This window comes from Tenrec ecaudatus, chromosome X (assembly GCF_050624435.1).
Source record: "Tenrec ecaudatus isolate mTenEca1 chromosome X, mTenEca1.hap1, whole genome shotgun sequence".
In the NCBI taxonomy this organism is placed as follows: Eukaryota; Metazoa; Chordata; class Mammalia; order Afrosoricida; family Tenrecidae; genus Tenrec; species Tenrec ecaudatus.
The window spans coordinates 94,983,832-95,055,920 of record NC_134548.1 but is presented as its reverse complement, the minus strand read 5'-3'; the positions used below and the strand labels follow the sequence as shown (position 1 = coordinate 95,055,920).

General features: G+C 38.6%; 1 protein-coding gene and 4 pseudogenes across 1 annotated transcript; 2 read left to right on the top strand and 3 right to left on the bottom strand.

Annotated features, from left to right (window-relative positions):
* The first annotated feature begins 16,890 nt into the window (after positions 1–16,890).
* Positions 16,891–17,500, top strand: LOC142433539 (prostaglandin E synthase 3-like; annotated as a pseudogene).
* A 16,991-nt stretch (positions 17,501–34,491) lies between these two features.
* Positions 34,492–35,025, top strand: LOC142433874 (translationally-controlled tumor protein-like). The gene has a single exon (XM_075538515.1). It carries the CDS (start codon positions 34,492–34,494, stop codon positions 35,008–35,010), a length of 519 nt encoding a protein of 172 aa, XP_075394630.1. The 3' UTR covers positions 35,011–35,025.
* Positions 35,026–35,943: 918 nt separating this feature from the next.
* LOC142434606 (GTPase NRas pseudogene) lies at positions 35,944–36,505 on the bottom strand (annotated as a pseudogene).
* Positions 36,506–38,887: 2,382 nt separating this feature from the next.
* On the bottom strand, positions 38,888–46,447 carry LOC142433538 (ubiquitin-conjugating enzyme E2 E3 pseudogene; annotated as a pseudogene).
* Positions 46,448–67,616: 21,169 nt separating this feature from the next.
* LOC142433537 (importin subunit alpha-3 pseudogene) lies at positions 67,617–69,035 on the bottom strand (annotated as a pseudogene).
* Between the last annotated feature and the right edge of the window lie 3,054 nt (positions 69,036–72,089).

Genomic DNA, 72,089 nt, shown 5'->3' with positions numbered 1-72,089 from the left:
TCCCCTCTTTCATCCCTCGTTCTAGCTATTGAAATTTGTTCCCTCCTTTCTTTTGTTATGTTTGCCAGTGGTCTGTTGATCCTGTTTATCCTTTCAAAGAACCAACTTTTAACAGCATTCATTTATTCCATAGTTTTGTTATATTCCTGCTACTGAATCTCAGACCTAATTTTTATTATTTATTTTCTTTTACTATTAGTAGGATTGTTCTGCTGACTCTGCTCTAGTTGTAAATTTTGTGCCAGGATATCAATCATGAGTCTCCCTTCCTTTTATCAGGTGTGCATGTATTACTCTGATTACTGCCTTTGTTTTGTCCCATTAGTTTTGTACATGTGTTGTCATTCTCATTGGTTTCTAGAAATTTTCTAATTTCACTTCTGATCGGTACCAGTACACACTCATTTTGCAATAGAGAGTTATTCATCCTCCAATTGTTTGCTCTTGTTTTCTTTGTCTTCCTTTTGTTGATTTCCAGCCTTAAGGCACAATAGTTAGCGAGAGAGATCTATATGATATCAATGTGCTTAAATTTATGTAGATTTGCCTTATGCTCCAGCATGTGGTCTATCTTCGAATATGTGTCATGTGGGCTTGAAAAGAATGTGAATTGTTTTCTAGTTAGATGAAAAGTTCTGTAAATATCTATCAGGTCAAATTGTCTAATCATAGTGTTTAGATCTCTAGGCTCCTTGTTGAGTTTCTTTCCCTGTGATCTATATTTCTCAGAGAGCGGTGTATTGAAGTCACCCACTACAATTGTTGAGGTTGTGATTTCTCTTATCATCTTTTGGAGTGCTTAGTTGATGTATTCAGTGGGTTTCTCATTCAGGGAATATATGTTTACAATGTTTAGTGGTTCTTTGTCTATGATTCGCTTGAGAATTATATAGTGTCTCTCATTGTCTCTTTTTATAGTTTGCAATTTGAGGTCAATTTTATCCAAGGTTAGGATTACAACATCTGCTCTTTTAAATTGCTGTTTGCTTGGTATGCCTTTCTCCAGCCATTGATTCTCAGCCTATTTTTGTTCATAGACTTGAGATGTGTCTCCTATAGGCAGCAGATTGATGGGTTGTGTTTTCTAAGCGAGGATGCTAGCCTCAGTCTTTTAATGTCTAAGTCCAGTCCATTGATATTCAGGGTTATTATCTCAATCTGTGGACTCTGTGATGTCATTTTATACCTTTTGTGTTGGGTGTTTTCCTACCTTCCATTTTTAGTGTGTTGTACATGTGTGTATGTGTGTATCATTCTGGACTTCTTTCCGTCCCTAAGCCAATGGTATCTTGCGGTCTGTTTTCTCTTTGCTGCCCTCTGGGTAAGGATGGTCTATGTACTGGTCCCTTATTGATGCTTGGTGAGTGTTGTTCTGTCCATACTGGGTTGGCAAAGATCTTTATTAGGGTTTGTTTTTTCTTCTAATGAATTCTTTGAGTTTTTCCTTGTCTAGGAAGACTCTTCTCCATTTATCTTGATCGATAATTTGGCTGGGTAGAATATTCTTGGGTTTGTGCTGTTTTCTTTCACTTTTTGGAATATGTTACTCTACTCTCTCCTATTTTTCATAGTTTCTGCTGATAGGTATGAGCATATTCTTATTTGGAACACTTTATATGTGATTGCTTGTTTTTCTCTAGCTGCTCTCATAATTTTCTCCTTTTCCTCAAAGTTGTATAGTTTAACTATTATGTGCCTTTGTGACTTCTTGGGATTCACTCGATCTGGTGATCTTTCAAATGGTTTCCTGTTTTTCATTCATTAAGCTGACAACATTTTCCTCCAAGAATTCTCTCACAATTATTGTATATGACTTCTTTGTTGTGTCTTCCTCCGGTAATCCAATTATTCTGATGTTGTTCCTCTTCATAGCATCAGACATTGCTCTTGGGTTTTTTTCAACTTTTCTGATGATCTTATTAGATTTTTGTTCACGCTTATTAATGTCTGCTCCGTTCTCCTCCAAGTCACTTGTGTGGTTCTCTGCTTCCTCCAGTTGATTCTGAAGGTTCATGAGTCTGCTACTGGTTTTTGTTATCTCCTCCCTAAGTGCTTATATTTCCCTTTGTTGTATGGACTTTATCTCCTCTATCATTTTATCCTTTATCCATATTATTTCCCTCATATCCTGTAAGAATTCAAGCAACATTTTGAAAGTTTCTTTCTGTGGCAGCTCAATGTCTGCTTCTGCATGTTGTTAGGTTCAGGTTATCTTCTGCCATTGCTTTTTGTTTCTCCTGTTTTCGGTTGAGGATGTTGCTGCTGATTGCTGTGTGCATTGCATTGTTGTGAAGGAGACAAGTGCCATTTGCCAGGGAGTCAAAGAGCACTGGCTGTCTCTGGGAGACTCATAGGAATGCTTCTTCAAACTGTCTACAGCTAACTTCACTATGGAAGTAGCCTACCACTTTATCCTCTTGTGGCTTCACTCTGAAGGGGAGTGCCCCAGAAGGCTGGTGGGTTTCCTGCTTTGGTGTAGAACACTGCTAACTGTGGTCAGAATTGCCCTGGCCAAGTATATCACTGCAGAGGTTGGGCATAGTTTCCTGCACCAGCTTGGGACGTTGGCAAGTGTTGACTGAGATGCCTTAAACTATGGGAGGCCCTAAGGTAGGCGGGGAAAATTTCCCTCAGTCGGGTGGGACAACAGAGGAAAAGCAGGAGCTCCCCAGGCACACAAGCAGTAATTCCCTTTAAGAAGTTTGGCAGAGTATCCCCTGGTGGAAGTCCGCTGGGCTTCCCCAGCCTGGGACTACACTACACAGGGTGGAGCTTACCCAACTGGGTGGGGGAAAGGCTTAAATGCCCTAGGCTAAGGGGAGTGGTCTAGAGGTCAGCAGTGGTGTGTGAGAGAACAGGGAAGAGACAAAGATGAGAGAAAAAAATTAAAATCTAAACTCGTTGATACTGTGGAGGCATAGAGATTATAGAGCGAAACAAAAGTAACAGTATAGCTGAGCTCTGATCCCTTTCCATGGGGTTGTAAGGGTTTAATCCCTGCCCTGAGGTTGTAGCAAGCAGTGGTTGTATTGCGATTTAGGCCCTGCGCTGGCTCCCAAAGGTCCTGGCTGAAGCTGAGACAGTGGTGGGGCTAAGGTCAAACCCTAGCTGGCCTCCAATGTGGTAAGCCCAAAGCCGCCAGCCCCTCAAAATCTTATGGATCTGTGTCTACTTATCTTTATGTTGATCCTTCTGTGATCAAGCAGTGTTGAATTTCCCTCTTAGTAATTCTCCTGTGCTGATTTCTGTGGAGCCCCTCTGATATATGTTACTCAGTCACCATCTTCCCAGAATTCCTCTTGTCCTTTTTCTTGTTGATGTGGTGGATGACATTAATTGTTTTTATAATATTGAACCATCCCTGCATCAGTGGTATGGATCCTACTAATCATGTGTTATTTTTTTAATATGTGTTTGGTTTTCTATTGGTGAGAAGTTTCTTGAGGATTTTTGCATGTATGTTCATGAGAGATATCAGTCTGCAGTTCTCTATCCTTCTGTGGTCTTTGCCTACTTTGGGTATCAGGGCTATGCTGGTTTCATAGAATGAGCTTGGGAGTTTACAATCACTTTCTATATTCCGGAACACTTTGTGTAGGAGTGTTGTCAGCTTTTCTCTGTATGCTTGATAAAAATTCTCCTATGAACCCATCTGCATCAGGCTTTTTTTTTTTTGGTTGGGGATTACTTAATGACTTCATCTATTTCTTCTCTTGCTATCGTTCTGTTCAGGTTCTTAATATCCATATGCATTAACTTGGGAAGAGCGTGATTTTCCAGTATTTCTCCATGTCATCCAAATTATTGAATTTGCTGGGATACAGACTTTCATAGTAATGTGTAATTAATATTTTTATTTTATTGTGATCTGTTGTGACTTTCCCTGTTTCAACACTGATTGTAGATATTGGCATATCTCTCATTTCCTCTTTTAAGTTTGCTAGTAGTTTGTCAATATTGTTGATCCATTCAAAATGACCAACATTTAGCTCTGTTGATAATTTCCATTGTTTTCCTGCTTTCCAGCTCATTTATCTCTGCTCTGATTTTTATAATTTATTTCTTTTGCTTCTAGAATGGTTATGTTGTTGACTGTGTTCTACCAGCTGAGTTAAGGTGATGACCACACTTGTGTCCTCTTTTTAATGTGTGCATTTATTGCAATAATGTGACTTCTGATAATCCATTTTGCTGTATCCAAATGGTTTGGGTATGTTGTATTTATATTCTTATTGGTTTCTAGGAGTCAATTTCCTCTCTAATTTGGATTAATACCCATTGGTTTTTAAGAAGTGTGTTATGGCCTTTGGTCAGAGAAGCTGTTTTGAATGACCATTATGTATTTGAATTTCCCCAGTTTGCCTTGTGTCCCAGTATTTGGCATATGATCCATGTGCATTGGAGAATAACATGTAATACATATTTTTCTATGCTGCATGCTGGAAAGCTCTGAAAATGTCTGTTAGGTTGAGTTGTTTGCTTGTGTTGTTTATATCTTCAGTATCTTAATTGAGCTTCTTTCAAGTTGATCTATCTTTCTTTGAGAGCAGTGTATTAAAATGACCTACAGTAATTGTTGATCCTGGGATTTCTCATTTCATCTCTTTAAGTATGTGGTTGAAGAATTTCGAGGGTCTTTTTTTGGGTACATATGTTAATTATGTTTATTGGTTCTTGGTCTATTTATTGGTTGAGCACCATGTAATGCCCAGTCTAATCTCTCAGTATGTCATGTACCTTGAGATCTATTTTGGCCAAAATTAATATTGCCACCCTTGCTCTTTTTATTCAATGGTCATTTGCTTGGTAAATTTTTCACCATCCTTTGATTCTCAGTCTATTTTTGACTGTAAGTAAGAGATGTATTTCTTGAAAACAGCAGATTGCTGAATTTTGTTATCTAATCCAGTCTGCTAATTCTAATCTTTTAATAGGGGCACTCAGACCATTAATATTCATTGTAATTAAATCTAAATGTAGATTGGTTGCTGCTGTCTTGTACTATTTGTGTTTAATATTTTCCTTACTTTTCCTTTAAAGGACTATGTGTGTGCAAGTTTTTTTTTTCTTTCTTGCCTTTGTATTTCCATTGATCCTGTAATGTTTTGAGTATTGTTTTCAGGGTGTTGATTTCTGGGTGGTGTGACAACCTATGGTGGTCTCATATTCACGGTTGTTGGTTTTCTGCCTATAAAAACTGGGAAGTATTTTTTGTAATGCTCCTTTTGTTTTTAGGAATTCTTTCAGTGCTTCCTTATCTATGAAAAAATTAATATATCCTTCAAATTTGATGGAGACCTTTGCTGGATAAAGCACTCTTGGGTGGCTGTTATTGTTCTTGAGTTTTCAGAACATGTTGCTCCAGTTTCTTCTTTTCTGCCTGGTCTCTGCGAAGAGGTCTGAGCTTATACTTACCTTTTTACCTTTATATGTACATGTTTATTTTTCTCTAGCTGCTCTCATGATTTTCCCATTTTCCTTGAAATTGGGTAGTTTGACTACTATGTCTTGCTTTTTTGGGGGCTGGGGGGGGAGGGTTAATCTATTTGGTGTTCTTTCTGCTTCCTGAATGAATATCGTCTCCTCCCTTGTGATATTGAGGGAATTTCCCCAAAAAAATTCTTTATTATTTTAACTGTAGGCTTATATCTTTCTGTTCCAGTACCCCAATAACTTGAATATTTTTTTGGTTTCATGGAGTCCCACATCCACTTCTGGCTCTCTTAAGACTCTTTTGCTTTTTTGATGAACTGTTCCCCACATTTGCTGAATTCTGCCTGGTTTTCGTTGGCAGCAACCAATCGCTGATATGGTTCTCCCTCTCTGTCATTGCAGTATCAATATCCTTTACATTTGTATCTATTTCTGTTAAGTTTTCCATTAACTCCCAGACTTCCTTTCATGTGAGGATTCTGGTATTTCAATTTTATCATTTGTTTTCAGGATTGATCCCCTAATTTCCTGAACATCACTAAACAATATTTTCAAGCATTCTTTCACTGACAGCTCGAGGGCTGCTTCTGACATGTAAACCATTGCTTTGGGGTCATCTGCAGTAATTGATGATTCTTTTTTCCTAGATATTTTATGGCAGCTACAGGTGTTGACTGTTGCTTGCACAATGTCTTTGATGAGCTGATGATGGAGTGTAATCTTTGGGGATGTGTAGGGAGAGGAGCTGTCTCTTTAGGATAGGGGAGGGTCAGATAGGCGCAGAGAAAAACAGTGTTTATAGATGTGTAGAGTGTGTTAGTTGGATAAGAAAGATAATTAGAGTTTAAGTGCTCTTGAATAGATTTTAAGTGGTGGTATTAATCATAGGTAGCCTTCCCTTAAGTATATATTAACTTTTAATGAGTTGGAGAAGAGTGTTATGCAATATGCAATTTTACTTGATATGGTAAAGGTTTAGTGTGTAGCTGAGGTGGAGGGAACAGGTTCTGGAGATTATTGTGGTTGGAGTAAAGGAGAGGTATAACAAATCTACCAGAGCGTCCTATGGACCCTATGTACTAATTATGTAGAACGCATTCTTCCTGTTATTGTGCTTATAACAGTGGTTTCACATACAGCTTAGAAGTATCCTTTTCTTACGTGTGGTTCTAGGGTGTAAATGTACTATTGTAGTGGATGATCCAGGGAGGAGGGGCTTCCATTTAGAAGGTGATAAGGCACCAGTTCTGGGCTACCCTTCCTGTGGTGTAAAAGCTGCCAGGAGACCTGGAAATGCTGGTTTTCATTTCTACTGGCAGGATGAGTAACTCTGTGATTCCTTTCTTAAAACAAAAAGAAACACATCCACGGACCTCCTAGAATCTCCTCAAGGAGGATTCAAGCCACTCCTCTGTTTCAGTAGTGTTGAAATTCTCTCCAACTGGCTGGATCTATTTATTGGCCAGAGAAAGCTGGAGCTTGGCTAGGGTTTGTCACTAATGGGAGCTCTCCTCCTTCTGTAGAGTGCCACGGTTCCAATGTACCACGTCCCGAAGTCTGCTTTGGCATCTGTGGGATGCCTTTGAGGTATGATCATCCCCAGCCACTTCCTCCCACTGGAGAGCCAACCATAGAGGTGGGGAGGTGGGGCAGGCTTGGGAGAAGTAGCGGGGGTGGGGGAAAGAAAGAAAAATGGGGGAGTTGCCACTGTGTTAGTCTGGGTAGACCAGAGAAACCAATTCAGGGAGATAAATTTGTGTATAAGAAAGAGCTGGATATTCAGGAGCAATTGAACATTGAAAAAATGCCCCAGTCCATATCAAGTCGGTAAGTCACTTTATCTTTTAATAGCCAGGCATCATCATCTTTCTTCACCACATTTGCTTATGCATCCACTTTGTTTTTAGTGATTGTGTCAGGAAGGTGAGTATCTTACAATGCCACAATATTAAAACAAATCATTATTGAACTGAGGGAAGATTTAAGTAGAGGTGCAAAGTCCATCTGCATCCTTGTTTTTTATATAGATATATATGTTTATATATTTACCCTCCTACCCCACTGTTATCTTTATCAGCTTTTCAGTAATTACTCTCAGATACAACTGAATTGTTCAAACACGACAGGAAAAGCTACACACTTCTTGCCATCAATTTTAGAACACTTACTCTTCTCTTGTACTCGCCATTATTTGCTTCCCGCTCCCTTCCTATCCCTCCAATCCCCCACAGGAAGCATTGGTCCAGTCACCATCTCTGTAAGGTTGCCTCTCCTGAAAAAAAACCATACAGGTAGTTACAAGTATAAAAGGAATTATGACATAGAGCAGATGAATACCTCTATGTTGAAGAGAGGGGACATGTTAAAAAACATCAGTCCAATCCAGTCCACATTTCTTTCATAGTTACATATCCTGGGTCCCGCTTACCTAACAACACATATACTGTTTTAGTCTTTAGTAATTAGATAACCAATCACTCTAAGTACTAAATTATTTTCACCAAAAAATATCATAATTACAAAATAAAATTAAAAAGATAAAAAATAACATTTGATAGACATCAGAAAACAAAGAGTATTAGAAACTCTTTATTCTTTTTTATCTATAACGGAAGCAATTAAAATGTCCATCACTAGATGAAATAAAATAAATAAAATGTGGCATGAGCATACAATTAAATGGTATTCAGTTATTAAGAGAAATAAACTCATCATACATACTGTAACATAAATGTACCTTGAAAAGTTCATGATACATGATACAAATGGATTTCAAGAGTACAAATCGTGTATGATTCAACCTATGAAATAGATAAATATATAGAAACCAAACACATTAGTAGTTACCAAGGAAAAGAAGAAATGTGAAAAAAGAATCACAGTTTAAGAAATATTGAGGGTTCTTTTCAGTTCATGTTAGTAGAATAATTTTTAAAAGAATAGTATTAAACTCATATATAAAACATAAAAATTAATGTCACTGTACATTTAAAAATAGTAAACTAGCAATGTATATATTTCTCATTAGTTACCATTGAATCTAGTCCCAACCATAGTGACGCTATGTACAAAGGAACAAAACATTGCCCATTCCTGCACCATCATCTCAATTGTTCCTATGTTTGCGCCCATTATTGCAGCCACTGTGTCAATCCATCTCCTCGAGAATCTCCCTCTTCTTTTCTTGCGCCTCTACTTTGCCAAGTATGACATTCTTTTCCAGAGCCTAGTTTCTCCTGACACCTTGTCCAAAATATGTGACATAAGTATTACCATTCTTGCTTCTAAGTAACATTCTTGCTATAATTCTTCCAAGACAGTTTTGTTTGTTCCTTTGCCAGCCCATGGTAAATTCAATATTCTTTAACAACATCACAATTCAAATGCATCTATTCTTCTCTAGTCTTCCTTATTTGACGTCCTGCTTTTACATGCATATGATGTGATTTAGCATATCAAGGCGACTCACTCACTCATTCACTCACTCTCTCTCACACACTGACTCACTCTCACTCACTCACTCGCTCACTCTTTCTCTCTCACTCATTCACAAAAAATAAAAAAAGAAAGAAAATACCATGGTTTGGGTTATGCTCACCCTAGTACTCAAAGTAACTGCTTTTCAACACCGAAAGAAGTTTTGTGCAGCATATTTACCCACTGCAATGCATTCATTGATCTCTTGACTACTGCTTCCATGAGCATTGATTGTGTATTCAAGCAAGATAAAATCCTAGACAACTTCAGCCTTTTCTCTATTTATCATGATATCACCAATAGGCCTAGCTGTGAGGATCTGGGTTTTCTTTACATACTGGTACTATAATCCTTGATCTTCATAAATAAATACTCCAAGTATTCCTCAGTTCCACACACATTAGAAGAACAAGGATAAGAACTGCAGTGGAATTTCATCAGAAACCATGCCAAGAAGAAAGGGATTGTGTATTTAAATATTGAAAGAAAGTAATTTAATTGCCAGCAAATCTACCTTCTATGAAACTCTAAAGAAAATCATTTAGTTTAAAAGAAGTACTTTCCATTTGTTTGTGACATCAAAAGTTGCTTTATTAAAATAATGTGATCTTTGTGGAGACTCTGTCTTTTCTTTTGTGTTCTATGGATCCTAAAACCATCTTTGTAGGGGGTAATTTTTAAATTATAATCTCTGTATTTAAAAGACATTATAGAATTATGTCATATTAGTAAACTAAAGCTTTATCTATCTTTATTTCTATTGATGCAAAGTTGGTTTCTCAAAGATACTAATATGCAAAGAGTTATAGCCTATTAGATCAAAATGCATGGTTTATTTGACAAATTTGGTCAGTTTCTATCCAATAATAAAGTTCTAAAAAAATTCCCAACAATCTCAAGGTTTTCTTAGATTTCATGTTCAACATTTATTGTTTTTCTTTGTTCGACAACTCAGAGCTGAATCTCTGTTTAATGGACTATTTTTAATAGACCTGTAGCTCTCATAGTCATTTTATGTGTTTTGACTTATTAGTTGTGAGTCAAAACCTTCTTATTTTCCTATATCAAATTTTCTGTACTTTTCCAATTATTTTTCATTTTTATTGAAAAGTAGTCTATTTTTTCAAGTTCATTAGCTTTTCCCAATGTGTTTTCTAAAATTTGCCACAAATAACCAATACTGTATATCTTGCAATGGCCATTTCCTATTGAACTACATATTCAACAAAAATAAAAGTGCTTTTTATTATATTAATGCAAGAGTTTTACCAAATTCTTTGCTATTATATTTAATTGTTCTCCTGTATTTCATTATCTAATATATTTTTCCGTTATAAGCCCACTCAGTTTATATAAAATATTTCAGGTCTTTTGCTATTCCTGGTACAAATTTCTGTGAATTAAGCAATGAAAAGTATGGTTAAAAATAATAACTAAAACAAGATACTAAAGACAAAACAAAAATACATTTGTTTGGATAACCCAATTAATATTTTATTTACACTCTTAAAATAATCAACATGCCTGCTCCTAGTTTAAAACCTTTCTTACTCTATCTCCACATCTTTGAAGACTTCACCCTTATCTCCATTTATAAAGAGTATTGGAAGCGCAAATTCATTTCGTTTATAGAAAAATTTTATAGAACTGTATGTCATAATTCCACCTGAAAATAAAAAGAACCAGTAGAGAAAATATGTTCAAATGTCATAGTGCAGAATATCAGAAAAGGCAGTTTGGCAACTCTTTGAAAGGAACTATTGAGTTATTCCATTAATAGTGATTTCTTCCTCTTCAAATAAACCTTATATTTAGTCTTAAGGTTTTGAATTAGACACCCACATTATCCAGGAAAATCTTTTTACATAAAGTTAGCAAATTTTAGTTGCTATCCACATCAACAATACACTTACAGCACAATGACTATATTGATTTGGTTGAATAACTAGGTACTATAACCTAACCAAGTTGACACATGAAAGTAACCAAGGTCACATTCTGAAAGTGGCATATATTATCTCTGTGTAAATTTCATTGGCTAAATTCAGTGATACATTTAGATCTAATAGTAAAAATCAATGAAAACAGTCCTTCAAGGAAAAAGGAAAATGTTTTTGACACACTAAACATTATCTGTCCCAAGCCTTAGAATAATTTTGACAATACAAGTAAAAAATGCATATGAATAAACATTAAAAACACTACACAGAGATTAGTGGGTCCAACTGAGCAGTCTAGGAAGTATTCTATTAAGTCCCTTTACAACAAATACTCAAAAATGAAAATGAAATTGGTCTGGATGACAATTACGGAACTCAGTGTTTCAAGGGAAAGAATAAAGTAGATCAAATACCAATGGTAGTGAGAAACTGAATAACAAATAAGAAGTTATAAACCACCAAATGGAACAACATGGTCATTTTTAATTATTTAAGCAATGTTCCAATGAGAGCAGGGACCACATAACTCACTGCATTCAGCGATGACTGTACTAGCACCCACAAACGTTATCAGCAATCAGAATATACCCCTTGTTGTTTGTTTGCTTGGTTCTTTTCTACTTTCTCTGTGCCCATTCTCTGATGTTTGTGGTTTTTATCAACTAGATAGTTATGGGTAAGAGCAGGGATGGAAAATAGCCTATCAATTTGGCTGTAGCCTGATGACACTTCCTTAGGGTTGTGGTCTTATGATATTTTGTATAAGAAAGATATGGAGTAGAGTGGGAATGGTTAGGATGATGGATAGCAGAGCAAATTAGTAATAAAAATAGCCTGACTCTTATGACCTATGGTATTGTTTACTTAGGCAGGATGTCATTAGAAGTAAAATAGATTGGAAACCTACAAAATATTTACTTGAATTATATAAGCAGAAGACTTCTAGATGAGGAGAACGTCAGCCTAACTCAAATCACCAGAGTAGAAAACCATGACCCCCTCAATTAATTCCCAGACTTGAGACAGTTTATAGATCCACAACCCCTTGAATGAAATGGAGACTGGCTACTTTTGAGGAAGGTTCCCATTAACCACCCAAATTTTATACTGTTAGTCTTTCTCCAAGTCTTCACCAACGGGATCTGTTCCCTGTCACAAGAGCAATTGTTGATGGAGGAAAAGGAAATAATCAGATGTTTCAGGGATTAGTGAACATTGACTCTGAATTGACATTATTCGCAGGAAACCAACACAGTTTTGAAGACTTACCATCCACAAGTCAGGCCCATCTTACAGTGAATTCAGTGGGTCCTTGAAACCACCCTGTATGAATTTCAGTTATGGAATGCATATTTGGAATAGACATACTCAGTAACTGGAAGAACCACTCTATTAAATCCTTGAAATATGGAATAAGGGCTATCAAGGTAGCAAAAGCAAAGTGGAAGCCATTAGAACTGCTTCTTCCTAGGAAAGTAGTACAGCAAATGTAAAATTGCATTCCGGGAGGGATTGCAGAGATTAGTATAATCGTCAAGGGCTTGAGGGATATAGCACTGGTGATTCCCAGCACATCCCCTTTTAACTTGACTATTTGGCCTATGAAAAAATCTAATGGATCTCGATGAATGGCTGGATTATCATAAATTTAACCAGGTGGTGACTCCAATTGCAGTTGCTATTTCTGGTGTGGTTTCATTGTTTGGAGAAGTTAATACCTCTCCTGGTACAGGTATGCAGGTACTCTTCTGGCCAATTCCTTTTTATCAATTTTGATTTACAAGGACCACCAGAAACAGTTTGCTTTCCACTGGCAAGGGCAATGATATACTTTTACAACTCTCACCCAGCGTTATGTTAACTCTTTGAGACAATGCCATAACTTAGTCTACAGGGAAAAAAATTGCTTTCTCTTCCACAAAATGCCACACTGGTCCATTATATTGATAGCATTATGCTGAATAGATCTAGTAAGGAAGAAGTATCAATGGCTTTAGACTTATTGGTGGAACATCTGCATATTAGAGGGTAGGAAATTAATCTGACAAAAATTCAGGTACCTGCTACCTCAGTGAAAGTTATAGTCATCCCACGGGTGAGATATCCCTACTAAACTGAAAGATAAATTATTGCAGGTGGCCCCTCCCAAAACTAAAAAGGAGGCCCAACACCTGGTGGGCCTCTTTGGATTTTGGAGACAACAGTTCACTCATTTGCATGTGGTGCTCTGGCCTATATATCAAGTGACTTGAAAAACTGCCAGTTTAGGTTGGAGCTCAGAACAAGATAAGGGTGTTCAACAGGTTTAGGCTGTTATGCAGACTGCTCTGCTACATGGTCCATATAATACAGCTGAACGGATGGTACATGTAGTGTCAGTAGCAGATGGAAATGTAGTTTGAAGTCTTTGGCAGGCCCCTATTGGTGAATCATAACACAGGATTTTCGCGCAGAACTCTGTCATCCTCTGCAGACAACTACTCTCCTTTTGAAAGACAGCTTTTGGCTTGTTACTGGTCTTAGTGGGATCAGACACCTCACCATGGGGCAACAAGTCACTGTAGCATGAGCTGCCCACCGTGAACTGGGTGTTGTCTGACCTACAAAGTCATAACATTGGTCATGCACAATAGCACTCTATTATTAAAGGTAAGTGGTATATACAAGATTAAGCTACAGTAAGAAATGAAGCTACAAACTGCATGAAAAAATAGCACTAATGCCTATGATCTCCACTTTTTTCACAGTACTATCTTTCTGCCAGTCTGCACCCTTGGGCCCATGGGAAGTACTTTATGATCAGTTGACTGAGGAAGAAACAAACATGTGCTTGGTTTACCGATGGTTCTGTGCAATATTAAGTTACCACTGAAAAGGCCAGTTGTGAAGGGAAATCCTCCTAATGGGCAAAACTTGAATGTTACACTTAATTGTTCGGTGTACTTGGAAGGAGAGAAGGCCACATGTGCGACTGTATATAGATTCATGGACTGCAACCAATGGCTTGGCTGGGTGGTCAGGAACATGGAAGGAACATGATTGGAAAATTGATAACAAAGATATGTGATGAAGACTATGTGGATAGACCTTTCTGAATGGGTCAAAAAAGTGAAGATATTTGCGTCTCATGTAAATGCTCACCAAAAGATTACCTCTGTTGAAGAGCATTTAACAATCAAGTAGAGAGGATGAAACATTCTGTGAAAAGCAATTGTCCTCTTTCCACAGCCACTCCTGGTCTTTCCCAGTGAGCACATGAACAATGTGGTCATGGTGGTAGGGATGGAGGTTATGTGTGTGCTCAGTACCATGACCACTCACCAAGCCTCACATGGTTCCTGCCACTACTGAATGCCTAATCTGCCAGCAGCATAGACCAATACTAAATCCAAGATATGGGACCATTCATCAGGGGATCAACTTGGTGGTAGGTTGATTACTAGGGTTATTTCCACTATGGAAAGGGGAGTGTTTGGTTATTACTGGAATAGATACTTTGGATATGGATATTCCTTCCCTATACACATTGTTCCTGCCCAAACTGCCATTTCTGGACTTATAGAATGTTTTATTCACTGTCATGGTATCCACACAGCATTGCTTCAGATCAAGGAATTCCCTTTGCAGCAAATGAAAAGTGGCAATGGACCTATGCTCCTGAAATCTACTGGTCTTACCATGTTCTCCATCAACCTGAAGCAGCTGGCTTGATAGAATGATAGAATGGACTTATAAAGACAAAATTAGCTGGGCGGCAGTACCTTGCAATATTGAAGCATTGTTCTCCACAAGACTGTGTATTTTTAAGCCATCGTCCAATATATGGCATTGTTTCTACAATAGCCAGGATTAATGTGTCCAGGAACCAAGGGGTGGGAATGGGAGTGGCACCACTCACTTTTATTCCAAATGATCCACTCACTACTCATTACATATTTTCTTCCTTTCACTGCAACCCTCTGCTCTTTTTGTCTGGGGGCGGGTGGTGGTGGTTTGGTCCTAAAGGGAGAAAACATTCATACCTGAAGATGCAGCACGGTTTTCATTGAACTAGAAGTTAAGGATGCTTACTTGTAATTTTAGACTCCCCGTGCCTCTGGATCAACAGGCAAAGAAGTGTATTATTGTACTAAGTGGTGAGATTGTCCTTGTCCACCAAGAGAGAATTGGATTAATATCGAATAATGGTGGTAAAGAAGAATGTCTGGAATCCAGTACATTTCTTAGATTGTCTCTTAGTACTACAGTATCCTGTGATTTAAATTCATGGCACAGTACAACATCTCAATTCTGACATAACAACTAACAGCCCAGACTCTTCAGGACTGAATATTTCAGTCTCACCAGCAGGCAAGGAACCATGATCATCCAAGGCACTCACTGAAGGCAAAGACATTACTGAATGAGTAGTGGAAGAAGGGAATTCTAAATATCAGCTCTGATCATGTGACCAGCAGAAGAAATGAACAATGTAAATGTTATAAACACTTTCTATTTGTATGCATGCTTTGTTCACTTATAAAATATAAGGTGGTAATGGGGTGAGTGGTTTTTTTGGTTGTATGTGTATTAGTTATATCAAGGAAAGTACACGTATGATTTTGTAATTGTCTTTGTTTAGTGATTACGTATGGTTGAATAATTATGTACAGGTGCCAAGTTGACATGGGGTGATCTGTGATGGTTAGAGATTATGTGATTTGTGATGGTTAGGGATTGTACATTCCTGGGTAAAGGTAGGGGTGGAGGCCAGCCTACCAGTTGGGTCACAGCCTGATGACACTTTCTTGGGGTTGTGGTATAAGACAGGGAGAGCTATCAGAATTGTATCTTCTCTGACTGCTTGCTTTCTTCTGGTAGTAGATCTTGCATCTAGCTCCTTAATTTTCTGTTGTATTGCCTGCCAGTCCTGGGAGCCATCAGTGGACTACTGACAGTGGATTCATTCTACCAACTTCAGATTCATTTACCTCTGGAGCTGTCAGCCTATGCCCCTTCCACTTCTGTTTTGTTATCCTGTTTCCTGTTCATCAGGGGAAATCTAACTTGAAGAAGTCTGGACTCACCGACTACTGGAACTGGGTAAGCTTTCAAAATTCTCTTCTATATACACATAGAAGCACCACTGGTTTTTCTTCTTTATAAACCCAATCTAACACACACACATATCCCCCCCTATATTATTCCTCAGCAATCAGAAGCCAATAATCATATTCATGACACCTGTTTCCCCAGCCATTAATCAGTTATCATCTTCCATTTCACTACCACTGAATCTAGGACAGGCAACAGCCAACATTCATGCAAAAGAGAATTCCTAGAATTTCCAAGGAAGAAGTGTTATTAACAGAGTAAACCATGCTTGAAGTGAAGGAAGCAGCAGAAACAATGCTATCCTGAGAACAGAGGCTGTGGCAAGGTGGCCTTGAGACAGAGCAAAGTAGCACCATTGAGACTCTGAGACTATCAGGCAGACCAGAAGTAGAGTTCCCTGGCCCTTGGAAACCAGAGGTAACGGCACCACATGGCTGAGAGCCTGAGTACCAGAGAGGAAGCCTTGTGAACAAAGGAGCAGTATCCTTAACATTTCTGAACCTGCTTAATAATCTGTGAATTTCTTTAATAAAGCCCTTGATCATAAGCATTGTCTGTGAGTTTTGCATGCATTTAAAAATATTATCAAACCGAGAAGTGAAGTAGAGTACCATATGATAGATAATTAGTTGTTATAATCGTATAAATAATGTTGGAGGATGCAGACATCTCTGCCTTTTAGGCATCATCATCAATAAACAGATGTAAAGTTGGTGTCTTCTCCCCTCTTGTGTAGCCAGGGGATGTTAGCTTCGGCCTGTAGTTCATTTCCTCAACAGGTCATCAAAAAAAAAAAAAAACCGAATAAAATACTCAACCAAAATTACACCTGTCCTAGACAGTTCACTGAAGGATTCTGAAAAGTGGCAGGATACAAGATCAGCATACGCAAATCAACCAGAGACTTCCTCCTGTCTCCAACAGCAGGAGCCGCCCTCTCGGCACAATGTGTTCTGGGGACGTGGAGAAAAAAAGAGGAGACTGCAAACACAGATTTGCCACCAGTGAGGAGGCCATTCCCCAGGCACTGCCATCAGAGAGGCCCTCCCACACACTCGCCCATTTCCTTACTCCATTCACTACAGAGCATGCTTCTGCAAATTGGTACCATTGAAGTGACTATGTCTTTATTGAATTTAATGTTGCAAATAGTAAAGATGTTCATGTAAATTTTGAGATGTCCCAACTTACATTCAGTTGTCCTGGAATAAGTGATAATTTTAAACACTGAAATGAATTTTTTTCTTTTTTTACTGTATTGATCCAAATGATTCTAAGCACAGAAGAACAGATAGATCAATATTATTATGCTCTTTACCAAAATGGAATTTGTCCAGTCATGGCCAAGTTTTACAAAAGTAAGAGAAAAGCTTAATTGCCTCATTGTTGACTTCAATAATTAGAAAGACTGGGAAGATGACTCAGTGGAAGGCCTGTCTAATTTTGACTGTGTCTCTGAAATAATGAACAACATGGGGATGTAGATTTATCAGAAGCAGATGGAGTGGATGATTACTCAAAAGACCGTGATTATAAAAATGCCAAACCTTGAGTAATAAATATCACTGAGGTTTTGATAAATAAAAATAACTTCTGGGAGATTTAATAATTGAAAATAATTCCTGACTTTATAACTCTAAAAGCAGATGCTGTACTTGCCTTTTTAACCCATTTTCAAACCGTTATAAAAAAAGACTTCACTAATGCTTGAAATATACCATTGTATGGGGGAAATTTTATGTTATCTAAGACTATAATTTCATGCATGAACATTTTCCAGACTTCTGTGAAGCCGTTGAGAGCTTAGGCAATTAATTCAGCAGTTGTGGTAAATACAACATTTCACCTGTCTCCTTTACTTCATAACATAGATGCTGACATATAAGAGGAATCTCTCAGTTAGGGAAAGATAACTAAAATTTAGATTTTAGTATATGTGTCAAAATGACAAATAAAGTGGCTGGCACCATAAACTTGTAACCTGCTCTTTCTCTGGTATACCTTTCACATTGTTCCACTATGGTTTTGTTTTTCTAGAAATTTACTTCCCATAATTTTATGTAAGTCATCACTTGTCAGTGTTCCAAGTGTATCCTAATGGAATCTAGCGAAAACCCTAATTTAGATGGCTTTTAAAATCCATATATTTGGTATTATTTGACCCTTAAGGTTTTACATTCATACTATGGAAGACAAAGAAAGGTTCTACATTGTTGCTTGAGAGCCTATACATTTATACCAAATTTTCATTATCATTGTCAGTGTGGCAAATATGTGAAAATATGTTAATACATTATTGGATGCATTTACATTCAGTTGCCTTGAAGGAAGTAATAATTTTAAACATTGAAATAAAATTTATCTTTTTCACTATATTGATCTAAATGACTCCAAGCATAAGTAAGCAAGCAGATAAATCTTATTATGTTTTTTATTTTGTTTTTTACAAAAAGGGAATCTATCCAGGCATGGCCAGAGATCTTTCTTTCTTTTTCTAAATTCACTTTATACCAAGGCTGAAAACCTCAATTTGTGTTCATGACAATGGGTATTTTTTTAATATCTACATTTTTCTAATAAACTGTTGAGATTCTTCTTGGGTGTCCTTTTAAGTGTCTAGTTTACTGTAATGTCATGTATTATTGGCATTTACTGGAATGAAGTTTATATATTTGTGGAAGAATTTGGGAATATTTCTCTGAAAGAAGAGGTTTGCTGTAAGGTTCCCAGGAAACCTTTTTAAAGTGGATATATAATGGCAATTATAGATGTGCTTTTCAACAATGGGAAAAGAAATTTTTTGTTGTTTGATTAAAATTAAACCCTTCTGCATTATCTTCTGATGACAAGCCTGGGCAGGGGCAAAATCTGATGAAGCTGCAGACCCTGTATGACAAGCCTTTAGCTTATCAGTTCAACTAACACATATGGGGGCTAGACATGGTCCATCCATCTTGCCATTGCAACCATATGGAGAAAATAAATTGTGTTGACACATTGCATATGAAAGTTTCTAACCAAGTATGTATTTAGAAAATAATGTTCAAATAAATTATGTTTGGGTGCAGATACATAGAAGGAATAATGCACAAGCATCATAGTGATGTAAGATAAATACAAGGGGGGTACCCCTCTAAACCCAGAATTGTGCTGGGCAGAATGGGGTTTTTGTACTCTGCATTTTTCCCTGATACACGGGCATTGAGCAACTCACTCTGTGTTAGTGCAACCAATGGTGTCACCTGGGAAAATTTTTCTCCAGTCACAGTGAATTTTTTTGATAAAAGCAGTTTACTCGAACCTCGTTGTTTTGTGATGACTGATGTAAGAGAACAGTGTGCAGCTGTGAAATTTTGTTTCCTGCTCAGGAAAAGCTCCACAAAAACTGTTGTGATGTTGAGCACAGCGTGCAAGGACAAGGCAATGGGAAAAGCTCAAGTGTATGAGTGGTTTTCTCATTTCAAGAAAGGTGAAATGTCATCTTTAGTATGGATGACAACTCCATGTAAAGAAGACCAAAATCCTCACATCTGGAACAATAGGGTAACATCATGATAAATGGAGAAAAGATGAAAATTGTCAAGGATTTTATCTTACTTTGAATCAACAACCGATGCCAATGGAAGCAGTAATCAAGAGTTCAAAAGATGAATTACATTAGTTAGACCTGCTGCAAAAAGCTGCTTAGAATATTGAAAAGGAAGGATGTTTCTTTGAGATACAAGAAGCACCTGACTGAAGCTTTGGTACTTTCAATAGCCTTCTATGTATGTGAATATTGGACAATGGGGGACTTCCGGGAAGATGGTGACTGAGTAAAAAAAATACAAACTCCACAGAAATCAGCACAGGAGAGTTACTAAGAAGGAAATTCCACACTGCCGTGTCACAGGAGGAGCATCATCAAGATAAGTAGGCACATATACACTAGGTTTTGAGGAGCTGGGGGCTTTTGGCTTACCACAGTTGAAGTCAGCTAGAGTCTAACCTTAGCCCCACCACTGTCTTGGCTAGTGGCAAGATCATTTGGAGGTGGCATAAGGACTTTTTCTCAACACAGCCACAGCTTGCCGCTGCCTCAGGACAGGGATTGACGCCTCCAGCCCCATGGACAGGGATCAAGGCTCAGCTATATTGTTACTTTTGTTTCCCTCTCTTCTCTCTGTTCCACACAGTCTCAATGGGCTTAGATTTTTTTCTCTTTTTTCTTTTTTCTTCCCTTTTCTCTCACAAGCCATTGCCAACCTCCAGACCACAGAGCTCCACCCTCTACAGTGAAACCCAAGTTTGGGGAAAGCACACCCACCCTTCACCAAGGGATATCCTACCCAACTTCTTCTGGGGGAAAAACTCCCTCTATTGCTGGGCTACTCCTACCCATCCACTGTGGTTCCATGTGACTGAGGGAACTTCCTCCCACCTGTGATTTTGCCTCACACGGCCTTCAAGCAGCTCGGCCAACACTCGCCAACATTTCATGCTGGTGTGGGAACCTCTGCCCAACCTCTGCAGCGATCTCTCTGAATAAGGCAATTCTGCCCATCATTCATTGTGCTCTACACAAAAGTGGGCAACCCATCAGCTTTCTGTGGCACTCCTGTTGCAGCAAGTACCCCCACATGCCCTCTATGATGCCCAAATCTGCTGTGGGACACACCATCATGGCTTCTTGTGAGATCAACCAGTGAAGTACAATCCTTATGAGTCCACAACAACCCAACCAACCTCCTTTAGAGGACTGTCCAACTTGCCCTCCAAATAACAGAATACTGGTTGCCTATGGAAACTGAGGCCTCAGGAGATAAAGTGGTAGGCCAATTTCATAGTGAAATTAGCTGAAAGCAGTTTGAAGAAGCATTCCTATGAGTCTCCCACAGAGAGTCAGTGCTCTTTGACTTCCTGGGAAATGGTACCTGGCTCCTCCAAAAGAATACAACGCAAACAGCAATTAGCCTCAACAGCCTCAACAACAGCAACAACAACAACAACCAAAAAAAACAGGGGAAAAAAGGCAATGGCAGGAGGTGTCCTGAACCTAATGACACACATAGAAGAAGCAGACATTGATCTGTCACAGAAAGAAATTTTCAGAATGCTGCTTGCAGTCATACAGGATATGAGGGAAAAAATACAGAAAAAGGCTGAAATGATACAAGAGATAAAGACCAAACACCAAAGTGTAATACAAGGGCTTAGGGCAGAGACAACAAAACCAGTAGCAGACTCACGGATTTAGCCAACCACTGGAGGAGGCAAAGAAATACACCAGTGACCTAGAGGACAGCCAAAGAAACTTTAACAAACATGAACAAAAATCAAATAAGACTGTCAGAGAAGCTGAAGAAAACTTAAGAGCTATGTCTGATGCTATGAAGAGGAACAATATCAGAATAATTCAATTTCTGGAGGAAGACATAAGAAGGAAGTCATCTGCAATGAGCGAATTCTTGGAGGAAAACTGCTCCAGCGAAATGAAAGAAAACCAGGCAACCATTCAGGAGGTTGAAAGAACACCAGCTAGACTAAAATGCAAGAAGAAGTCAACAAGGCACATAATAGTTAAACTATACAACTTTGAGGAAAAGGAGAACATCATGAGAGCAGGTAGGGAAAACAAGCAAATACATAAAGGTTCCCAAATAAGAATATGCTCAGACCTATCAGCGGAAACTATGAGAAGGAAAATAACTATCAAGGAAAATAACACACACCCAAAAATAATCTATCCAGCCAAATTAGAGATCAAGGTAGATGGAGAAGTAAGAAACTTCCCAGACAAGGAAAAATAAAGAATGTGTTAGAAGAAACACAGCCCTATGAAAGATCCTTGCCAACCCAGCATATGCAAAAGAACAGCACTCACCAAGGATAAATAAGAGACTTCCACATAGAGCAACCCCACCAAGAGGCCAAAAAAGAGAAAAGAGACCCAAGATAGCATTGGCTTAAAGGTGGAAAGAAGTCAAGAATGAACCACGCACATACCACACTGAAAAGAAAGGGAGGTAGAAAAACACCCAACACAAAGGTATAAGATGACATCAAAGTGTCCACAAATGGAGATAATAACCCTGAATATCAACGGACTGGATGCAGGCATTAAAACACTGGGGCCAGCAGACTGGCTTAGAAAACACAACCCATCCATCTGCTGTCTGCAGGAGACACATCTCAAGAACACAGACAAAAATAGGCTGAGAATCAAAGGCATACCAAGAAAACAGCAATTCAAAAAAGCAGGTGTTGCAATCCTAATCTCGGATAAAATTGACCTCAAAGTGCAAACCATTAGAGAGATAAAGAGAGATACCATATAATGCTCAAGGGAATGGTAGACAAAGAAACACTAAGCATTTTAAACAAATATTTCTGGAATGAGAGAACCGCTGAATACATCAACGAAATGTTCCAAAAGAAGAAAAAAGAAATCACAGCCTCAAGAATTATAGTAGGTGACTTCAATACACTGCTCTCCGAGAAAGATAGTTCACAGGGAAATAAACTCAACAAGGAGTCTAGAGATCTAAACATTATAATTAGACAATTTGATCTAATAGATATTTATAGCGCTCTTCTTCCAAATACAAAAAAAATCACATTCTTTTCAAGACAACATGGAATGTATTCAAAGATAAACCAAACACTGGGGTATAAGGTGAATTTGCATAAATTTAAGCACATTGATATCATACAGACCTCTCTCTCTGACCACTGTGCCATAAGACTGGAAATAAACAAAAGGAAGACGAGGAAAACAAGAGCAAACAGTTGGAGCATGAATAACTCTCTATTGCAAAAGGACTGTGTACTGACTCAGATCAGAGATGAAATTTGGAAATGTACAGAAACCAATGAAAATGAGAACACAACGTACCAAAAGTAATGGGACACAGAAAAGACAGTTATCAGAGGAAGTTTCATAGCAATACTTGCACACATGAAAAAGGAAGAGAGACTTATGTCTTCTATGCGCTCACAAAATTTACAGCAGAGTCAACAGGACAATGCTACTAATAGTAAAAGAAAAGAAATAATAAAAATCAGGGCTGAGATTCAGGAGAGGGAAAATAAGAAAACTACGGAAAAAATCATTGCTGCTAAAAGTTGGTTCTTTGATAGGATAAACAGAATCATCAAACCGCTGGCAAACCTAACAAAAGAAGGGAGGGAACAATTTTCAATAGGAAGAATGAGGGTCCACAGACTGGAAAAACATCTTTAGCAATGACACATCAAACAAAGGCCATAGTACTAAAATATACAATACTCTGCTGGCTTCCAAAAAAAGATAATTGCCCACCGATGAGTTGGATGAAGAACCTGCACAGTAGTTTCACAAGCGCATAAATCTGAGTTTCCAATAAACATATGTGAAAATGTTCCTGATCATTAGCCATAAGCGAAATGCAAATTAAAACAACAATGAAATACCACCTAACACCCTCAAAATTAGCCCAATTCAAAAATTAAAATGCAACAGTTGTTGGAGGTGCTGTGGGGTGATGGGAACTCTCATCCATTGCTGGTGAACCTGTAGGTATGTGCAGCCACTATGGAAATCGATTTGGTGATATCTAAAACAGATGGAAGTCGAGCTACCAAACGATCCAGCAAACCCCCTACTGGGCATATACCCAGAACAGGCATGAAACAAATCACAGCCAGACATCTGTGTTCCAGTGTTCATTGCAGCACAGTTCACAATTGCAAGGAGTTGGAAACAGCCCAAATTTCCCTCAACAGATGAATGGATTAAAAATCTGTGGTACTTACATACAATGGAGTACTACACATTGCTAAAAAGCAGTGATGAGTACGTGAACACATCACCACATGGGAAAAACTGGAGGAAATTTTGCTAACTGAAGTAAGACAAGCACAAAAGGCCAAGTATGTCATGACTCCTCTGAAGTAAGCTTAAAAAATGCAAGAGGGGCATAAGGAAAAAGCTACTGTACATAAACATGCCTGGGGTGAGGTCCAGGTAGTGTGGCAGGAGCCATACTAAATCCAAGGATACATATGGTAGCCAACCAAAAAAGGAGCGGGGGAAGAGAAGAAAAAGAAATGGGTAGGGGGGGAAAGGGCACTAACCCACCCAAGGGGAGGATATTGTTTATATCTCCACAGGGAAAGAGGGACCAGACTTCAACCCGGTGCTGCAAGATGTGAATAAAACATACTGTTATTAAGCAGGGAATTACTAGAGAGGTCTGAGGGTCTGGCCCCAATTCCAACTATGTGGACAGGTACCCCTTTTCCTGGAAAAATTTACTTCAGAGGATATCACTAAGGATACAGATCAGCAAGAGGGACATGTCTGATCAGAGCACATGGGAGCAAATGAAGGGGGTGAAAGAGGGAATGGAGTACATCATGGCCCACTAAGCCTTGAGGATGATATTCCTGCTCAGAGCAGCCAATCCACCCAGGACCACATGACCCACTCCACTATGAGATATGAAATCGCTCACTGACCCATATCCTTATGAGGGATAGCACTGGAGACGCAATGTGGGAATTTCACCTGATCTGACCCTACCACACCGAGGCAAAATTCTTAAGGTATGCAACAGAACAGCAAGAGGAGCAGAGAAAGGAAATCCAGAGGGGATACCAAAAATCAACTTTGGGGTCAGGGTATGGCATTCATCAAACTTGATTGGAAAACACTCCTAAAGGTCAACAAACAGAACTTCAACTATTTACAGGCTTTTCTTTTTATGTAATTGGTTTTTTATTGTTGTTTTGTTTTCTTATGTTGCTTTGTTTTGCTCTGTCTTGATTTTGTGCATATTAGTATCTCTGCATGTCTATCTAGATAAGATTGGCTGGATAAACATCTGGAGGAGAAAACAAAGGGACCAACGGTTCTGAGGAGACACGGGAGAGGGGGGTGTGGGTGAAAGGAAGTGGTGTTAATAAACGCAGGGACAAGGGAACAAAAAGCAATCCAAAATTAGTGGCAAGGAGGGTCTAAGAGGCCTGGCAGGGCTTGATCAAGGGCAATGTAACCGAGAGGAATTACTGAAACCCAAATGAAGGCTGAGCATGACAGTGGGACAAGAGGAAAGTCAAAGGAACTAGAACAGGCATCCTCAAACTATGGCCTGCAGGCCCCAACCAGCCCGCCGAGGACATTTATCCAGCCTTCCGGGTGTTTTTTCCCTGTTTTGTTTTCTTACTTCAAAATAAGATATGTGCAGTGTGTATAGGAATTTGTTCATAGTTTTTTTAAAACTATAGTCCAGCCCTCCAACAGGTCTGAGGGACAGTGAACTGGCCCCCTGTTTAAATAGTTTGAAGACCCCTGAACTAGAGGAAATAACTGGGAGCAAAGGGCATTTATAGAGGTCTAAATACAGGCATGTACACATGTAAATATATTTATATATTATGATGGGGAAATAGATCTATGTGCCTATATTTATAGGTTTAGTATTAAAGTAGTAGATGGACTTTAGGCCTCCACTCAATTACTCCCTCAATGCAAGAACACTTTGTTCTATTAAACTGGCATTCCATGATGCTCACCTTCCCGACATGATTCGCTGAAGACAGATAGGGTGCATAAGCAAATGTGGTGAAGAAAGCTGATGGTGCCTGGCTATCAAAAGATATAGAGTCTGGGGTCCTAAAGGAAAAAAGATAAACAAGCGACCATCTAGCTGAGAAGCAACAAAGCCCACTTGGAAGAAGTACACCAGCCAGTGTGATCACATAGTGTCGATGGGATCATGTATGATCCATCAAAGAACAAAACATCATATCTTCGTGAATGAGGGGTAGTGCATAGTGGGGACCCAAAGCCCATCTATAGCCAACTGGACACCCCCTAACAAGAGGGTCTGGGGAGGAGATGAGCCAGTCATGGTGTAGTGTAGAAACAACGAAACATACAACTTTCCTCTAGTTCTTTAATGCTCCCTCTGTCCCACTATAATTATTACAATTCTACCTTACAAATACGGCTAGACTAGAGGATGTATACTGGTATAGATAGGAACTGGAAACACAGGGAATCCAGGACAGATGAACCCCTCAGGATCAGTGGTAAGAGAGGCAATACCTACAGGGTGGAGGGAAAGTGGGGTAGAAAGGGGGAACCGATCACATCGATCTACATATAACCCCCTCCCTGGGGGACAGACAACAGAAAAGTAGGTGAAGGGAAATGTTGGATAGTGTAAGAGATGACAAAATAATAATTTATAAATAATCAAGGTTCGTGAGGGAGGGGGATGCAGGGCAGTTGGGGTAAAATGAGTAGCTGATACCAAGGGCTCAAGTAGAAATAAAGTGTTTTGAGAATGATGATGGCGATAAATGTACAAATGATGGATTGTCATGAGTGTTGTACGAGCCCCCAATAAAATTATATATGTTTGTGTGTATGAAAAGAAAATTGGACAATGAATAAGGAAGACTGAAGAAAAATGGATGCATTCTGGAGAAGAATATTGAAAGTATGGACCGCTAAAAGATTAAATCAATCTGTCTTGGAATATATATGGCCAGAGTCCTCCTTATAGGCAAGGATGGCAAGAATCCTCCCTAGAGGTAAGGTTGGCAAAGATGGCGAGATTTGTCTCTCATACTTTCGACAAATTTTCAGGAGAGACCAGTCCATAGGGAAGGCATTACGCTTAATAAAGAAGAGGGGCAGCAAAAAAAGGAAAAGCCCTTAATGAAATGGATTAACAGTGTCTGTAACAATGGACTTAGGCATTGGAACAATTTTGAGGATGGCAAAGGACTTAGCAGTGTTTCATTCTGTTGTGCATAGGGTCAATATGGGTCAGAACTAACTTGATGGCAGCTAATGGTAATAACAGATAAAAAATGAAATAGAATCATGCTTAAAAGCTACTGGGTAATAGGTGAAATTTAAAAATGAACTAATAAAGTCTTTCAAACAAATGAGAATGAGAGCACTACATATCAAATTGTTCTGGTCATAGCGAAATCAGTGCTGAAATGATAATTCAGAGCAATAAAAACATACATCAAAAAGGAAGAACCAAAATTGGTACTTCAGCTCAGCTTCTCCAAATATCAGGGAAAAAACATTAAAATAACCCTACCATCACCAGAAAGAAAGAAATAGCAAATAATCAACAAACTATGCTGGTCTGGGTAGACTAGAGAAACAAATTCATAGAGACACTCGTATGTGTATAAGAAGAGGTTTATATACAAGAGCAATTGAATATAGAGAAAACATCCCAGCCCAGTACAGATCAAGTCCATAAGTCCAATATTAGTCCATATGTCTAATACCAATCTATAAAGTCCTTTTCAGACTGACAAAACACTTGCAATGATGCCAAATTCAGGAAGATTACAGGCCAGTGGGTGGGATGTCTTGTGGATCCAGGGCTGTTGTAAGCATCTCAGGGCTGGCAGGGGTCTCCATGTGGCTCCTCCAACTCAGGAGACTAGCAAGGCTTCATGTGTCTTGTCAGGAAGCATGCTTAGCAGGAAGTGAACATGTGTCGCTATATATCTCGTTAGCTTCTCCAAATGAGGTCATCAAGCTAAGACCTGATTTACAGGCTAAATTCCACTCCCTCACGCTAATTGATCTCAAATTGAGAAACACACAAATTAGATTACTGATACCTCTTAAAATTAAGTACCTGTGTTCAACAAAATATTTCACCAAAAGAGTAAAAATTAAACACATAGATTTTGGGGGGAAATAACAATAATATATCAGACAAGGAACTAATATATAAAATACACAGAAAACTTCAACACCTCAACAAGCAAAAAAATGTAATTAGAAATAGACAAGGGATGTGAACAGATATTCACCAAAGAAGACTTTGAGGATACACACAAACATAGGAAGAAATGCCCTGGATCATCAGCTATTTGAGAGATGCAAATGAAAACAATGACTTATCACCTCACCCCTGCATTAATACCAAAGTCTAAAAAGACAACCAGAAAGCAAACGCTAGTGAGGGTGTCGAGAGACTGCAATTCTCATACATTGCTGGTGGGACTCTAAAATCCAATCACAGTGAAAAACCAGGGCAGGAGTAGGTATATGAACACTATCTTCATCATAGCACTATTCACAGCAGCAAAAAGGTAGAAACAACTTAAATGAGTATCAGTGAAAGAATAGACAAATAAAGTTTTGTATACACACAGTGGAGTACTAAGTTATGTCAAAGAATATGATGTCAAAGAATATCATAACATGGATAAACCTATATGATGTCACTAAAAGAAATTTTCTTTGGTAGTTACCAAGGATTGCGAGATGGAGGAGCAGTGGGGAACCCATGGGTTACTCCACTGATAAGTGTTAACTCAGGTGAAGAGAAAGGCAATATACAATAAAAGGGAATTTAAGAAAAAATTATGAAGGCAGGGGAAGCCACTTATAGGTTTGTAAGAGTAAAATGCAACTGAATTAATTACAGTTATACACACAATCCTGCAATAGTTGTCAACTACAAGTATAGACAAACTGGCAGACCAAGTGCGAGGGAGAGTATTCCAAAGGATATATATAGGTTTGACAGTGGATATTTATTTATGAGCAAGTTTCTCAAATTAGAGTCCATCATAATGATTTTGATGTAATGCTTTCATGACCTTCATTTGCTGATGGAACACAACTCAAAATGCAAAACAAAAGCACCTATAAACTCTATTAATAATTGTGTTGTAGTATTAATATAAGAACAAGTCATTCTTTGTCATAACCCTGTTCAATACTTGACCTCATGAGGAGAACACTGATGATATAAGTTATGCACAATAGTGTGATGAAAAAAATCAGATGAACTTGTTTTTAGGGGGGGAGGGGAAGCACCCGGGATCTAAAAGGTTTCTCTAAAGCAGCCATCTAAATGAGGAATCAGTTAAATCCACAGAGAAGAGGTATACCACTTTATATGATCCAAGATTGTAAAGAAAAAAAATTCAAATCCAGAGGAGGAATGGTACTAGTGACTAGATTCTAACCACAGCTTGCAGAATGTGGGATGATAGTGGAAGACCCAAATCCATTTGCAGGGTCTGTATGTGGATTGAATCTCGGGTAAAACCTCACTGATCATAATCTAAAAATGTAAATAGTCTTAATATCAGACAAAGAGCCTTGTAAAATGGACTTTATCTTCTGTAGTTTGACAAGAATGTTAACACCTTGTTATTAGATCTCTATTTGACTCATTTTGAATGTATTATGATTTTAATATTTTCTGGTTTCCTTTTGATTGAGGTTTTCCTCTGTTTAATCTGGTCATTATTGCCAGATTCCTTTTTGTTTTTTATGTTTTCTGTATAGGGAAATAACAATGGGTAGATCTATGAAGACAGCAGTAGGATTAATACTTATCTGGGGGCACTGAGGAGCATATTATGGGGGTGGGGTGGGATAGGGACTCAACAGAAATATGCACAGTAGGAAGAACATGTTCCAAAGTTGATTGTGGTGCTGAATGCATAATCCTTCTGAATATGATTGAGGTATTGAATTTCATGATATGTTAATTATGTCTTGATAAACTACTTACAAATAATTGGAACACAGAATGTACAAACTTTAACAAAACTGGAGGTATTCCATATGACCCAGCAATCCCCCTATTGGGCATATACCCAGAAGAGGCAAGAAACAAACCAAGACCAGACATCTGTGCTCCAATGTTCATTGCGGCACAGTTCACAATTGCAAGGAGTTGGAAGCAACCCAAATTTCCATCAACTGACGATTGGATTAAAAAACTGTGGTATATACATAAAATGGAATACTACGCATCACTAAAAAGCAGTGATGAACGTATGAGGCACATAGCGGCATGGGAAGAACTGGAGGAAATCATGCTAAGCGAAGTAAGTCAGGCACAAAAGGACAAGTACAACATGAGTCCACTGAGGTAAGAATTTAAAAAAAATTTTTTTTTAAAGCAAAAGTGGCATAGGGAAAAAAGCTACTGTATACAAACATTTTAGGGGTGAAGATGGTGTAGTATGGAAGAGACCAGACCAAAACCAGGGATGTACATGGTAGACAATGGTGGAGGAGGTGGGGAAAGGAAAACAAAAGGATGAATACAAGGAAGAAAAGGGTAGTGGGGTCATGGGGCATTAATCCACCCAAGGGGAGGGTATTGTTTATGTCTCCACAGGGAAAGTGGGACCAGACTTCAACCCAGTGTCGCAAGGTGTGAATGCAATATCCCGGCGTGGAGGAGGGAACCGGTGGAGAGGTCTGGGAGGCTAGCCCCAGCACCATAAATTAAGTGGATTCCTGCCCCTCCCCCCAAAAGAATTTGTTCCAAAGGACGACATTGACTCTGCAGCTATGGGAGATGGACATATTTGATCAGAGCACACGGGAGCAGATGAAGGGGCAGGAGGAGAGAGTGGAGCACAGCCTGGCCCACCAGGCCGTGATGATGATGTTCCTGAGTAGAGCAGCCAGTCCACAGAGAGAACAACATGGCTGGCCCTACTATGAGACATGATGCCCCTCAGTGACTAAGGGCGATACAGGGGACAGCACCGGAGACACAGTGTGGGAATTGCACCTGACCTGATCCCACCACACCGAGGCAAATCACTGGGGGAGTGCAGAGGAACAGCAAGGGAATGGAGTGGCAAGGTCCCCAGGGAATGCTGAAAGTGGACTTTGGGGCCAGGGCGTGGTGCCCCAACAGACTGGACTGGAAAACGCTCCTAAGGGCCAGCAAACGATCCCTGAACTAACTACAAGCTTTTCTCTTCTGAACTGTTTTGTTCTGTTCTTTTTCAGTGGTTTGTTTTTGTTGTTTTGCTGTCTGGTTGTATACTGTTGCTTTGTTTTCCTCTGTCTAGTTTTCGAGCATGTTAGTGACTCAAGTCTGTCTGAATAGGACAGGCTGGATGAACTATCTGGATGAAAAACAACGGGACCGACAGTTCCGGGGGGACTTAGGGTGGGGGGTAGGGGGGGTAAGGAAGTGGTGTTAACAAACCTAGGGACAAGGGAAAAACATGGGACCCCAAATGGTAGAGAAGGGGGAGTGGCAGGCATGGTGGGAAATGATCAAAGGTAAGGTTGCTTAGAGAAGAGGTATACTCTAGCCCAGGTGGCGATTAAGCATGGTAGTAGGGCAGGAGGAAGGTCAAGGGAGATGTAGGAAAGAGTTAGGAGTCAAAGGGCATTCATGGAGGTCTAGACAAAGACATGTACATGCAAATATATATAGGAGGATGGGGAAATAGATCTATGTGTCTATATTTATAGGTCAAGTATTAAGGTGGCGGAAGGACCTTGGGCCTCTACTCAAACACTCCCTCAATGCATGAATACCTTCTTTTATTAAATTGGAACTCTATGATGCTCACTCTCCCGACACAACGGCTGGAGCCAAAGTGGGTGAACAAGTAAATGTGGTGAAGAAAGCTGATGGTGCCCGGCTATCAAAAGAGATAGTGACTGGGGTCTTAAAGGCTTAAAGATAAACAAGCGGCCATCTAGCTCAGAAGCAACAAAGTCCACATGGAAGAACACACCAGCCTGTGTGATCGAGTGGTCCCAAAGGGATCAGTTACCAGGCATCAAAGAACAAAAAATCATATCATTGACTGCACACCTCCATGATAGGATCGCTGAAGACAAATGGGTGCATAAGCAAATGTGGTGAAGAAAGCTGATGGTGCCCGGCTATCAAAAGAGATAGTGTCTGGGGTCTTAAAGGCTTGAAGGTGAACAAGCGGCCATCTAGCTCAGAAGCAAATAAGCCCACATGGAAGAAGCACAACGGCCAGTGAGATCACGAGGTGCCCAAGGGACCAGGTATAAGGCATCATGCAAAAAAAAAAAAGATATAAGTGTGTGTATGTATGTGTATATATGTGTATATGTATATATGTATGTGTATATATGTATATATATATCATATTAAATGAAGGGGGAAGTGCAGAGTGGAGACCCAAGGCCCAAGTGTCGGCCAATGGACATCCCCTCATAGAGGGGTTTAGGAGAGGAGATGGGTTAATTAGGGTGTGAGGTAGTATCGATGAAGAACACAGCTTTCCCCCAGATCCTGGATGCTTCCTCCCCCCAACTACCATGATCCGAATTCTACCTTGCAGGGCTGGATAGGACAGAGGCTGTACACTGGTACATATGAGGGTTGGAGGTACAGGGAATCCAGGGTGGATGATACCTTCAGGACCAAGGGTGTGAGGGACGATGCTGGGAGAGTGGAGGGTGAGTGGGTTGGAAAGGGGGAACTGGTTACAAGGATCCACATGTGACCTCTTCCCTGGGAGAGGGACAGCAGAGAAGGGGGGAAGGGAGACTCCGGATAGGACAAGATATGACAAAATAACGAGGTATAAATTACCAAGGGCATATGATGGAGGGGGGAATGGGGAGAGAGGGGGGGGGGGTGAAAGAGGACCTGATGCAAGGGGCTTAAGTGGAGAGCAAATGCCTTGAGAATGATTGGGGCAGGGAATGTATGGATGTGCTTTATACAACTGATGTATGTATATGTATGGATTGTGGTAAGAGTTGTTTGAGTCCCTAATAAAATGTAAAAGAAGAAAAGAGAAAAAAATGATTAGGGCAAAGACTGTACAGATGTGCTTTATACAATTGATGTATGTATATGTATGAACTGTGAAAAGAATTGTATCAGCCCCAATAAATTGTTAAAATAAAAAAAATGTTAAAAAAACAAAAAAAAACAAAAACTGGAGGTATTCAAAAATAACGTAGATCACATAAAGATCAATATCCTAGAAATTACTCTGCTGAAATGCAAAGGGATTAGCCATTTTTAATCACACAATAATATGGCTTAGTGTGCTAGGAATGATAAAATCATGGAGTGGTGTTGAATTCGTTTTTACAAAGAACAAAACAAGCAAACAAACAAAAAGATTATTGTAAAGCCTACCTTGAAATGCAAAGCTGTGTGTGGTAATATAATGATGATAGCATATGAGAAAATCAGGTTAATATAATTACACAGTCAAATTTTTTTTTCTCTATTTGTGTCTTAGTTTTAGGGCTATTGCTGGGGTTGCATTAGACAGCACCAGCTCTAGTTCCTTGAATATGGCTTTCTACTACAGTTTTAGCTATTACATTAGTTTGTTAATTGCCACCTTGTATGTCAGTTTATCATACTCAGTTGGCTTCTGTGTTGCTCTGATATTAGAATTTATGTCATTGGTATTTCAAATGATAGGAGGGTCATCAGAGCGTCAAGCCAAAGAACAGACTACAAAGAAGGAGTTGCTTGCCCGCTTCAAAGGAAGTAGCCACTGAAAACCTTACGCATAATTTGTTAGTCTGGGTTGATATAAGTGGGCAGTATAGAAATTGGGTACCCAAACTTGGGGGGATAAAGGCATGAAGTGGTTGGCTTGCTTACAAACGTTCATAGATGGGGGAATATATTCATAGGATTATAGGATTAAAGTGTAGGTGTTGCTTAACAGGAATTGTTAGGCAAAAGAATTGTGTACCGGCGCCAAATTGGCAAGGGGTGGATTCAGTTAGTGAAGGTTTATTGTGTCAACCTGGCCGATAAACACATGTAGGAGTAATTGAAGCGTGGAGAGATAAATGGCTCAGTAAGCCTCACCTTTCTAGTTCTCAGGTCTCTTGTTCTCTGATGGTTAGACCAGGGTGCAGCTGCCTTAGCCAGTTCCCTGCTTCAGCTGGCAAGGCTCACTTCCTGTAAGACATCCCTGAGCAGAAGCCATATGGACCTACCTTGATGCAGCCCTGTGTGCTGAGCAGCCTTGGGGAGACCCCTGCCACTGCTGAGATGCTTACACACTCACTGATTCAGCTTTCCTCCTGCAGTCAGTATCATTGCATGTGTTTTGTGAGATTGAAGAGGACTTTGTGGATTGGTGTTGGACACATGGCTAATGTTGGATTTATGGGCTTAGACAGCACTGGATTGGGATTTTTTTCTTAATGTACAATTACCCTTCATATAAAACTATCATATATATCTATATCTATATATGAGATATATCTATCTATATCTATATCTATATCATCTATATCTATATCATCTATCTATGTAGATATGAGTTTCTGTGGATTTGTTTCCCTAATTTACCCAGACAAACACACAGCTTTGAAACATTGTCATACACTGAAGGCCTAATGAACGGAGGCAGAACATTGTCAGAGAGAGTGCCAGTAAATGGGCCCCTTGTATATAAAGGCACTCAGAATATGACTGAGGAGGGGTTGTTTTGCCAAAGGAGAGCTGACCATGGTAGCATGGAGGGAGGAAAGCCTGTGGGAATAAAGCCTTTGGTACCATCACTTGCCGATGGGGCACCACTCAAACTGAGAAGCAATACCTGCAAATATCTACTAATATTCAGAACTTGGAATGTGCAAAGTATTAATCTAGAAAATTTAGAGGTTGTAAAAAATGAAATGGGCCCTTTCCGCCCGCTCCCCCCTCCCACCGAGCGCCGCTCCGGCCGCACCGCGCTTGCTGAGAGCTCTGGGCTCCTGCTAAGCTCGCGCCGCCGCTGTCTCCCTTCAGCCGCCATCATGATCATCTACTGGGACCTCATCAGCCATGATGAGATGATCTCTGACATCTACAAGATCCGGGAGATCGCAGACGGGCTGTGTCTGGAAGTGGAGGGGAAGATGGTCAGTAGGACCGAAGGTGCCATCGATGACTCCCTCATTGGGGGTAACGCCTCAGCTGAAGCCCCTGATGGTGATGCAGCAGAAAGCACCGTGGTCACTGGTGTTGATATTGTCATGAACCATCACTTGCAGGAAACCAGCTTCACAAAAGAAGCCTACAAGAAGTACATCAAAGACTACATGAAATCAATCAAAGGCAAACTTGAAGAACAGAAACCAGAAAGAGTAAAGCCTTTTATGACAGGTGCTGCAGAACAAATCAAGAACATCCTTGCAAATTTCAAAAACTACCAGTTCTTTATTGGTGAGAACATGAATCCAGATGGCATGGTTGCTCTGCTGGACTGCCGTGAAGATGGTGTCACCCCATATATGATCTTCTTTAAGGATGGCTTAGAGATGGAGAAATGTTAGCACAGTGGGCAACTCACGACCGATGCCTCATCCCGACTGGCTGCTATTCATCCACACGACACCAGGACTTAGACAAACGGAACTGATATCATCGTGAGCTCTTCATTTACTTTTGACCCTGATTTATTTGGAGCGGAGGCATTTTTTTTAAAGGAAAAAAAATGTCGTGTAGGTTGTCTAAAATAAAATGCATTTAAACTAAAAAAAATGAAATGGAACACACTAAAGATCAATATCCTAGGAGTTAGTGACAGAAACTGTTGAGGACTGGTATTTGACATATTGAATGGGAAATTCAAATGGTTTCCTGTAATGGGAATGGCACAATTGAAAGGGATGGCATTGCATACATATTGACAAAGTACATTTCATGATCTATCTTGAAGTAAAATTCTGTCTGTGATAACTCATTGCCATCAAGTAAATTCTGACTCATCAAAACTCTGTAAGACAGAATAGAACTGCCCCTGGGTGTTTACAAGGCTGAAACTAATTTTCTTTCTCTTAAAAATTATTCTCTGCAAATAGTAATTTATGACATTTCTCCAAAAACCAACATAGTTCCAAGTTCAAAGTAAATGGAAAGAAACAACAAACCACCAGCAGTTGCTGACTTTAGAGGTCAGGGCAGTTTTCAACAAATATCGTGTCTATTCTACAGTTTGTTTCTCAGTTTGAGATCATGAATTACTTTTTAGGTGAAAAATTGGTTTGTCAAAGGTGTATGTGTGCGAGGGGAAGAAACCCACGGCAGGACAATACTGAGAATGTTTGAAATAGAGCATGGCATGGATATACTGAGAGGGAGGAAGTACAGGCGCTTCTTGGTGAGACTGAAGACGGGAATAGGAACACTCCTCCAAGGAAGTCAGGACAAGGTGTCCGTGCAGCTTAAAAGTGGTTCTTTTCTAATAGAACGGCTTAAGTATCTTGTTACATCACCACACATGGCAGTCCCATACAGCCTCGAATCCCATCATCACTGCTATTGTTTCATTCAGGACTGACAAATTTCTCTTACCAGTGTGTAAAAGGCATCTTCAACCCTCTGCCGGGTCTTGCCTGAGGTTTTGATTATCGGAATCCCATTGCTTTGAGCCAGTTCTTGTGCTTGGTTTGTGTCAACTTTCATTGTTGGTAAATCAGACTTGTTTCCTAACAGAACTGTAGGTACATCACCTCTTTTACTTGTTTAATCTGCTCCCTGTAGAGGTTAATGTCAGCAAATGATTTCCTACTATTGATGGCAAACACACAGAGGAGGCCTTCGCCTGTCCTCATGTACTGGTCCCTCATGGCACTCTACTCCTCTTGTCCAGCTGTGCTCAGTATGTCCAACAGACAGGTTTCATCATTCACAACCAACTACTTTCAGTATGAAACCTCTGTAGTGGGATCACACTCATCGACAAAGTGATTCTGGATTAGTTGGGGTTGTCAAAGTACTTTTCCCAACAGCATGTGCTCCAAGCACAACCAGTTTGTACTCAATCATTTCACACAGGAATTACCTCAAGCTCTGCTTCCTCCACATTGGGCGGTTTCAGTATCACAAGTGCGAAAAATGTTGGAGACTCCAGGAACTGCCATGAACACAACCCACCAGAGAGCAGCATTTCTGGCCTTACATACTACTCTGAGACTGTTAACTCTTTACTAGAGGGAGTAAAAAGCCTGGATTTTCTCTTGAAGAGCTGGCTGGCAGCTTCTGCCTTCAAGTAAAACCAAACAGTACAAATTTATGCATCAACCATGAAAACTAGTGATGAAGAAATTGATGTCTGAAGTCTGAAATTTATCAAACATGCAATCAAAAGGCATTGATAATTATTGATTGAAGTACAAAAGTTAATAAGAAAAATGTTGGAATGGTAGTTAGTAAATATGGTCTTGGTAATAGAAAAGAAGCTGTAAATCGCATGATACAATTTTGCAAATCAAGGAATTTTCATAGGAAATACCATTTTTAACAGCACAACAACACCTTGATTTTTCCAGATGGAATATACAGAAACCAAATTGACTACATCTGTGGGAAGAGACAATGGAGAAGCACAATAACAGCAGCTAAAACCAGGACAGAGGCTAGCTTTCCAACAGACCATCAATTGTTCATATGTAAGTTCAAGTAGAAGCTGAATAAAATTTTTTAAAATCCCATAAAAGCCAAAATACAAATTTCAGTATACCCCACCTGGATTTCAAGAACATCTCAAGAAAAATTTTGATACAATGAATACTGATGACAGAAGACCTGAGGAGTGGTGGGAGGATATCAAGAATATCATTCATGGAAAAATGCAAACGATCATTAGAAAGATAAGAAAGAAAAGATCAAATTGAATATCATGAGACCGTGAAAATTGCTTTTTTTTCTTTTTTATATTATTATACTTTTATTTTAATATACTATTTTAAAAAATCTTTTTATTGGGGCTCATAAGGCTCTTATCACAATCTGTACATACATCAATTGAGCAAAGCACCCTTATACATTCGTTGCACTCGTCACTCTCATAATTCACCTTCCACTTGGGTTCCTGGAATCAGCTCGGTTTCCCTTTTTTTCCCCCCATCCCCCTCCCTCCCCGATCCCACCCCTGGTCCCTTGATAGTTTATAAATAATTATTATATCTTGTCTTACACTCCCCGGCGTCTCCCCTCACCCGCCTCCCCATTGCCCATCTCCCAGAGAGGAGATTACACATAGATCTCCGAGATCGGTTCTCCCTTTCTACATGCCCTTCCCTCCTGGTGTTGCCACTCCCATCGCTGGTGTTGAGGGGTTCATCTGTCCTAGATTCCCTGTGCCTCCAGATCCCCACTGCACCGCTGTACATCCTCTGGTATAACCAGGTCCGCAAGGCAAGGTAGAATTGGGGTCATGATGATTGGGAGGGGAGGAACCGTTCAGGAACTAGAGGAAGGTTTTGAGTTTCATTGTTGCTACACTGAACCCTGAGTGGCCCATCTCCTCCTCACTACCCCTCTGGAAGGGGTGTCCAGCTGTCTACAGGTGGGCATTGGGTCCCCATCATGCACTCCCCCTCTTTCACGGTGATGTGATTCTCACCACCACCCCACCTTTGTTGTTGGAGACTTGGTCTCCTCTGTCCTTCATGGTCACCTATGTTGGTGTGCTGCTTCCGTGTGGGCTCAGTTGCTTCTGGGCTAGATGGCCGCTTGTTTGCTTTCAAGCCTTTATGTCCCCAGACGCTATATCTCTCAGTAGCCGGGCACCATCAGCCTTCTTCACCACACTTGCTTATGCACACTTTCGTCTTCAGCAATTATGTGAGGAAGGTGATCACACAATGATTGTTTTTGTTCCTTTGTATCTGCTACATTGTCCATTCAACACCTTGTATTCGCTTAGGCCGTGTGCTTCTTCTCTGTGGGCTTTCTTGCTTCTGAGCTAGATGGCCGCTTATTTGCCTTCAAGCCTTTAAGACCCCAGATGCTATATCTTTTTGATAGCCGGGCACCATCAGCTTTCTTCACCACATTTGCTTACACACACGTCTGTCTTCAGTGATCATGTCGGGAAGATGGGTATCCTGCAATGGCTGTTTAGCAGGGCGAGGTGCTATTGTATTAGGGGATTATGCATGAGGAGGCCCAATGTCGATCTGCTACCCTACAACTGAACCTATAAATATATGCATATAAATCTATTGCCCCCATAATCATAAATATATTTACATATATACATGTCTGTATTTAGGCTTCTCTGTACGCACTTTGCCTCCTACACCTTTCCTCTATTTCCTTTCACTTTCCTCCCGACCCATTACCATGTTTGAAAATTGCTTTTCATATTAGAGTAACTAAAATATATGGAAGAAATGATGAATTCAAAGAACTGAACAGAAAATGTCAAAGGTACCTTGAGAAGTCAAAGTAGTCTGTCAAAAGGGAACAAATAGACAGCAAAACCTTCGAAATAGTCAAAGCAGGACTCCAGCTATCTTTAAGGATGTCCAAACAGATGACCCCCTAACTGTTGATGTTGCAGTGATAGATTCTGGTGCAGAAAGTAACCTTTGGTGGCTTACAGGGATAATCTGATGAAAATGTGATATCCAGAAAAAACACATAACTATCATATACAGAACCCGGTGGACCAAGTAGAGTTGGTCTCCATTCATAAATGTTATCTCCTTTAAACCCAGCACTGTAGTTAGCAGGAGGATCAAGAGTTATTTCAGCTAGCGCCTTCTGAATCCCTTTAGCGCTAGGGGTTAATTTGGCAGTGCTTTTGCTAGAGAATGTGGTGTTTTTCTTCTGCTGGGTGGCAGAAAGGTTTCTCTCTTTCTGTTCTTCAGGCTCTTCAGCGGTAGGACCTCGCTGGTCTGCATCTGAACTCCCACTGCTGGTGCTGGGACTCTCATCATCTTTGCCTATCACTTGATATCTTGCCTGTCACTTGATATTTTGGTGGAGTTATTTCTTGGAAAATTTGGCCACTCACCAGGCCCACTCACATGTCGTTCTGGTGGTGGGTAGGGAGACCGGGACCAAAAAAAAAACCCTCCTTAAAGAAAAGGAGGCAACTGGGGGCTGGGTGAGAAGAACCTTGGAGGCTCTGGCTGGGGAGTGTGGAACATTGAAAATTGGAGGGGGCTGTGCAGTGCTGGGCTACAGCCGGAGGGTGGCGCCGCTCAGTGCCTTTGTGGGGGAAAAGGGTGTGTGCGTGAGGGAGGGGGGAAGCTCAATTGGGCGAGGAAGTGAGCTCCCAGCGAGGCTGATGGGGCTCGGTAAACACCCACTACCCTCATCCCCCACGTGCTGTGACCTCCTGCCTCTGCTGTCTGGATCAGTTCCTCCCAGCTGCGCAGTCTGCAAGTCCCTCTGCTTGGAAGCATAGCCACTCTGTATTTTGCCAACAGAGCAGAACATGACAGGATAGCCAGACAGTGGACTAAGAGATAAGCAACATAATTCACTTAATTTGTCTGCAGTGTGAAGGAGCAGAAGCCATCTTGTCACTATGCTGCAAATCTTCAAAACCTTTACAATCAGGACTTCTGTGCATCTGTTATACTGATTCTACTCCCTGCTTTTATCCTTTGGAGTCTGTGGGACTCCCTAAAAAGGTAAATGCTATCAAGAGGAGAGCTTTGTAGCTGTAGATTAGTTATGTTTAAAATGTCTATTTGCAAGCCTAGCTTCTTTTGGCTATCAAAATGTATTTTGCGATTTCAATGAGCTGATGAAGCACAGGAAGGACGTACGCATGTATGCCAGGAAGTTTGGAAGACAGCTACTTGGCCAACTGACTGGAAGAGTCATATTTGTAAACAGTCCAATGATAGGCAAGCCAATAGAATGCTCACATTTTAGAACAATATCATTAATATACCGTTCAAGTAAAATATTGCTGAGGAACAACCAACAACAATTGTAACTGCTCATTGACAAGGAGTTGCCAGAGGTTCAGGCCAGATTCAGAAGAGGACTTATAAAAAGGGAAATCATTGATAATGTCCAATTTATCTTGGCTGAGCAGAGAATGCCAGAAAGATGTTCACTTGTATTTTATTGATTATGCCAAGACATTTGATTGTGTGAATTATAACAAACTAAGGATAGCTTTGAGAAAATTGGAATTCCACAAATGTGCATTTTGCTCATGCAGAACTTGACTATGGATCAGGAGGTAGTTTTGTGAACAGAATAAGGACATAGATCATAGTTAAAAATCAAGAAAGATATGTATCAGTGTTGAGTTCTTCTACCATATATATTCCATCTGTATACTGAGCAAATAATCAGAGAATTTGGATCATATGAAGAGGATTGTGGTATCAGGATGGGAGGAAAACTTACTGACAACCTTTCATATGCAGATGACACAACCTTGCTTGCTGAAAGTGAGGAGAAATTGAAGCACTTGCTCAGGAGGATCAAGAGTTGCAGCCTTCAGTATGGATTAAAACTCAATGGGTTCAAGCATAGGAGCAATGTGAGTACAGTACAGAAATAAGCAGTGTCTCCTTCACTACGGATCAAATACAAATCAATGGCACCTAACAATAACAACAATTTATAATTTATTTCATCCTGATTTTAAACATGAAAGCAAGTCAGACCCAAATAACAGGCTAAGGAAAAAAAGGTAAGAAATATTCTTTGAAAAAGAATGAGGTTTTAAAAAACTCCCAAGGGAAGCTGCATAATTGGCACATGGTGGCTAAATAATTACACACTGAGCTGCCAATCATAAAGTCAGTGGCTCAAATGCACCAGTAACTATGCAGCCTTTAAAAATTTAAAGATTTGGAAACCCAAATGGAGCAGTTCTTCTCTGTCCTATATGATTACTATGAGTTAGAATCAATTCGATGGCAATGGGTTTTACTTTTTTACATGGGAGATTTTGAAATAAACACAGAAATTACAAGTTGGATACTGCAAAACCAGACACAACTTGAGACAAGCGGAAAGTAAATAATAGTAAGTAGAAAAGGTACATATATGAAATGTGTGTGGGCAATTTAGAGTGTCTAAAATGTAAGACTTCATAGCAATTGCTAGCAATTATTTTGAAGATCTAAATTTTTCTTCTTCAAATAATGCAGTAAATATTTCAGAACATGTTTTACTCTATAGAAGTCAAAGGGTAGTTCATGTTAAATGTTTCAGAGGAGAGGTTAACTCCAAGCTTATTCATAAGAAAAATTCTGACTTTTCTTTTAAATATTTCTGGGCACAGGTGGAGATGTTGTACCATCTTATAACAAGCCTGGAATATTTTAATTTTAATAAAGGAGTATGAACTCTGACAAACCCAACTTAGGTTTCAGAACAGTTGAATCTCTATTCATTGTACGAAACTCACTACTTGCCAGTAGATTATGACTTATAGTGACACTGCAGAACAGACTGAAACTTGTCCTGTGAGTTTTTGAGACTGTAAATCTTCATGAGTCCATAAAGTATCACCTTTTCTTAGAGAGCAGCTTGGGGGCTTGAAAAGCTCACCTTATAGTTATCAATTATAGATATAACACAGTATGCTATTAGGATTCCTTATTTATTTAAAGTAATACATATTTCAGGCTGAAACAATCAGTTGCTTATATGAAAAGTCAGGTGGAAGAAAAGGAAAATAAATCTACAAGATCCCAAATGCAACCTTTAGTATATTGCATCTGAATTTTCAAAACATCCCCCAAATAGATTTGTATGAAACCACAACTATAAGAATTAAAAAAAGACAAATACTTGCATATGGAAAGGAATAGAGTTTGCAGGTACCCAAGGGAAGGAGGGCAAGTGTGGGAAGATGAAACAACAGAGTAGAAGATTGACAGATGCTGACTTAAGTGAATGGGAGGATGAAGTTCCATAAGAGGGAGATGAGAAATCAGGGACAGTGGAGAGAATGTAGACGGATTATCAATGAATGATTTGAACCAGTGAAAGAAGAATTTACTATCTGAAATGCAATTCTACAACATAATTCATAATATGTTTTAAAGAACAACACATTTGTATCATTGGATACTAATGAACTGTGATATTACATTGAGAATATCATATATGAAAATGGAAAAAGATCATAAGAAAGACAGGCCAAAAAAATAACAAAGTGGATGTCATATAAGAGAGTCTGGAATTTGTTCATAGAGAAGCTATAACACCAATAGGAAAAATGATTAAATAAAAGAGCTTAACGGAATATTCCAGGACAGCTGGAGAAGAGAAATTTAATAATTATTAAGAATATGTTTCAAGACTTGGAGTCAGAAAGCCAAAATGGAAGTATATGCTCAGCAAACCTCAAGTTGAAAGAACTAAAGAAGAAAAAAATAAGCCTAGAATTATACAATTGACAGGTTCTATGGGCATAATATTGATTGATGCAGGAAGCATTAAAGGAAGTGTAAAGAATAAACAGACTCACTGTACCAAGAAGTAGCATTTAATCAGTAGCTGATTATCCTGAGCAGGAAGTCAATACTGATGGAAAGTATAAGATAAAAATGTGACTCCAAAAACTGACAGAATACCAAGTGAAATGTCTCAACAAGCTGATAATGCATTAATTCATTTATCCCAACAAACTTGGGAAAAATTTACCTGGCTTGAGGAGATAATTTTGTGCTCACTTAAAATAAAGATGACACAACAGAAATTGGAAGTTATCATAATTGGTATTAATAACATATTAAAATAAAATTTTGCTGAAGATTATTTAGCAAAGGTTGTGTGTTAGATAGAGATCTCTAGAGAAACAAAACTAGGACACTTAAGATTATATATATGTATATATATAACTTTCACGGAAGTGAGTTGAGCTGGGCCCTCTGAACCACTGTGTGGACTAATTAGCTGTCATATTCCTTTGTGTTGTATATATATATATACAGTTAATATACTGGAAGTCTTTCAACTCATGAGGGCTGCTTTGTCCAAGGTCAAGGAAGCAGACAGGTGAGTCATATGTAGAGCAATGCAGGCCATCCTGCCAGAGGCAACAAACAGCAGGGAGGGTTGCCAAAAGTCAGCCAGAGGACAGAATCTAAAAGTCCCAAGCTCAAGCGATGTATACGCCAGCACCTTGGTTCTCAAAGGAACCTCAAGCTCTAGCAACACAATCCACAGGTTGGGTGTTCCACAGGTAGTGTAGCTCACAAGTTGAGGCAGAGAACTTCCAAAGGCAGCCACACACTGGTCAGATCACCAGAGAGCAAGAGAGAGACAGATGGGGCTTGCCGAACTGTTTATCTGTTTGCCTTCCATTCAAACTGTGACCTTATTAATCCCACGTGTTCCTATTGGCCAGGGTGGCACAATAAACTTACTTCTCACAGGTTGCAATCATATATTGAGAGGGAACCACAATAAACTCAAACACCATGCAGAAGAGGACATGGAACAAGAGATATCATTACTGATTCAGGTTGAGCTTAACCCAAAGTGGAGAATATCAGAAAGTTCTTTACTTGTGTTTTAAAGACTATACAAAGACATTCAACTGTGCATCTGTGTTAGTCTGTGTAGACTAGAGAAAGGAATTCATAGACACTCACATGTGTTTAAGAAAGAGCTTTATATACAAGAGCAATTGAAAATTGAGAAAACATCCCAACTCAGTCTAGCTCAAGTCCATAAGTCTGATATTAGCCCATATGTCTGATACCAATCTATAAAGTCCTCTTCAGATGCACAAAACACATGCAATGATGCCAAATGCAGGAAGATCACAGGCCAGTAGGTGGGAAGTCTTGTGGATCCAGTGGCATTATAAGCATGTCAGTGGTGGTAGGGGTCTCCGCGTGGCTCCTCTGGCTCCAGAGGTCTGGTTCCATCAGTTTCTCTTCATATGTATTCTCCACAGGGATGTCTCACATGGAGTAAAAAGAGAGAGAGCATGTCTCCCACCTCTAAGGAGGAAATGCAGGAGTTCCCAGAATCCTCAGGAGAAGGCCATGTCCACACAAAGGCCTCATGGCTATATCCTGATTGACAGGATAGACTCCACCCCTACACTTTTAATCCTCAAATTGACACCAGTTGTGTAACTCCCACAGGATCATAACACCCAATGGATAGCCTTCAGAAGAATGAGAATTACAGACCATTTTTACTGTGCTCATACGTTATTTGAACATGGATCAAGAGATAGTTGTGCCCAAAGAAAAAAAGGATATACTGCATGGTTGACAATAACGAAAGGTGTGCATCAGGGTTGTATTCTCTCGCCATGCTTATTCAAACTCTAGGCTGAGCAAATAATTAGAGAAGCTAAGTTAATTAAAGGGAAACATGGTATCATGATTGGAGAAGATTTATTAACAACCTTCGATATGCAGATGGCACAACCTTGCTTGCTGAAAGTGAGGAGGACTTGAAACACTTGCTTAAGATCAATGACGTCAGCTATCCATATGGATTGCAACTCAATGTAATCAAAAAACCTCATAAGTGGATCAAGAGATTAATATTAGGTTTGGTTCTCTAGAGAAGCACAACCAGTGGCAATGATGTGTTTGTATATAGAAAGAGATTTATATCAAGAAATGGTTTACAAAGTTGTAGAAATGGGTAAGTTCAGTCTAGTTTAAATCAGGCTTCTCTTTACTTGTGGACAAATAGGGACAGGATGATAAATGAGACAGTGGGGGCACAGGCTGGTGGATGCAGAAGTAGATGAAGCTGAAGTTGGTGGAATGAATCCACAGTTGTTAGTCCACAGATGACTCCTGGGAGCCACAGGTAATGCAACAGGAGATGGAGGAACCAAATGAAAGATCAAGCCCCAAGAAGAAGATGAAAGGCTAAAGACAGTTCATTCTGTTTCATCTTTTTCTTATATAAAAGGCAACACACCCAAAGAGGTGTCATCAAACTGCTACCAGATTGGTAATTTGGGCTCCACACCTACTCTTTCCCTGGAATGCCTAGTTGACATAATCTCTAACCATTACAAAATGACATCATGATCAACACTAAGAAATGATGGAAGATATCAAGGATTTCTTGTTGCTTGGAATGTTCACGGAAGCAGCAGTCAATAAATCAAATGATGTATTGCACTAGGCAAATCTGCTTCACAGATCTCTTGTAAGTGTTGAAGAAACTGAATGTTACTTTCATTACTAACGTGTGCTTGATCCAGGCCATGGTATTTTACAGTCAATTCATATGCATATGAAAGTTGGGCATTAAATACGGAAGAAAGAATTGTATCCAATGTAACTACTATTGCATACCTAATCCTTGAATAGCATGAATAACAATTATTTATGGATGGATATATACATAAATATTATATATATATCATAGAGGATATCTCAACATGTGTTTCTATGTGCCATCAATATATCTATGAATCTTGTAGAGACTCCAGTGGGGGAAATTATGATAGCGTCCTTGCTATAGCAGATACCTTGAGGAACTGAGACTAGGATTCAGAATGATAGTCTTGGGGAGCAACAAGGTCAATTAGTATAACACAGTTAATGAAGACAGTGCTCTACATCCTAGAGTCTTAAAAGCTTGTGAAAAGCTATATAAGGAGATATTATTGGTCTTTTCTCATTCAGAGCAAAGGGGAATGAAGGAAATGAAAGATGCAAGGAAACAGTTAATGCATGGGATCAATTGGCCATGTGAGAACCTTCACCTCAATGACCCTGAAAACAGACCTATATGGGGCCCAGTTACTATTGCTGACCTGCCCTGAAAAGGAGCACATTAAGAGGTGCTGGTTAGTTTTGAATAAAAATGTGGAACAAAACTTAAAAACAAAAAAGAGTGAGCTTATTGGTCCAATGGAGATTGATAGGATCTCTGAGTCCTTAGACACCCTTCTGGCTTGGATCTACACTCAAAACCATAGCTCAGTTTTCAGTCAAGCGAAAGACAGACCTTTAAAATTAACGCCCCACCTGGGAGGTATGCATTCTTTAGAATACATACCCGCATGGAATAAAAAGAACACCATTTACCCAGAGATAAAGTTCAGAAGACAGTAAAGGTCAAAAGGAAGGATGAATGGAAATAGAAAACATAGGGAATATTGATGTTACTTTGTGAGGATTACAATTTGCTCTGTAAATTGCACCCAAATCACAATAAAAGGTAAAAACAAAACAACAACAGTAAAAACACAATAGCGAGATGTTAGAGAAAGTTTTAATAAATGGTAACCAAAGCAAACAAAACTGTTGTTGTCAAAGTGATTCCCGTTTATCATGAACCTGTGTATTATAGAGGACCTCTCCATAGGGGTTTCTTGGGTTTGATCTTTATGGAAGCAGATTCCCGGCGTTTTCTTCTGTGGAGTTGTGTGATGGATTACTAACAACCAACCTTGAAGTTAGCAGTCAATTTGAAATTGCTTGTCATACCACATTAGGGGTTATGTAGACTGAACTTTATGTAAAGTCTCTTTATGCTACATTTTAACATACTATGATAGTAATAAAAATAACTATGGTTTTGGTTTTGAAATTAGACTATCTGGTTCTAGACAAACAGTGTAAAACAGGTAAGCTGCAGGACAAAAGCAATACTGATTTTAAATGGAGCAAGCACAGGAAAACAACAAAACTACAAAAAAAGAGATTGAGATAACAAAAATACAGAACATTCTTATATAGACTTTAGTATACTATAGGACTCATTATATGATTTATAGGTGGGAGACTCAATAGCTAATTTAACAATTATCGGTGAGAGTAATAAGGCGTCTTGGTGGTGCAGTGGTTTAAATATTGGACTGTTAACTGCAACGTATTCATTTCAAATCCACCAGCCAATCTTAAGTCGAAAAATGAGGTTCAAGTAGATATTTATGGTCTCAAAAAACTAAGGAGAAATTCTACACTGTCTTATAGGGTCATTGTGATTTGGAATCAACACTATGACAGTGAAAGTAGGTGAGTGAAATTAGTAGCTATTTATTTGGGAGTGGAGGGTGGGGAAACAAAACCTTGTTTGTTGCTCATACAAGAAAAATTCCTTGAAGAAAATTCTGAGAACATAAGAATAACACACACACACACACTCACACACACCAAACAAAACAACTTGTCATCAAATTGATTCTAACTCATGACGAACTCAGGCATTTCTGAGCAAAACTGCTCTCCACAGTGTTTTCAATGGTTGTAATCATTCAGGGGTAGATCAAGGTGCTTCTGATTGGATTTGAACCACTGTCCTGTTAGTTAATAGCTCTCTTTAAAGAACCAAATGTCTCACACAGTTTTAGGGGCTATCAAGACCCAAATCAAAGTGCCAGATCTCAGGCTGACGACGTCTGCTAGCTAACATGGTTTAAAGGGCTAACCCACCCCAAACCTGCAGGCCAAGTGACATGCTGGAGGTCTCTGTTGTCTCACATCCAAAGAACTAGAGGTGACATACAGTGTCTAGAGAGAGACAGAGGGAGAGAGAGAGAGAAAGACAGAGAAAACCAGAGAGAACGCTTTGTCAGCATATGTATTCATACACAGCATATATCTCTAAGGAAACTGCCATTTCAATTGGTGGCCTGCTCAACTCAGAGAGCAAGATGGGAAGCAATTACATAGTGTCTTCCAAAGCACTGGGAACTATAGCTTAGCCAAGTTGACACATAATGTTAAATTTCACATTAGCTAAGATTTTAATTATTTGTGTCATCCAGAAACTCCATAAATGTATACCAACTTCTCAAATTTTAACAAGGTAGTGTTCTGAAAAACAAGTGATTATACAAAAATCAGCATTATGCAAACTAGGAGGATTATCCCAACAGATCAGAAAATGTACATTATTACATACATTACAATCACATAATTTCGTAACTACTACCCACTTAGAAACATGGTCCAGCCAAGATGACACATAACTTTAAGCAAAACAGTCAGTGCTAATTCCACTTTCTACCTTGGTACTTGAGCTAACTTGCTGATGTATAAAATAATCAGAAGGTAGATTTCGTCCTATGGTGGTACATACAAGTACGTACCACCATAGGAAAAAATGTATGCCAGCTAAAAAGATAGTCAATAAACCAATAGTAGATGTATATTTGTGTATGTATGTTTTTATATAATGCTCAAAGACATAGAATTAGAAAACAATAAATAAAGAACATGATCAGCTTATATTTAACTGAAAGCACTAAAGCAAAATGTCAAGCCTCCAATTGTAGCATTGAAAGTTTCTGTGGACAAAATGTGGAATGATGCAGAATGCATCAAAAGAAGATGAAAGGAACACCCAGAGGCCCTGTACCCAAAAGAACTGGTCAACATTGAAATCTTTCCAGGGGTCGCATGTGAGCAAGAACCAATGGTGCTGAAGGAAGACGTTCAAGCCGTACTGAAAGTATTTACCAAAAACATGCTCCAGGAACTGATGGAAATGTTTCAGCCAGTTGATGAAGAATTGGAAGCACTCATTTATCACTGACAATACATTTGGAAGACACCTACTTGGCCACCTGACCTACAGATGCATGTTGGTACACATTTAAAGGAAAGGTGACATAACAGAATACACAAAGACCAATAAATATCACAGATATTACATATAAGTAAAATTTTCCTGAAAATCATGTTATAGTAGACACAGCAGTGCATTGACAGGGAGCTGCAAGTAATTCAGGACAGACTCAGCAGAGGATGTGGAACAAGGGATATTATTGTTGACATCAGATGCATCTTGGCTGAAACAGGGGATACCAGAAAAAACATCCCCTTGGGTTTTATTGACAATGTAAAGGCATTCAACTGTGTGGATCACAACAAACTAAGGATCGCCTTGAAAACATGAGAATTCCAGAACAATAAATTTTGATCCTGCAGAACCTGTGCATGGATCAAGAGGCAGTTTTGCAAACAGAACATGTGAATACTTCATGGTTTAAAATCAGAACAGGTGTGAGTCAGGGTTTTATCCTCTCTGCATACTTATTCAATCTGTTGTTAAGTGCTGTCAAGTTGAATCCAACTCATAGTGATACTATGTGTAACAGAATGAAACCTCACCTGGTCCTGAGCCATCCTCAAAATTATTCTTATGTTGTTGTAGGTATTTTGCTAGTCCATCTTGTCGTGGGACTTTCTCATTTTTGCTTCCCGGCTGCACTTTACCAAGTGTGATGTCCTTCTCCATGGACCGGTTTCTCCTGATAACATGTCCAAAGTACATAAGACAAAGTCTCATCATCCTTTCTACTAAGGCGCATTCTGACTGTACTTCCAAGCAGATAAAGTTGTTTTTTGGAAGTCCGTAATTCATTTGCATCCTGTCAATGCTGACTCATGGCGACCCCTTGTGGGTTTCCGAGATTGTAACTGTTTACAGGAGTAGAAAGCCCAGTCTTTCTTCTGCAGAGCTGCTGGTAGTTTCGAACCACAGACCATGTGGGTTGCAGCCCAATGGGTAACCACTATACCACCAGGGATCTTTTTGGCACTTTAAATATTCTTTGCTAACACCATATTCAAATGCATCGGGTTTTTTTGAGGTCTTCTTTATTCAGTGTAAAACTTTTAAATGCATGTTAGGCTCTTGAAAATACTAGGGCTTCAGCCAGGCACACCTTAGGCTTCAAAGTAACCTCTTTGCTTCTCCATGCTTTACAGAGGTCTTGTGGAGGTGATTTACCTTATGCAATGTGTCCTTTGATCTTTTGACTTCTACTTCTATCATTGATTGTGGATCCAAAAAAGATGAAATCTTGATAATTCAAAACTTTTCTCTGTTTATCATGATGGTACTTATTGGTCCAGGTTTGAGAATTTTTGTTTAATTTACATTCAGTTAAAATCCATTGTGAAGGCTGCAATCCTTGATCTTCATGAGCAAGTGCTTCAAGCCCACCTCATTTTCAGCAAGCAAGATTATGTCCTCTACATAGTGCAGATTGTTAATGTCTCCTCCCATGCTGATGTCACATTTTTCATATAATCCATCTTCTCTGATGATTTAATCCACATACAGATCAAATAAGTATGGTGAGACAATACAACCCTCTCATACATATTCTGATTTTCAACCATGCAGAGTTCTCTTGTTCTGTGTGCACAGTTGCCTCTTTATCCATACAAGTTCTGCACTGACACAATGAAATATAGAATTCCCATTCTTGTCAAGGCTATCCAAAGTTTGTAATGATCCACAGAATCAGATGGCTTGGCATAGTCAATAAAGCACAAGTAAAAATCTTTCTGGTATTCTCTGCTTTCAAGCCAATATACATTTGACATCAGTAATGATATCCTAGTTCAAAACCCTCTTCTGCATCAGGCCTGAACCTCTCTGGCTGCTCTCTGTCAATTTATTGCTGCAAACCTTGTTGGATGTTCTTCAGCAAAATTTTGCTTTTATGTGATATTAATTATATTATTCTATAATTTTAGCATTCTGTTGGGTTGCCATTCATTGGAATATTTATAAATACGGATCTCTTCCTGAGAGTTGACTAAATAATTGTCTTCCAAATTTCTTGGCATTAATGAGTAAGTGCTTCTAGTGCTTTATCAACCTGTTGAAACATTTCAATTGATATTTCATCAATTCCTGGAGCACTGTTTTGTGACTAACACTTCCGATGCTGCTTGAACTTCTTCCTGCAGCACCATTGGCTCTTGCTCATATGCTACCTTCTGAAGTAGTTGAAGTGAACCAGTTCTTTTTGCCATCTCTTGATGCTTCCTACATAATTCAGTATTTTGCCCAAAGAATATTTCAATATTTCAATTTGAATTTTTTTCTTGAGTTCTTTCAATTTAACATATGCTGAATGTGTTCTTCTTTTTTGCTCTTCTAATTCTTGATATTTTTACATTTCATTTTTAATATTGTGTTTGTCTTTTTGAGCTGCCCTTTGAATTTTCGGTTCAGCTCCCTGATGTCAACATTTCTGCCATCTGCATTTCTGCTCCGGGATTGAGAAAAAGTTTCAGAGACACTTTGACATCCACTTTGGTCTGTGCTTTCTTTTTAATGACCTTTTGCTTTTTTCATGGGTGATATTCCTTATGTAATCCCACAATTCATCAGATCGTATGTAATTAGTGTTCAATGCATCAAATCTGTTATTGAGTTGTTCTTGAAAGTCAGATGGGATGTACTTAAGGTTGTAATTTTGTTCTCTGGACTTATTTTAAATTTTTTTTTTTACTTAACTTCAACCTGAACTTACATATGAGCATGATTTTGACCTTCTCTATCATTTCTTCCCACAGGAGAGTCAATTTAATTTCTGTACTCCATCTGTTTGCATTATTGAAAAGAGGTATTTGCTATAAATATGTTGTTGATCTTGTAAAATTCTATCATGCCATTCCAACTATTGTTTCTATCACCAAGATCATATTTTCCAACTAGTGTTCTTTCTTTTTTCCATTCTTACATTTCAATGCAACTTGATTGCACATTTAATCAATTTAAGAGTGAAGACATTTGTAGAATTCTTCAAATTCTTCACCATTACCTTTAGTAGCAGATGCATAAGAGTTGTATTGATTGGATTTCCTTGTATTTATATATCCTATCTCAGACAGTATGATACTTTAAGATAGATCTCAAAATGTCCTTTTCTGATATGAATCCAATTGATTGTGCCATTCCTATTATAGTAAACCATTTGATTTTCTGATTCAAAATGGCTAATATCAATCCATTTCAGCACAACTAATGCCTAGAATACTGAGCTTTATTGATTCATTCCAAGTTCCAATTATTAATTTAGATTTGTAACTGTTTATTCTAAGTTATGCATAAGGTACATATGAAGAAGTACACTCGGAGTGCGTGCTAGAGGCAAGGATGAGGAGACTTTGTCTTACATACTATGGACATGGGCAGCAAACAAGAGGAAGGCCCTCAAGTAGATGGACTTTACACAGTGGCTGCAACAATGAGTTGAAACATAGGAACAATTATAAGGATGATGCAGGACCAGGGTATGTTTCCTTCTGTTATGGGTAGAGGTGCTGTGGGTCGGAACCAATTTGATGACACCTAACAACTACAAGCTGTCTTTTCTCACTTTAAATTGTGCCCTGTCAGCAAATGAATATCTGAGAATATCTCAAAGGCTTTACTCCGTCTACATCTTTATGTTAGACTCTACTTTGAGAAAGCAGATCTTCTTCAGTCATATTTTCAGTGCCTTCTGCCCTGCAATACTCATCTTCTGGTACTGCATCTGACAATGTTTTTCTTCTGTTTTCTAGGTTTCCAGAACTGATAATGTTTTTTGCTCTCCATAGGTTTGTCTGTGGCTAAATACTCTGAAGTTGGTAGCCTCCTCTGAAGTTGGTAGCCTATTCATTCTTTGTAGTCTGTTCCCAATCTGGAAACTCCACCGAAGTGTGTTCACTTTGGATTTGCTAGTATTTTAAATACCAGTGATGTAGTTTTCCACATCACAGGAACACACAAGCCACCGTAGTACGACAAAGTGACAGATAAGTGATGGATTCAAACTATATGTTGAGCATATAATCAGACAAACTAATAAGTATTATATGAAAAAGAATGTCGCATCAAGTTGGAGGACAGCTTATTAACAACCTTTGATATGAAGATAGCACAATATTGCTTGCCAAAAATGAGGATAACTGAAGGTACTTGCTGATTAAGATCAAGACGTGCAGTTTACCCTATGGAAAATTAAAATCCTCACAACTGGATCAATAAGTAACATTATGAAAACTGGAGAAAAAATAGAAGCTGTCAAATATTTCATTTTGAGGGAAACACTTCAATGCTCAGCAGTCAAGAGGCAAAACAACTTTAAAGTTTTCAAAAGCAAGGGTGGTACTTTGAGAAATAAGGTGTGCCAGAACCAAGCCATGATATTTTCAATTTTCTCACATACATGTGAAAGTTGGACATTGAACAAAAAAAAAACAAAGGAAAGTTGATGTATTTGAATTATGGTGCTTGTGAAGAATATTGAAAGTCACATGGACTGACAAAAGGATCCAAAATATGTCCTGGAAGATGTAGTTACAATGCTCCTTAGAGGCAATAATGGCAAGACTTCATCTCAATTACTTTGGATAAGTTGTCCGGAGAAACCAGTCCTTGGAGAAGGACATCATTGTTGGTAAAGCAGAGAGGCAACCAAAGATAGGAAGCCTCTTGAAGAGATAGATTAACACTGGCTACAACAATGGGCTCAAGCATAAGAATAATTGTGAAGGTGACACAGGGCTTGGGATGTTTCTTGATTTTGCACATAGGGTCTCCATATCAATGACATCGAACTACTACAGTGTCTTTGTTTATAGGTATATGAAAAATTAAAATAGCTGAGCAGAAAATGTCAAAGGACAACTCAGTAATATCAAGTATTATAATAAAATCTGCAAAGATTTGAAGCTCAAAAGGTGAAAAGGAAGAACACACTAAGCCCATATCAAACTGAAAAGCTAGAAAGCATATTCTGGCATAGAGTTGTAATGTAAAGAGATGTTATGGACAGAACATTGAATTATGCAGAAAGGAATTAAAAAATAAAAGGAAAACACAGATTCCCTAAACTAAAATGAATAAGTTGATATTTAAGCTTTTCAAGAGGTAGCATTATACCTGTAATGAAAGAAGTCCAAGGCACATTGAAGGTATTATAGAAAAAGAAGGCTTCAGAAATTCATGTATGATCAACTGAAATATTTCAACATGTTGAAGAAGCACTGGAAGCACCCACTCACCTAGGCCAAGAAATATGGAGTTACCCGGCCAACTACTGAAGAGATCTTTCCATACATTCTAAAGAAAGGTGACTCAACAGAATGGGGAAATTATGAAACAATGTCAGTGATATCACATGCAAGCAACATTTTGCTGAAGATAATTCGACAACATTTGCATTAGAACATTGAGAGGGTGCTGCCATACATTCAAGTGTCATTCACAAGAGGATATGGAACAAGAGATTTCATCATTACTACCAGATTGATCTTAGCTCAAAGCAGAGCATATGGGAAAGATGTTTACTTGTGTTTTATTGACTATCCAAAGCTGTTCGACAATGTGGATCATAACAAATGATGAACAGTAGAGAGAAGAATGGGTATTCCAGAATACTTCCTTGTGCTTGTGCAGAATCTGTACATGGACCAAAAGACAGTTCTACCCACAGAACAAAAGAAACCTCTTTGGTTTACAATCAGGAAAGGTGTGCATCAAGGTTGTAGTCTTTCTTTCACCATGCTTATTCAATCTGTATGCTAAGCAAATAATGGAGAAGCTGGACTATATGATGAAGAATGTAGCATCAGGATTGGGGGATAAAGATATGAAGATGGCTCAATCTTGCTTGGTGAAATTGAGAAGCACTCGAAGCACTTTTGGCAGAATATCAGGGATGGTAGCTTTCCGTGTAGATTACAACTCAATGTGAATAAATATTACCACACTGGTCCAATAGATAATGTCATGATAAATGGAAAAAAGATCAAAGTTGTCAAGGATTACATCTTGCTTGGATCCAAAATCAATGCTTATGAGAGCAGTAGGAAGTACATCAAATGATGCATTTCTTTAAAGAGATCTTGTGAAACTTTTTCAATCTTGTGAAATTCTGTTTCACATGATATCTTTAACATTCTGAAGAGTAAAGAAACCACTTTGAGGACTAAGGTGTTCTAGACCCAAGCCATGATATTTTTAATCACCTCAAGTACATTTGAAAGACACTGAATATGGAAAAGCAAAGAGGAATTTGAATTATGGTGCTTGAATTGAATTATGGTATTTGAATTATGGTGCTTGTTAAGAATATTTGAAGTACCATGAATAATCAGAAGAACAATTCAATATGTTTCATAGAAGCTTCTTCAGAGTACTTACTTGGAAGTGAGGTTGGCAAAACATCATCTCAAGTTCTTTGGACTTGTTACAGGGAGAGACCAGTTCCTGGAGAAAGATAGCACGCTTGTTAAAAATGGAGGGAAAAAGAAGACCTTCAACGAGATGGATCAAATTAATAGCTGTCACAATGACCCCAACATAACAACAATTGTGAGGGTGACATCAATATGTGGAGGGGTTCATTTTATTGTGCATAGGATATCTCTGAAGGCATCTATCCACATTAATAACACCTATACATTATTATATGTGTTCCCATGTTTGCACACATGCACAAATGTGTATCTGTCTCCCTTTGCCTAAAAGGAAGGATAAAATAGAATATAGTGAAGTAAAACAACAACAACAAACACAATATCATTGTCTACTAATTAGATCATTTTATTACCTTTGTCAAGTAAACTAACTTAAAATAATTCTAAAAGACAGAAAAAGATAACACATAGGTGTTTCTATTTTCTCATTTCTTTTTAGTAAACTGCAGGTCCCCCCCCTTTTAGTCATGGATAAAGTCATGGATATTTCCCACATCCACTGAATGAATGAAAACCTTAAGTATTCATTACCTGAAGAGGTTAGAAGAAGGCTGAAAAGAATACAGAGAACATAACTTAAAATTAATATAAATTGTAAGATAATGTTTATTTTTTCCCCAATCACAGGCATATATATAGAGAAGAGCATATCTACTAGAAAAGGATTTTAAAATTAGGTTGCAAATAATTGATTCATTAGAATCAAATTAAGATATTTGATTGTAATATCGAGAAAATAAAATTATGTTATTTTCATACTCTGGAGAAAACTCATTTTTAAATCACTTGCTAAATAGCCTTACAATAATTTTCACTATTATTTATGATTCATTTTACAGTACATAGAAATTGCCTTAGTTCTGTTGTTGCAGAAGAGCTTAAAACTTTAGCATTTCCTTAGGAAATACTGGAAGTGAAACCATTCCTACTCACTGTTTTCACAGAATCTTAGACTTTGTATGTTCTAAATAGAATCATCTACTGTAGCCTTGACTATTAGCCAGGAAATATAACTCCATTTTACTCCTCCAGTCTCTTCTTCTCTGCTCCATTTTCCTTCCTTTTGCCCTTTTTTCCTCTTTGTTCTTATAGCCAGGAATATGACTTGCTGGGGAGCAGACCACCTGAAGAGCTGGGGATTATATAGAAGCCTAGGTTAAGAAATGTTGGAGGTATAAGTCTGATAATATAAACTGTCAAGTATTCTAATGTTTAGTTGAGATATATGTATACTTCACCTCATTATTTGGACCTCATGAATCTTATCTTGTACTTTGATGCCTTTACTCTTTGGATACTAAGTGTTTTGCCTGGCTATAATAATCTCTCAAAGATTATTGTTACTTTGTTTTAATAAAAATATCATGAACATCAGAATACCTAGAATTGAATGCTAAACCTATAACTAATTATCTGTGATAGTCGTGGTTGACTAGAGAAACAAATCCAGAGATACTCATATGTGTATAAGAAAGAGCTTTATATAAAAAAGCAATTGTATATTGAGAAAGCATCCCAGCCCAGTCCAGATGAAGGCCATAAATCCGATGTTAGCCCATATGTCCTATATCAGTCTATAAATTCTTCTTCAGACTCACATAAGACACACAATAACTCTGAATATAGGAAGATCATAGGCCAGTGCTTGGAAACTCTTTGGATCCAGTGGTGGTGGAAACATCTCAGCCCTTGTGTGGGTTTCCACATGGTTCCTCCAGATCCAGGGCTCTGGCTCCATCAGTGTAGCTCCATGTGGCTTGTCAGCAGGAAGACCAAGCAGAGAGTCTGTGTGTCCTGCCTCAAGGGAGGAAGGCAGGAGATTCTGAGAATCCTCAGGAGAAAGCCATGCCCACACAGATGCCTCCATGGCTGTGACTTGACTGACAGGTGAGAGTCTACCCCTTCGCAAGTTGACAGATTATGTAACTGCCATATTATCGGAGTTTTCAATGGCTTTTATGTCTCTGTATTACTATATATAGGAATGTAAAGACAGTAGCATCCTTGAAGTTCTCCCCGCCCTAGAAAAAATAATTATTCAACTTAAAAGAGGGTATTGTTGTATAAGAGATGTAAAATCATTACCTTAAATAAATATTTGCCTCCATATGCTTCATGACGATGAACAATGACACTATAAAGTCATCTATTCTGGTAAATGTTCGTCATCATTTATGTTTCTATGAAAATGATAGTTATATTATCAATAAATTTTCATATATACATTTTAATTTTATTCTTAGATATGAACCAATGATACGGTAATAAAACCACTGAAAGAGTTAGATTTCACCTTTATTTTGGTTAGTTATTCCAGTATCTACTTTGGGTTCTAAGATTAAATAATATATTTGCTATTCTCTTGGAAAACTGTATATTGGTACTTTAACCTATATCAGCAAAAACTGATGGCTGGTGTATATTTATCAAGTCAACAGAAAGTTTCTAGGCACAGCCAACAAATTTATGTAGTCAGCATTTTCCAATGTAGCTACTAACAGAGCATGAGGGAAGCTGAAAACAGTATTTTCTAATTATAACTTAATAAAGATTTGTGATACCTGATAACATATAATTATATGGGTCTATATATTTCAGATCCAGGGTTCCTATTTAAAACTATAGAAATTTATGAGCACAAGAGTATTTTTTCCTTGCGTGCCATATCCACATTCAAGAATATTTAAATATTTCATTCCAGGCATCAAATTTATGCTTCAACAACCCAAAGAGATCTCAAAGAGCTCAATTAGTATAAACATCACTCTCCATTATAAACATAATGCATTCATATGTAATTGCAAATTTCCTAATAGTTACAGAGGTAAATCGAAGCAAGTTGTGGAACTTTTAGATTATATTATATCTTACTCAGTAGAACAAAAAACTATTTCAATTTAACAAATCAACGCATAAATATTATTGAGAAAAATATTTTACTGTATTTTTCATCTTTTCTTTTAAAAATGCATATTTTATTCTTGTAGCACATGTAAATTTGAATTAGCCAAATTTAAAGTGCTAAGAGTTTACATGTGGCTAGTTGTTTGCAATATTGATTAGTGCAAATCTGTAGAGTGTCTAGGAGGTCTGACATGAAGAATAGCAAATGAGTGCGATAGAAGTTATATTTCAAAAACTTTAAGTCTTTGAATTGTAGGTGGGTAGTGATTCACTCATTTATTTAAAATATGTCCAAACACTGTCACTGACTCATTTCTATCTCATAGGAATTGATATAAGGTTTCCCAGGTTATAAATTTTTATGCAAGCAGAAAACTTTGTCTTTTGATCTGGGAGAGGCTTATGGGTTATAACAGTCATCATTGGATTAGTAATACAATGCTTACCACAAAGGCCCCAATTATAAGGTCCAAACTTTAAGCATGAATTCTATGATTCAGTCATTTTAAGAAATGTCAATATTTTGCTGGGCTTTGAATGAGAATGCAATATGTGATAACTATTACGTAAAATTTGCAAGTCCCTTTATTATCTCCCAAACTGTTATTAGGCAAGGTAGTAGTGAAATAAGGATCAAAAATCAAGGAGCAATTTAATTATGCCTAACCATTTCTTGGTGTCAAGATGGAACATATACCTCCGAATTTAGCTCACAGCTAAGATGAAGGGTAAAATCCTTGGACTAGTTCTATGAATTCCTATAAGTCATTGGTTAATGATTATTTTCCAGATCTGATAGGTCTCTAGCTTTGCCACTTTCCAGAAAATAGGCTATGGTTACCAGAGAAAAAAAATTCAATTTTTTGGAAGTCAAGAGAACATGTGCTATAAAGGAAATTCTTAAAGAAACATGTGCAGTAAACTGTCCACAAAACTCCATAAACACATATATTTAAACACATTTCTACAAGCAAACCCTGAAAATCCACTTATTTGAGATTGAGTCTGATTCCTCTAGGACACATGAGACAGTAACCGATAAGTGAATATGAAAATCCTTCCTAACTTTTTTTTTGCATTATAATAAAATTCCTGGAGAAACTGTCTTGCTGAAGACAGCAATTTGACAGATCTTTAGGTGTGGCAAATTAATTATTTTCTTAGTAATGAAACATGAACAAAAGTAAGAATGGCAAGTTTATTTTTATGTATTCTCATTTTCAATAGGAAACCTTTGCCACAATTTATTTCTGTTCCCTTATACTTGCAAAGAATCTATCCTGTCCCCACTCCTATCCCCTCAGTCATTTTGGTCTAGAATAATGAGTATTGGGTGCACCCTTATAAGCCACATATTGAAGAAAGCAGATGCCGGCAGAACTATTATCCATAAATGACTGCATGACTGATAGCATCCCCCACTAGAACACCTACCTTGAAATGTTAGGTGATAAATATATCTTTAAAGTTATATTAGATATATACTTTTAATACATTTATTAGAGTTGTTAAGTCATGCAATAAAACAATAATCACTGCTATTACTAATATAGCTAACTTTATTTAGGATTTACTAGGTGACAAGTATTCATCTCAAACTTACTATCCTTGAGTTGATGCCAACTGAAAGTGACCCTATAGGACAGAATATTTTCCCTGTGAATTTCCTAGATGAAACTCTTTACAAGAATAGAAAGTCACACTTTTCTCCTGCAGATCGACTGGTGCTTTGAACTGCTAACCTTACAGTCATCAACCCAGCTCCAGGGCTCCCTATACAATGTATAGAGTATTTTAAATCTCACAATCAATATATAAGATAGAGAGTATTACTATATGCATTTGATTGATAGAAAAAATATGTATATGGACGTATTTCAACTTAATTAATGTCACATAGCTATTAAGTGGTGGAACTGGAAGTTGTCAGCATCAGAGCCCTGTGGCATGCATATGCTGAAAATGTCAATACTTATAAATATCCAGTTATGTTATAGAGTATGGAAAGGACCATTAGAAATATAGACTTAGAGATAAAACACATCCTTACTTGACTGTAAGTTTGCTGTATTGTGGTGACTTTCATATTGCTATTATGCTACTGAAGAATGTTAAAACAAGACTTCAAGAACCATAATTCTAACTTGAGTATATCCCACTTTAATGCAGAGATCATCTGTGGTGAACTGAAATTATTCTCATCTATTCATTTCTCTATAAGTTTCATTGAATGATTGGGTGCTCATGCCAATAAACAGTAGAGAACTCTAAATCAAGGATGGATCAACTTTGTCATTGCCCTGTAATCTTCCAAGTCTGTTCCCTTTTGTATGAAATTCTATATCTTGTATTTTTCTTCCCTTATTACAAATGCCTCAAATAATTCTTGCACGTTGATTGGTGAATTTTACTTAGCATAATGTTCTCCAGGTGTATGCATGCCATGAAATGTTTGTTTCCACCCCCATTTTTTAGCAATGCATAGTATTTGCTTCTGTGTATGTACCAGAATTTCTTTATTCATGTTTACCATTGGTGTTCATTTAGGTTTTACCCATATTCTTTCTATTATGAATTGTACTACAATGAACATGGATGTGTCAAGTCTGTTCATTTTATGGCTCTTACTTAATTAATATATATACCAACGGAGGTATTGCTGGAGCATATGGGATTTTACTTCCTTGTCATTTGAAGTAGCAATAAATCATTTTCCAAAGTGGAAAAATCATTTTCCAATGTTGCATATATTTACAATCTGTGTCGGTAAGATTTTATGTGAACTTCAGTTTGTGTAAAACTAGAGGGGTGGAGTCCAACTTATCAAAGTTCTAGAATTCATCATGGTGATAATTGCACAACTCTTCTTGATATGATTGCATCATTGAACTGTATGACATGTGGAGGAGATGACACTGATTATATAAATGTAAGTGTTACTGCCTTTGTTTCCAACAATTTTTCTGTTGAGCTTTTGATGTCTTTTCTGTAGAACTTTAGAGAGTATTCCCTTTACTATCATATAATTGCTGAATATTTTTGTCACTCTATTAAGCTTCTTTTTGCCTTTTGATGCACATAAGTTCTTTGGGGTTTCTACCTATTAAATCATATCATATGCAAATATTGAGAGTTTCACTCCCTCATTCATATTATGTTCTAATGTTGATAAGTTGCTACATCTTAAACCGCACTAATTCACGATTTAATGTCACACATACTACACCGTGAAATCTTCAACCCTTTTCAGCACTTCACAAAGTAATCAGGAAAACTAGACTATCAAGACCAAAGATGTTAGAGAATGCATGCACTTCTGTCAAGAAAGCTATGATGATGGAATGGTTTTCAGACACAATTCTACTAGAAAAATAACAACATGGAAACATTTTAAATGTTCAAATCATAAAAATGCATGAGAGTGACCCTAAATTACCATTAATTGTGTTTTGTATTAGGGACACAAAAGCTCCTCTCACCTCCTGTTCCATAGAATGTTATATTGACCTCAAGTCAAATCTTTGCATAATTCAACATCTCACTATTTTTTGGTTTTACCAAAAAATAAACAACCGGTAAATGATTTCACATCTTAAAAATCATCATTTACACTTCAAAAACTGGGATGAAGTGGTATTTCTACCCTCTTAAAATGTTTCTAGAGCTACTAAAACACGTGCATTTATACCGTATACAAACACACCAGGGGTGAGGTCCAGGTAGTATGGCAGGGGTCAGACCCAATCCAGGGCTACATATGGTAGCCAACTAAAAAGGAGGGGGTTGGAAAGTGAAAAAAAGAGATGTGTGGCAGAGGAATAGCGCACTGACCCATCCAAGGGGTGGATATTGTTTGTGTCGCCCCAGGGAAAGAGGGACCAGTCTTAAATGCAATGTTCCAGGACACAAATACAGTGTGCCGGCATGGAGTAGAGAGCCAGTGAAGGGGCCTGAGGGCTCGGCCCCCATATCAGCTACGTGGACAACTGTCCCTCCCTCCAGAAGAATTCACTTTAGGGGACAGCACTGAAACTGCAGCTAGGAGAGAGGGACTTGTCTTATCAGTGCACACGGGAGCAAATGAATGGGGTAGAAGAGAGAGTGGAGCACATCCTGGCCCACCAGGCCTGGAGGACAATATCCCCACTCTGAACAGCCAATGCACAGAACGGACCAAATGGTTGAGCCCACTATGAGACATGAAATCCCTCGCTAGCCCAGGGCCCTGCGGGGTACAACACTGGAGACTCAGTGTCTGGATTGTCCCAGACTGATCCCATGACACCTAGGCAAAACACTAAAGTCATGCTGCAGAGCAACAGGGAAGGGGGTCAGGGGGTTGTGTTGCAGAGCAGGGAGCTCCCGAGGGAGTACAAGAGATAGACTCTGTGGCCAGAGAGTGGCACCCCATCGGACTTGACTTGAAGACATGCCTAGAGTTCAAAAATCAGACCTTGATCTATTTACAAGATATTTTTCTTTTAAAAATTCTTTCTTTTTTTTCTTTTAATTAATTTATTCTTTTATGGGTCATTGGTTTTCTTTTTTGTTGTCATTGCTGTGTTCTCATTCGTGGCCTATCTTGCTATGCTTTTTTTTTTTGGTGTGTATTACTATCTCTACAGATCTATCTAGATAAGATAGGCTAGATGAAAAGTCTGGAGGAGAAAACAATGGGAACAATGGTTCTGGGGGGACATGAGTAAGGGGGGAGGTGGGAGTAAGGAGGTGGTATTGACCAAGCCAGGGACAGGGAAAAAATAAGTGATCCAAATTCAGTGACAAGGAGGGTGTGAGAGGCCTGGTAGGGAGTCAGCAAGAACAATGAAGCTGAGAGAAATGACTGAAACCCAAATGAAGGCTGGCCATGATAGTGGGACAAGAGAAAAGTAAAAGGAAATAGAGGAAAGAACTAGGAGAAAAGGGGTATTTATAGATGTCGAAATAGAGACATGTACATATGTAAATATAATTATAAAGGATGGTGAGTAAATAGATCTATGTGCATATATTTATAGGTTTAGTATAAAGGCAGCAAATGGACATTGGACCTCTACTAAAGTACTTACTCAATGCAAGAACACGTTCTATTAAATTGGCATTCTATGATGCACACCTTCCCAACGCAATGTGTGTGTAAGCAAATGTGGTGAAGAAAGTTAATGGTGCCCAGCTATCAGAAGATATGGTGTCTGGCGTCTTAAAGGTTTTCAGGTAAACAAGCAGTCATCTAGCTGAGAAGCATCAAAGCCCACATAGAAGAAGCACACCAGCCTGTCTGACCATGAGGTGTAGAAGGGACCAGGTATCAGACAATAAAGAACAAAAAGTATCAGTGGGTGCCCACCATCCCGGTATGGTCACTGAAAACAAATGTGTACATAAGTAAATGTAGTGAAGAAAGCTGATGGTGCCCTCCTATCAAAAGATGTAGCATCTGGGGTCTTAAAGGCTTGAAGATAAACAAGTGGCCCTCTAGCTCAGAAGCAACAAAGCCCACATGGAAGAAGCACACCAGCTTGTATGACCACGAGGTGTCAAAGGGATCAGGTATCAGGCATCAAAGAACAAAAACATCATATCATTGTAAATGAGGGGGAGGGCAGAGTGAAGACTCTAAGCCCATCTGTAGGCAGCTGGACACCTCCTTATTGAAGGGTTGTGCGAAAGAGATGAGCCAGGCAGGGTGCAGGCTAGCCAAGATGAAACATATAACTTTCCTGTAGTTGTTAAATGCTTCGTCCCCCAAATATCATGATCCCAATTCTACCTTACAAATCTGGCTAGACCAGAGGATGTAAATTGGTACAGATTGGAACTGGAAACACAGGGACTCCACAACAGATGACCCCTTCAGGACCAGTGGTGAGAGTGGCGATACTTGGAGGGTGGAGGGAAGGTGGGGTAGAAAGAGGGAACTGATTACAAGGATCTACATATAACCTCCTCCATGGGAGAGGGACAACAGAATAGTGGGTGAAGGGAGACATTGGACAGTGTAAGATAAGACAAAATAATAATAATTTATGAATTATAAAGGGTTCATGAGGGAGGGACTAGTGGGGAGGAAGGGGAAATAATGAGGAGCTGATATTAAGGGCTCATGTAAAATGCAAATGTTTTGAGACTGATGGTAGCAACAAATTTACAAATGTGCTTGGCAAAATGGATGTATGTATGGATTGTGATATGAATTTTACAACGCCCTAATAAAATGATTTTTTAAAAACGTGCATTTACAAAATGGTTGATAAAAATATTCTTCTGGATTTTAAAAGAAGGTAGATAACAGAGCCTACTGATAAAATATGATAAACTTTCAACAGACTTGGCTTACTTTTCTCATGCTTCATCAGAGGTTTGGCTCTCCACGTTTTTTGCATGTTTCCATTTTTGACAGTCAAATCTTTACTCTTGGTGAGCCACTTCAGCCTGTTTTCCTTTATTTATTTATTTTTTTGTGTTGGGGGGGGTGTCTGAATATGTATCCTTTCCTGCTGCCTTTTATGTCTTTGTTGTCACTTTTGCAGGCTGACAACCTTACAGAACTTCTCTTGGACTCCCCCTTTACCACCCCTTTAGAATGCCTTGTCTATGGGGGGGGTGCTGGCCAGATGCCTGAGGACTGTGGGGCACTGAGAGCTTTCTCAAAGCTGGTTGCCTGGCTGTTGCTGATTTGTCAGCCACCTGAGCTGGTAGGACCCGTGGCAGAAGTGGTAGAACTAGCTGTATTATTATATTTGATGTTTAGCTGAATTCTGTTGGCTAGTATTTTACTGAAGATCTTGGCATGTATATTTACTTGGGATATTGTTCTATAAATTTAAATTCTGGTGAAGTCTTTACCTGGTTTGGATATCAGAGTTATAGATGCTTTATAGAATGCATTTGGTACTATATTATTCATCTGAATATTTTAGAATAGTTTATATAAAATATGTATTAAGCCTTTAAATGTTTGATAGAATTCCCCAGTGAAACCATCTAGACCCAAATTCTTTGATGTTGAGAGTGTTTTTATGTTTTTATGACTGGATTTGTTTCTTCACATGTTATAGGCTGGCTGAGTTTTTGTACATAATTCTGTGGTAATTTTGGTAAATACTGAACTTCTAAAAATTTATCTATTTCTTCTATATTTTCAATTTTTTGGAATACAGTTCTTCATAATACATATGTTTTATCTCATTTGGTTTGGTTGTAATATTATCCATTTCATTTCTTATTCACAAAATTGGTTTTCTGTCATTCTTTTCCATTGTCAAATTTACCAGTAGCTTATTGGTTTAGTGAATTTTTTCAAGAACAAATTTCTTATGTTATTAATATTTTGAGATCTTTGTATTTTTATCTATATAAAACATTGCTTTAACCTTTAATTTTCATTTCCCCAAGTCAACCAAGCCTACAGTCAACTTGGGAAAATTGTACAAGCTAGGTTTCTGCTGCTTCTTGTTTTAAACTTCAACCATGTATGTTGACAAAAAAAATGCTTCAAAAATACTCTAGTTCAAAAAAGGGCTATGATCACAAAATAACTTTGATCCATTCTATGGTGTTTCAGAATTACCAGTTGATTTTTCCACATAAAGTAGATATAGATGATATAGATACAGCTGTCTTAAGCAGGCTTCTCTGGAGAAACAAAGCCAGGACACACACACACACACACACACACACACACACACACATATATATATGGAGAGAGAGAGAGAGAGAGAGAGCGCTAGAAGTAATTTAACAGCTAATTAGTCCACACAGCAGTACAGAGGGATCAGTTCAATTCACTTTTGTTCCACAGTTAATATACTGGAAGTCCTTCAACTCACATGATCTGCTGGGTCCAAGATCAAGAAAATAGACAGTGGAGCCCTCCCTTGGGCAAGGCATGCAGAGTCTTCCCCTAGGCAGCAAACAGCACGGTGGGTCACCAACATTTACTAGATCAGGAGCTTAGCAAAGCAGGCCCAGATGGGATATTGAACACATGCAATGCAAGGCGACAGGATCCACCCGCCTCAAACTCAAGTGATGTACTCATCAGCAGCGTGGTGAAGCTGGTCTTGAAGGAGCCTCAGGCTCTGGAGACACAATCCACAGATTGGGTTGACCCACAAGTAGTGTAGCCCACAGATTGAGACAGAGAGCTAGCTAAAGCAGCAGCATGCTAGTCCAAATACCAGAGAACAAGGGAGATCGGGGTGGGCCTTGCAGAGACCTTTATCTCTTTGCCTTCCAATAAAACTGTGACCTGATTAATCCCATATGTTCCTATTGGCCAGATTGGCACAATATGCCTAACTATCACAATCCACCCCTTGCCAAATTTGCACCTGTACACATTCTTTGGCCACATGTAATTTTCAGATATTAATGAAATCACACTTACACCTAATATAAAACATCTATCATACATATGAATGAAAACACAGAGTCAAATTATACTTGATACATCACATGTGAACAAAGGAAATATATTCAATAAGCATATATAAAGAAGAGAAACTGACAATTACAAACCCGATTTTGCAATTGATCACATAGTCATAACTGCTATGTAGAACTACCTTCTTCTACTATTCATTCTGTATTACCTTTTCCCTCAACCAGCATCTCAGCTTTCCTGTAAACCAAACTATCACATAGGCTGATCTGGTATATTTTTTCTTAGAGCAAACTGTTTTCCATGTAACAATTTTGCTTAAAGGGAAAGGCTCAAGATTTGCTACCATGAACTGCCTTATAAAGAGTTAATTTTTGTACAAATTATTTTGTCATATTTAATTTTGTGTAGATAACCTCAAACCTGAATCATTCTTCTAATTACTGAAAACTACTTTCGTAAGTGTTATGAAAGTTTTAAAAATGCAAAGTTTTCTTCTTAAAGTGGCTCAAAATAGATTGCTCATTGCTTCCTACATCTAAGATAAAAGGACGCTAAAACAATTGAACAAATTAAGAATATTATTAAAGATATTCAAACCATTACTTTATTTGTACAGCTACTCACCCCTCTTCATCGGTCGGTATTCAGCAATATATGTGCACCAAATTTCTTTTTACAAGTTTCCATAACAGTTTTATAGAAAACAAGTGACATTTAAACACTACCACAACTGAAACATTTTTTCTTCTTTACAGAGCTCAAAAACTCTAAAATTGAACTATGCTGTGGATGTCATGCAAAGATATGTATCACTGAAAATGAAAAGAATGACATTTAAAGTACATTTTATTATTTTATTCTATTATGACAACTTGTGTACAGCAACAGTCTATTTTGAGAGAAATTTAAGAATGGCAGAAAAATCGAAAGCAAATGTTCCATTTCATCCTGCCTCTGACACAAGGCTAGGATCTTCATCTGGAAATAAGAAATGATTAATGATGTCATAAACCAACTTGTCAATGTCTTCATTTTCATGATTTTGAATTTGTTTAATTTTTCCAGTCCTCCACACTCTTCTGTAAGATTGACTATGATTTCTGCTTCATATTCAGGCATAATTAATATATTACTTAGTCCATCAAGTACTACATGTACAACTTGTGCATCTTTTACAGTCAGCAAGTTGTAAAAAGGTGGAATAACAGTTTGTTGGACAAGGTAGGCCACTTTATCTTTCCTTACACTAATTATTTAATCAATTGTGGCCTACACTGCTTCATTTTGAGAGCCAAACTCCCCCTTAAGTTTGGTACTAGGTATGAATCAATTACTCCCTGAACCTGTTGCTGATTTCCTGTGGTGATGTTAGAAAGGTACCACCGTGCTGCTGTATTAATTTTCTCTTTGGGATATGTCAGAAGTGTGGGTAAATGTAAAAGAGCATCATAACTCAAGACTCCTTATGTCTGCTTATCAGTTCTAGTAACAATGTTGCCTACAGCTCTCAGTACATGAGTATGAACTTTAACTTTCTTGTAGCTGAGCAGAGAAACCAAATGTGGAGCTATTCCAGAATGTATTACCATCAGTACCTTATCACTGACAACACAAGTAAGGTAATAGAAGGCCTAGACAGTATCTAGCATTATTTTTACAACAATGCGATTAATTAAAACATGAAGAACTAGAGGAATCACCTGAATGGATTCCATTGGTGTTGGTGGGTATTTGTGGTGACATAAGTTGACCATAACCCAAGTAATATTTCTTAATAATGTTACAGGAATAGATGGACTTATGGAGAAGAGCAAATATTTCACAACTGCAAAACTTGTGACACATTCCCTACACTGGGACCCATCCCGTATTTCATAATGCACACACTGCTGATCACAAACAGTTAGATGAATGGAGATTTCTCAGAAAAAGTGGTTGTACTGCCATTTGAGCTTGTTCAGAGATTCCAGATACAATGTTTCTTAAAGTGCATGCAGCTTCAAACTGTAAAAATGGCTTGTTATCTCAGCAGTATTCCAGATTTGGTTGGATGTCGATTGGTGGATTTTGATCGCTGGACAAAAGCTTTCTAGCACCTTGAGCTGCACTTAGTTAAATCCCTTAGTTATCAATTGAAACATTTTGAGCAATAGATTCTACAGAGGTATTTTTCACTCTATAATCGCCAACTATATCAGAGTCTTCCCAGACATCTTTATGTGATTCATACTTTCTATTTAAGGGATGTTTATCTCTTATTCTTCCTAAATTCAAGTATAACTTCATTCCGTTGTCTTCTCATAATCTCCAAGTCATGGCCTTTGTTCTTAAAATTCATTCTTTCTCTTGCTTTCAAAACCATTTTATTGGGAGATAATGCAGATATCATATCATTCCATTGTTCAATCACATCAAGCAGTATTGTACAACTGCTACCACCACAATCAATTTCAAACATCCTTTGCTTCTTCAACTTCTTGCCATCAGCTCCCTTTTTTCCCACCCCCACCCCCACCACTATACCCTCTGCAAACCTTTATTTACCTTGCTGTCCCTACAGGTTCATCAATCCTGGGTTTCACATACTGATAATAGAAAAACATACAACAAAAATTCAAGAGGGTAGCACTGAATGACATAACACATCTGAGATAAACCCCAATATGAAGAAATTAAAAAATAGAGAAAATGTTGAAAACCAGATCAGGCCTAACATGCATCAGAGGAGGTATCAACTGACAAGCTTTTAGCAGTTTGAGTCATGTTTATCATTTTGATCTTCTAAAGTCATCTCTCCAACCAATGTCCTCCCATCCCTCTATTATGGATAGAGGGAACTCACCAGAGGCTTATTTCCTACATAGCATCCCAAAATGTTTCTTGGGCTTCCACTGTATCCACAGCTTCTGCAAACCCGAACCTCACAATTCAAGTTTTGGCACTATTCCTTCAACTTTGGACTTAATGATTTACAGTACTTCTGTGACTGATGTTGATGAGCTTCTTCCATGTGGGCTTAGATGACATCTCACTTAGTGGCTGTGCTTATCTGGAAACAAAGCTTTAAGACCCCAGACACTATTTTGCCTAATGAGCCATTAGTTGTCCAGTTTCTCATTGTCCACTGTAGTCTGGCGGCAACTCCTTCCTCCAATATGGCTTCCCCAAATCCATCACAACCACAGTGGTGTAGCCTATGGTGCCAGGAACTGGCTGCTGCCTAACTGATAAACCTGCCTACTGCTTGCTTCCTTCCTTCTCCCACCTAGTGGTCTCCTCCATTTTCCCATCCATGCCACCTGCCACCCACCTCCTCAACCCTAGTAATACTCCAGCTCCAACAAGACATCTGCCAGCAAGACAGTGGCAGAATGTGCTGCCAGCGAAGAGTTGGGGGGTAGGGGAGGGCAAGCTCAATGTCAGGGTCCCTATTACAGGCAGTGTTTTATTTTCAGATTCATCTATTTCTGTCCTTATCATTATTTCTTTTCTTCTAGTATCTGATGGTTTGTTTTGTTGTATTTTTCCAATTGTTTTAATGATGTAATGTGTTTGGTTTAATTCTTTCAGGCTTTTTGATGTTTTCAGATATTGGAATAGATTCCTCGCTACTGTTTTTGCTGTGTCCCAACGAATTTTTATGTTTTATGTTTGTTCTCATTTGTTTCAAGGAATCTTTGCATTGCGTTTTTTATTTCTATAATTGCCCAGGTGATCTCAAGAAATTGTTGTTCAATTTCTATGTCTTTTTTTAGTTGATCATTCTATAATTGCTTTCTAATTTTAAAGCATTATGATCTGAAAAGATGATTTGTGTTATCTCAATGTTGCTGTTGTTGTTTTTAATTTACTAATGTTTGCTTTATGATATAAAATACGGTCTATTCTAGAATAGCTTTCATGAGTGTTAGAGAAGAAAGTGAAATGAACTTTTGTTAGGTGAAGTGCTATATATGTATATGAGATCAAATTGACTGTGTTTTGTAGTATTTCATAATTGTATAACTCTGATTTTCTTTCTAGCTGATAGAACTTTTGCTGAAAGTTATGTATTGAAGTCTGCCGGTATTATCATATGATGATATATTTGTCTCTCCATTTCTATAGGAATTGTATTTGAAGTTATAATATTTCTAATTTTTCATTAATTTTGTTAGCACGTACTTTCAAGGTGTATCTGAGCTCTTGTATTATGTCATATGTTTCTTCTTTATCTTAATTCAAAATCTCCTCCAGTTGATTGAAGTAACTGGAGAAAATCACTGTAATCTCCATCTTAGGAGTATCCATGGACCTCTCCTCCTCCCCTCCAAGAGCTCCTCCAGATCCATATTGGTGTGTGGTGTACTGATTTGTGCTACTGCAGAATGTGAGTAATCAAGGGTGGCCTGGTGATTCCTCGCCAGCCTATCCTCAACAAGGGCCAAAGTTGGCAAACAATTAAATCTGTGCTTTCAAAGTCTTATTCTTGAGGCTGGTTCCCATATCTTCACGGGGTACCTGTAAGTTGTTGATCAAACAAGTGCATTTTGAGGAGAGAAGTGACTGAGTAGAGCATTAATGAAAAAATTTCCTGCTGTGGGGCCTTTAGGTGTTGAGGACAATTACTATCTGGGCCTGGACCCGTGGGAAGGCAAGTGTTAGTACTTTGAGGCCTAAGCCCTAGTGGAAATCCCCACCCACTACTGAACTGATTGTATCGCCTAATGCATGCCAACTTGATTTTGCTCTTACCCAAAGATGATCAGTTCTCCACACACTCGCAGGAAAAATGCCCCAACCCAAATGCCTTGAGGTCCAGCCAGATGCTGGGATTCAGTTCACTGCAGACCCAAGTCTTCCCAACCCAGCCAGTTTGCAATGAACAAGTCCAGGCCTTCACCATCCTGGGACCCAGAGGCCAGACTACCCTCCCAGTCAAATTCTCGGTCAGCCTCTCCCAAATTGGGCTGGAGAAGTGAAGCTGATTAACACTGGGAGAGGGTGAGAGGGGGAGAAGACTTTGTGATCCTGAGCAGCAATTGCCTCTGTGGCATCTTACCAGGGTGGAATAGAACCCACACTTCTCGACTCACCCTTGCCACTCCTTTTTCTGTTTTTTTTAAAATCAGGTTTTTCCTCCACCACCTTCTGAAATTGTTTGCTTTTCTCATTGGGGAGTTGGAACTCAGGCTGCTATAATAACTCCATCACTTCAAAAATTTTTGTTGGGAAAGGGATTATGAATGACAGCGACTATGCAGCCATGTTGTTTCCTCCAAGAATAAATAACTTTGATGTTATAAAAGACAGTATACTGCATGATAATATTCAAGGGCACTGTAAACACCTTTATTCAACATTAATGGAGAATATTCATATCGATAATGCTTTATGAAATACATATGAGCCATATAGATACATCTAAGGAAAGAGA

Coding starts and splice junctions, on each gene's coding strand:
- LOC142433874 (XM_075538515.1), top strand. CDS start 34,492: ATGATCATCTACTGGGACCTCATCAGCCATGATGAGATGATCTCTGAC.